Raw genomic sequence first — 72,089 nt, 5'->3', positions numbered from 1 at the left:
TTGTGTAAATGCTTATAAAATAACATTTATTTTATTAATAACAATATGTGTACAAAGTGTTTACAAACTACGAGACCACGGGGAAAATTATGACACCAATCCCAACAGATATGATTCCCCATCAATTATTAAATATCTTGAATCTTTGACGGGTGATGTATTTACTGCACAATTTGCTAATAGTCATTTTAATGAGAAATTTTCCAACAGTAGGTGGAGGAGTGAAGAAGTTGGAAAAATAAATTACATGGAATTCATCGTTATTGTCTCATTTAGATCCTCTTATAGATCATTGTGAACTTGAAGTTCAAAAGATAATTCATTTGCAAAATATAACAAATCAATTACTAGATGCATTTATAAATGCAAAGAAAGTAACTAAGTCACATATACCAGCTGCAAATGTTTCATCGAAAATTGATATCCTAACACAGCAAGTTATCACTAATGAGTCTAAAACACACCAGAAGCGTAGTAAAACAGTGGGTTCCAAACATATACCAGCTCCAAATGCTTCATAAAAGATTGATATCCAAACACAGCAAGTTGTCATTAGTGAGTCTAGAACACGCCAGAAGTGTCATAGATCAATGAGTTCCAAAGATAAAAATTCTCGAAAAAGAAAAATAATTAACAGTAAAAAAGACTTGGTTGAGAATGTAAATATCCATGAAGAAACCCTATACATGATTGATAGTTGAATTTGTGAAGAAGATGAAATACCCAAAGATAATAATGAGATTTCAATAAACTATATTATGACCTGAAAAAGATGGAACTAGACTCATGTAGTTATTGACAACATTTTTGCGTATAATGTTGGTCTTGATATTATATATGAAAATGAGTATTTTGAACCAAAATATGTTGAAGAATGTTGACATAGAAGAAATTGACTTTTGGAAAGAAGCAACGGTCACAATATATGAAAATTTGGACATGCATCTTATGGATGTAGTCACAACATATTTATATGGATATCTTGATAATGATATTTATATGAGAATCCCATAAGGATTTAAGGTACTTAAAACATATAAATCAAAATCCCAAGAATTGTATTCAATAAAGTTACAAAGATCATTATATGGATTAAAACGATCAAGACGAATATAATACAATCGTCTGAGTGGATATTTGTTGAAAGAATAACATCAAAATAATCTAATATGTCCGTGTGTTTTTATAAAGAAATCACAGTCAAAACTTTCTATTATAACTGTATATGTTGACAACTTAAATATAATTAGAACTCCTGAAGAGCTTTCGAATGCAATATAATATCTTAAGAAATAATTTGAGATGAAAGATCTTGGAAAAATAAAATTTTTCCTTGGCTTACAAATTGAGTATTTAACCGATAAGATATTTGTCCTCAGTTAACTTATACAGGAAAATTTTAAAAAAAGTTCTATATGGACAAAGCAATCCATTAAACATTCAAATGGAAGTTCGTTCACTAGATGAGATAAAAGATATATTTCGACCTCGAGATGATAATGAAGAACTTATTGATCTTGAAGTACCATATCTTAGTGCAATCAGTGCATTTATGTATCTTGCTAATAATACAAGACCAGATGTTGCATTTCCAGTAAATTTATTGGCAAGATATAGTTATTTTCCAACAAAAAGACACTGGAACAGATTTAAGCATATACTCCGTTTTCTCCAATAAACAATTGATATGAGTTTTTTTTATTCAAATAAATCAAATTTTGATCTCGTTGGTTATGCAAATCCTGGATATTTATATGGTCTAAAAAAGCTAGATTTCAAACAAGTTATCTATTCACATGTGGAGAGAATGTTATATCGTGGCAGTCAGTGAAAAAAAATAGACAATAAGTTGGTTTGCCATGTGGCACTACTAAAATGCACCACGACGTATATGGTCCGCAGGAGTTGACTGGAGAGTATGTAAGTTTTACTCCTTAAAAAATATCAAATCTATAATTAAAGTAATTCTGTTATGAAATTGATGAACATAACGGATATGGAAAAAATATAATATAATAATAAAATTATGAAAATCTGATAATATGAAATTTTAGTGGAATTTTTAAGTGGATTTCTCACAAAATGCGTGTGTTTTTAAGATCCATAAAATGTCACTATTTATAGGCAATGTAACAAGTAGAATGTAGTCTTACATGGACACCTAGCATGAATAACTATAAGACACATGAACAATATGAAGATTGATGCATTGTTTTTAGGACACTAAGCAATGGACATCTATTTATTTTTGCAATATTTATAATAATGTTGTGAAATTGAGGAGCACAACGAATATGAAGAAAATATAATATAATAATAAAATAAAATAACTAAAATTATGAAAATTTAATGGAATTTTGAAGTGGATTTCATATTATTAAATTTTCATAATTTTAGTTATTTTATTTTATTATTATATTATATTATATTTATTATTATTATATTATATTTTCTCCATATTCGTTGTGTTCCTCAATTTCACAACATATTATCAGCACGAATTCCTGTCACTTCCATCGTTGAAGGTAGATCCTAAAGGTAGGTCGTTTTTTCCCCTTTATTACAATTAATAAATTAAATAATTTCTTTTACATATTTAGTGCATATCAAATTTCTAACATAAATACAATATTTTGTGATAGTGTTACTATAACAAACCTTACAAAAATAAGAATTCGTAATCCTTGACATAGGATTAGACATTAATGACAATAATTAGTTATCATGGATGCTCGATGTTGAAATCCATTTAGATACTATGAACTTGGGAGAAACAATTAAGGATGGAAATACAACATCCAAAAGACAAAACAAAAAATATGATTTTTCTTCAGCACCATCTTCATGAGGGATTAAAAATAGAGTATTTTACAATAAAAGATCTCCACATCTTGTGAAAAAATTTGAAAGAAATGTATGATCATAAAAAAAACAATTATTCTTCCTAAAGTTCGTTATGAGTGGATACATTTAAGGGTGCAAGATTTTAAATCAGTGAGTGATTACAATTTTGCATTATTTAAAATCAGTTCAAAATTGATATCATGTAGAGAAAATATTACTGATAATATGTTAGAGAAGACATTTTCTACATTTCATATATCCAAGATGCTCCTACAGTAGCAATATCAAGAGAAATGTTTTAAACGATATTTTAAACTAATTTCATGTATTTTCGTGACTGAACAAAATAAACGAATTATTGATGAAGAATCACAAATGGTCATATATCGAAGATGCTCCTGCAGCAACAATATTGAGAGAAATGTTTTAAACGATATTCTAAATTAATTTCATGTCTTCTCATGACCGAATAGAATAACGAATTATTGATAAAAAACCACAAATTTCGACCATATGAAACAACACTTCCCTGTAATGAATGTTGTAAATTATAATAATCGTGGTTGAGTCGCATGACCATAGCAGACGAAAAAATAATAATTATTTCGTAGTGATCGTCATTCAAATTTCAAAATAACTATACAGAATGAAGATCACAAAGAAAAAGCCCCACTAAATAAGAGTTCAAAGAGCATTGAAAATAAATGCTTCCGATACAGAATGATTGAATATAAGTCACGTACATGTCATACGTCAAAACACTCCGTTGACCTCTATCAAGTCTCCTTGAAAGAAAAAGAGAAAAATGTAGAACCAAATTTTACATATCTATAAAGATATATATATTTGACTCATCTCATATGACAAAATTGAATGTGACAAATTTGAATGTGACAGACTTTTTTGAATCTTTTGAAAAAAAAAATTAACAGAATTGATGGAACATCACATGTTGAACAAAATTGATGGAACCTCACGTGTTGAACATCCAGATTTAATGTTATTGTTTTCTTTTATCTATCTTAATATATATATAGTAAATATTAACTTTTGTATATTTAAATATTGTTTCTTATTGTAATTATTCTTTTAATAAAAAAAGCTTAATCATTTTTATATATTCGGAGACTCAAGAATGATAAAAAAAAAATAATAATAAAAAATCATTTTGAATAGTAAGTACAACTACTAATGTAGTGAGAAATACATTTCAGAATTCCACTAAAATTCCATATTATCAAATTTTCTTAATTTTAGTTATTTTATTTTATTACTGTATTATATTATATTTATATATTATTATATTATATTTTCTACCGTGTAAACCCGATTTCAGAACAATTTTATAAATTAAAGTCCATTTAAAGAAATTATAAAAAAAAAAAAAAAGAGGCTAGTTGCATAAATAAAATTTAAGCAAAAAATAATAGAATATGTAGTACAAGGATAAAATAATTGCATATATAGATAAAAAATGGTAAAAGACTAAAAAACTCATGCTTAGGCACCATTTTTTTTCGCTTCTTCCCCGTTTTCTCAAATTAAAAGCTATCACTGATAGCAGCTATCAGTGATAACCACTGGTAGGTTCTATCAGCTGCTATCGTTGATAACCACTGATAGGTTCTATCAGCTGCTATCGTTGATAGCTTCTATCAATTGCTATCGATGATAGTTGCTATCAGCAATAACTTTCAATTTTAGAAAAATTAATACAATCTTGACATATTAACTTTGAATTTGCTATCAATTATTATTAGCTATCATTGATTCACTTTCATCAATTGGAATCAACATTGAAATATTACTACTTAAGGCTATCAATGGCTATCGATGATAGATTTATAAATAGTGATCAACTTTGAAAAAAGACCAACAACTTTGACTACCATAGTAGTTATCACTGATAATCTTTTATCATGGCTATCACTGATAGCAGCTATCAGTCATTATCACTGATAAACTTTCATCAATTAGAATCAACCTTGAAATATTAACACTTAAGACTATTAATGATAGATTTCTATAACTGGTTATCACCTTTGAAATAAACTCGATATATAGATATCACTTAAGTTTTATCACCGATATCACTAACATCACTCATATTGTGGTTATCAGTGATAGCTTCTTTCACTAATAACATCACTAATAAGATGCTATCAACGATCTCACTGATATCATACTATCAGTGATAGTTCTCTATCACTGATAATGTGCTATCAATGGTAGCTTCTATCACCGATAACATGTTATCGAATAACTTCTATTATCGATAACATGCTATTAGTATTAGCTCCTATCATTGGTAACATACTATTAGTAGTAGCTTCTATCAATCATAACCACTGAACACCTTTTTGCCCCTTTCTTGTCCTTCCCAAACATTTATAAGTCTCTTTTCTTTTCGATGATAGCTTCCATAACTGATAAACATTCTATGAGTGATAACTTCTAGGCATTCCACTTACATTTTAGTTCGAGATTCAACTTTATTAGTTAAATTCACTAAATTGGCTATCAATGATAAATTTCTACAAGTGGCTATTAACTACGAAAATATAATCAAAGATTAAGCTATCAATGATAGAAAATATTAGTGGCTATCACTGATAGACTTTCATTTGCTATTTATATTTATTATTTGTTATAATAATCAAACTTGACGATTGACTTGTTGGTGTTAAGTCACTTATGAATTGAATATTTTCAAGTCATGCGTATGGAACTCAGCCCCATAATTCTTGTGAAAAAAAAAGGAAGAAGAAAAAATCCAAATAAAGGAAAGAAAAATTTTAAAAACAAGAGAAAGAGAATAAGCAAAAACTAAAGAAAAGGAAAGAAAATTAAATAGAAAAAAAAAAGAAGCAAAAACTGGAAAAATGAAAGAAAAACTAAAAAAGAAAAAGAAAAAGAAAAAGTAAAAAATCAGAGAAAGACAAGAAAATAAAATTATAAAAAAAAAATAAGAAAAGAAGTAAAAATTGGAGAAATGGAAGAAAATAAAAATTAAAAAAAGGAATAAGTAAGAAAATAAGAAAGAAAAGAAAATTAAAAAAAGAAGGAAATGAAAGAAAATAAATAAAATAAAAAATAAAAAAAAAGGAAAGAAGCAAAAAGGAAAGAATAAAAAAAAAAGGGAAGAAAAAGCAAAAACTAAGAAAGAAAATAAAATGAAAAAATGAAAATAGAGAGGGAAGAAGCAAAAATCAAAGAAGAGAAATAAAATAAAAAGACTAAAAAAAGTTGTACAATAAAATAAGACAAGAGGACAAAATTGGAAATTAAAAAAAAAAAATCAAAGATTGACTAATCCATATTTACAAATATTTAAAAAATCTAATATATTTTTAGATTTTTTCTTTATTAAAAAAAAATACTGGAAATCAAAGAGCACATATCCCCTAAAACAGTATAGAAAAAAGTATAGAAAAAAACCAAACGCAACTTACTGAAAATTTAGGCCCGAGTAACGACGGCCGAAACCATAGTGTTAATCCCACACATACCATGGCCACGGCACAGGCGATAATAACCCCGCTCGCCCCACCGTTCTCCCCAAGAATTCTTTATAATCCAGTACGGCAATTTCCGAAACCGCAGAATCGAGAACCCTTCATCGCCGTACCCGACCATAAGCACGCCGTGGTTGACGAATCTCTTCCCGCAAATCAACGGACAGGATACGCCGCCGATGTAGGTCTGCATGAAGACCGCGTTGAGGCCGACGGCGAGCGGGCCGCGGCGGACCAGGTGGGCGGCGATCTGGTCCTCGTCGATGGGAATGGTTGTGAAATTGGAGACCCTAACCGCGATTTTGTCGGACTGGAAATCGCAGTCACCGCGGCGGCCGGTGTAAGGGTATGAAGAGTCTTCCTCGAGGCCGCCGGATTGGATTAGGTATTTGTAGGCGTTGGTCATTAGGCCGCCGTTGCAGCCGTTGTTGCAGGCGGTTTTGTCCGTTGGATCGCACTGAGAAATGAAGGGTTCAGATTTGGAATTGGGATTATATTGGGGAAGGGGAAATTAGTGTACTGACCGTGTGATCGCAATCGACGAGCTGTTGCTCACTGAGGCTAAGAAGCTTTCCGGTGGCTATGAAATTGGCGCCTTCTACTGCGCCACACGTGCTGAAAGCCCAGCATGACCCGCACGTTCCCTGCCAATTCCCAACCCATCATAAAACATATACCCTAATTTATGAAAGTTTCTTTATTTTGTTGTTTATATTTTAAAACTGAACCAATTTGTCAAGTTAGAACTTAGCTCAATCATCAATATTAATTGAGCTGTCTGCCTCAGTGGAATGTCCAATCCCCAACTAATATTGATGTTGTTTTCAAATTTGTGAAGGTTTTCTCATACATTTCGTACTATAATTTTCACATTAAAAAATACATAGATTTTTAATTAAAACAAAGTTAAAAAAGCACAAATGTTAAAAATAATAACAAAAGAGAAATTTTTACATAGAAAAACTGATAAATAAACCTATCAATAATAGATGTCCATAAGGAAGCGGAGATTTAGTACAACAATCATAATTTATATAAAATTAAAAATGGAAAATTACCTTCCATGACAAATAGATTTTAAGAAATCAAAATCAATTTTTTTTTATAATAATCTCATATCACATAGAAATAGAAATAATAGAACAATCAAATTTTCAGCAATATTTGTTTTTTTTTTCATCTTTTAAGAAAAAGCAAAACCAGAGGAGCCCATTTTTCAATTTATTATTATTATTTTTTTTTTTTTTTTTTAAAGTTGGAATTGGCCCATTAAAAAATTAATCTCTAAAATTTACCTGCATCTTAACCCCGGTAACAGCCCCCTTCTCCCGCCAATCAAATCTCTCCGGCAATCCCTCCACCTCCTCAGCCATCATCTCCGCCGCCTGATTCATCTCCCGCAACTCCGCTCCAGCTCCGCCGCTTCTCACTCCCATAAACATTCGCTCAAACTCCTCCTCCGACAAGTCCGAGAACTGCGTCACGCCGTGCACAGCGGTCGGATCCAACGCCTGGTGCTCCGCCGCCCTAATCAAATTTTTAGCAAAAATCCCAAGGCGGTGCAAATACTCCTTCCTCGTCGGATAGCTCTTCCCGTACTTCTCCATGAACATCACGAACTTCCTCTCGCTCCCCGCCGGGAGATTGTTGATAATCTCGCCGTCGGTGACTTGGCGTAGCAATCCTGGGTCACGGCGGAGGGCGGTGGCTGAGTGAATTGCGCATGTTAGCAAGGTGAGGCTAAATGCGCATGTTAGAAGGAGGGATTCCGCCCTTGCCATTTTGATTTTTTGCTTCTTTTTTGTGTTGATTTGGTTCGGGTTTTGCCGTTTGGCAACGTCTCTTTTTCTAGCTTCGTCTTCGTGGCGGTTCACAGAATCATGGAACTGCACATTTACCATTTTGTCCATGAATATATAGATATAAATTAAAAGAACCATGAAATTATATATTTCTTAACGAATTACTGATTTCTTAAAGTTAATGGGAGGCTACTGATTTCTTAAATTTGACCAAATGAAATTTAACTAATTTTCAAATTTGTGTCGTACTTAGTTAAGTAAGCCAATTTCATGCCTCTCATTTTCATTACATGGTAAATAAATCGAAAATAATCTATTTTTTTTAATAAAAAAGTGTCATATGGCAAAATTTTATTGTACTGCATCCACTCAAATCTTACTCTAAAAAAATGTAACATACTTTTATTTAGTAATTATATAGTTTTGGTAACTATTCATTTTTTATTTTTCGATTTTGGACAGTAATGTTATTTTTCTTTTCAAATTTTTAAAATATATTTCATCTTTCTTAAATATTAGAAGTGATATTTTTCATACAATTTCTTAATCATTATTTTCAATTTTCATAACTTATTTGTATAGATATGAATTTTTAGCCAATTTTTTATTAAAAAATTAAAAAAATATTTTTAAATTTTCATAATTTAGTTTGGATTTTAAAAATACAAAAGAAAAAAAATGAAATAGTTTTTAAATGAATCTTACCAAATAAATCCTAAATAGACGTTTGGGGCAAGAATTATTTTAAGATTATTACCACATCTTATTACAATAACTACTATTTCAAAATTTTTTATTAGCTATATCAACACTATTTCAAAACCTTTATTTACTATGATATTTACTATTTGCTATAATTTTTACTATTTTACATTTATTATTTTTTTTACTATCGTGTTTACTATTTCCTATTCAAACTAAAATAGTTTACACTTTAAATATATAATATTATAATTCAAATTAAAATAATCTATATCCCAAACACAAATTATAATACTTCCTAAGTTAGCGAGTAAAAACAAAAAGGAAAAAAAGGAAAAAAAATTATTACTTCCAAAATTTTGGAGAAATTTTATTTTTATGATCTAATTTATTGCCTAAATTTTAATTATCTACTCTAAAATATCAGCATATTTAACATTTACTGAAAAGGGAGGAAATTGTTTAATTAAAAAATAATTTTAAAAAATGTTACATTTAACAGAATCGGAGCTTCGTTGAAATTGGTAGACCGACACAAGGGTATAATTGTAAATGGGGTGTGAAAGATAGGTGGTAAATCGATATAGGTGTCTCCTTAGATAAACGACACGTGGAGGCGGTGTATAAGTCGTGGCATTCACCTCTTCGTCTACGTTTGACGGAGAAGTCAGAATATTGTACTCTAAACGTCGACGAATTGTTTAGACGTTCAACGATGATGCTCTCAGTCTCACATCTCATTTATTTTATTATTATTATTTGAGAAAATTGCAAAAAAAAAAACAAAAAACAAAAAAACAAAAATCAGCCCCATTGAAATTACACTCTCCAGATTTGAGGATGTGTTCGAGAGTGATTATTAGGGTAGTGATTTGAGAAAAAGAGATTTTGGAACAAATGATTTTATGAAATTGATTTTTAAACAACCAAATTTATGTTTGATTTCAAACTTTTTAAAGTGATTTTTAAATATATAAAAATAATTTTAAATTATTATATTTGGTTCTAAAAGTGATTTTAAAATTATCAAATACTAAAAAGTGTATTTTATATTTTATAATAAATATTTGATTTTATTAATTTATTTTTCGTTTGTTTTATTGTTAAATTATTGTATGCATTATAGAGATATGATGTAAGAAAAATATTGCAACTTGACAAATCTCTTATTCAGTATTCAATAACATTATACAGACTATCTAGCTTGTTTGACATCTTAGAAGACTATAAATTGGCAGGGTGGGGTGGGGTCAGGGATGCACTCCCCATCCCCGTCCCCACCCCATCCAAAGTTTTGAGGAGTTGGGATTGGGGTCGGAGAATCCCCGTTCGGAGATCAAGTTCTTGGGAGGAAAATTTTTCCGTCTTTTATTTAAAATCAGTAAATTTTTATATTTATATTGAAATGATACACTTTTAGGTAATAAATTGGTATTATTATCGTTTTGTTTATTCAAATTAACAATAAAAGAATATTTTAACATTTATTTATTTTAAAATTTAATAGAAGTTAAAGTTAATTGTATTATGAAATGAAATTAAAAGAAAAAGTTAAAAGAAACAAAAAAAACAGTAGCCTAAAGTAGGGGTGATTCCCTAATAATCACCCCACAAAATCACCAATCAAGTGATGCATCACAAATCAATTTTTAATGATTTTAGATTTTGTAAAAATAAATTTTGTGTGGTTGTCAAACATCAAGTTTATGTAGGAAAATGATTTTGAGGAAGGAAAAAGTGATTTTAGTCATGCCAAAATTACTTCCAAACACACCCTTAATGGTAAGATTGAGCTTTCAAATTTATCCAATTATTAAAATTTTAAACTCTTAAACTGAAAATAATAGTAGAAATTAGATTCTCAAATTTAAAATTTGAATTTTCACTTATACGAATTTTTACAATTATATCAATTTTAAGGTTTAATTTAATATTCGTATGAGTTCGAAAGTTCAAGTTTTCCGAATAAAAGTTAGAGAATATACCGAATTATTTGCACATAAAGAGATAAAAGTATGTTTGTAACCCAATGTTGGGTTATTTCACACAAAGCCCATCACATTAAGGCCCATTACTTGAGTTTATTAGGTTTTGTTTAGGGAATTTTACATAAAAAATTATCTTCGGGTCATATATTTCAACAAAATATCTTTAAATTTGATTTTTGTTTTCAAATATATCTTTTAGAAAAATTTTTGGATAGTTTTACCTTTTTTTCATTCATTTATATTCCTTTTGTAATCTATTTTTTCTTATTTTTGAGATTTTTTAATAGTGGAAAGAGAAATACATTTATTATTGACAGAGAATATGTATTTGATACATTTTTTTTTTTCATTTTCAATTGAAGAGAAAAAATGCATTTAATATATTTTTTTTCATTCTCATTTGGAGAGAGAAAATGACATTTAATATGATTTTATTTTTAATTTCATCTTTCACTTTGATTTTTGTTATTATATAATATATCCTATTGTTTATCTGAAAATGTTCTAACAAATATATGAAATATACTGATAAATATATTGAATATGTACTCAAATACAAGTGGTTTCACGATAACTTGTTGGTTTTTATGGCGGATTTATAATTATTTTTAAATATACTTTAGAACATTGTATTAGATGCTCGCAAATATTCTAACCAATATATGAAATATAAATATACTTTAGATTGTTGTACCATTTGAAAGTCTCGATATACCGATATCCATATAGCAATATAATATAAATAACAATATATATCATAAATTTCGTTATATCACAATATATGTCATGACTTTAAAATAGTCGAAAATAAACAAAAATATCTACCACAGTATATAAATCACAGATGGACTTAATGTTCAACACAAAACATATATATAAGCGTGTATATAATAAAACAAGAAATTTAAATACAAAAACCGTCCTTGTTTATGTAACGACCCGACTTTCTAAAACAACTAATAGAGTCGTTACTACATGCATGCATAAATGTTTACATTGAAAACAAGAAAAAAAGTAGACATTTTAAATTTAAAAACAAACAAACAAACAAACAAACAAACATTGAATTTATCTAAATTTCTACTTAGATTTTCAATCCATTTGAATCGGGGTACCCTTAACCTAGAGTCGGTCAAGAAAAAGTTCATGGAAAGGAACTTAAAGCATGAGAAGACATATGAACTCAAATGTTGAAGCGTTTCGTAGTTCCACTGACACTGTCATAGATTCCCCTTATCAGTCGCCCGAGTATCCTTGTCCTTACCTGAAAAATATGTAGACATAAAGGATAAGTACAAAATACTCATTAAGTGATCCCATTACTGGGATCAGGCTATGCATTCACATGCTGTGAATGTCTGGGTTAGTGGGACATGCATAATGAAGTTATTCCTGAATGACTAATTGAGGGGATAACCTTACTCGCATTAACTCGCATGTTTAGTGGCCTGATGGCACACCATCAATCATGGGGAAAGAAACATGATTGTGTACCTATCAGTTCATGCATGTCTAGCGACCTAAAGGTACACCGTCAAACATGGAAAAGTAACATGAACATGTTGATTCACGCATGTCTAGCAGCTTGAAGGCACACCGTCAAACATGAAATTGGACTCATCGGTCCTTTTAAGTAAACATGCATCAAGATGAGACGGCATATCGCCCCTACTAGTCTAATTATACGTCACATACATATATTTCATGAGTAATCTCACAACTCATATCACAACGTAACATACAGATTCAGACATGCTCAAAGTCCTAAAAAAAATAACTCTTTGAAAACTCTTAATGCACAAGCGCGCAACATATCATCCAGCGTCTGGTTTAAACGCTCTGTTTAACCATCCGTTTGGATGAAAGGCTGTATTAAAATTCAGTCGAGTACCCAACGCTAATTGAGACTCTTCCAAAAACTAGATGTAAAGCGAGGGTCTCCGTCTGACATAATGGACATGGGTACACCATGCAACCTCACTACCTCTTTCATGTATATCTGCGCCCACTTATGTACCGAAAAAAGTAGACTTCCCTGGAAGAAAATGTGCTAGCTTATTGAGTATGTCTACTACAACCCAAATCACTGTAAAAACCCTCATTGTTCGCGACAACCCTACAATGAGGTCCATACACACACTCTCCCACTTCCATTATGTTACGCTCAAAGGTTGCAACAAGTTAGCTAGCTTCTCTCTCGAGGCTTTCACCTATTGACAAACTAGGCACTTACCGACAAACTCTATTATCTCCTTTTTCATGTCATTCCACCAGTAACAACGTTTCAAGTCCCGGTACATCTTGGTACTACTAAGATGTGTCGAAAATGGGGAACTATGAGCTTCTAACAACAGATCGTTCTTGAGGTCATTGTCCGCTGGTATGTACAGGCGTCTCCGATAAAGAAGACCATTATCTGTAGACACAGATAACTCACCACCCTGCCCTAACACCACCTTTCACATTTTTTCAACTAGGTAAGGATCATGGAATCTTTTCGAATTCTAGAACTATATGATAGAACATGGAATCACGTTCCAACTCTCTGCCTTAGGTACACCTCAGCAGAATTGTGTATCAGAAATGAGAAACAGAACCTTGTTGGACATGGTTCGGTCTATGATGAGTAATGCTCATCTTTCAGACTCGTTTTGGGGTTTTACAGTGGAGTCTGCATGTTATATTCTGAACAATGTTCCCTCAAAAAATATTTCTGAAACACCTTTTGAGTTGTGGAGAGGTCATAAAGTTAGTTTACACCACTTCAGGATTTGGGGTTGTTTGACCCATGTGCTTGTGGCTACCCCGAAGAAGTTGGAACTGCGTCCAAAAGTTTACCTTTTTGTAGGCTACCCTAGGGAAACGAGGGGTGGATACTTCTATGATCTGAGTGAGAACAAAGTGTTTGTGTCTACAAATGCTATCTTCTTGGAATAATACCATATCAGGGATCATAAACCATAAAGTAAGCTTGTTTTACATGAGACTTCTAGTGAGACTACTGAGGGTTCAACAAGAGTTGTTGAACAGACCGACAGATCAAGAGCAAAGAGTTTGTAAGCTTAATAGGTCCATTTATGGGCTGAAACAAGCGTCTAGATCGTGGAACATTAGATTTGACAGTGTGGTCAAATCGTTTAACTTTGATCAAAACGTTGATGAGTCTTGTATTTACAAGAAGATCATCAACAGCTCAGTAGCTTTCCTGGTACTGTATGTGGATGATATCCTACTCATTGGAAATGATGTAAGCTTTCTGACTGACATTAAAAAGTGGCTAGCCTCTCAATTCCAAATGAAAGATTTGGGAGAGGTACAGTATATTCTAGGGATCCAGATCATTCGGGATCGCAAGAACAAGAGGTTAACCTTGTCTCTGAAATCGTACATCGATCAAATATTGGTCAGGTATATGATGTAGGATTCCAAGAGGGGTTTGTTACCCTTCATGCATGGAATTGTTTTGTCTAAGGATCAATGTCCTAAGACACCTCAAGAGGTTTAGGAGATGAGATGGATTCTCTATGCTTCAACTGTTGGAAGTTTGATGTATGCAATGTTATGTACAAGACCTGACATTTGCTATGCAATAGGGATTGTCAGTTGTTATCAGTCCAATCGAGGATTAGATCACTGGACGACGGTCAAAACAATCCTCAAGTATCTTCGGAGAATGAGGAATTGCATGCTCGTGTGTAGAGATAAGGATCTGATCCTTACAGGATACACAAACTTTGACTTTAAGACTAATAGAGATTCTCGAAAATCGACATCAGGGTCGGTGACTCTGAATGGAGAGGCTATAGTGTGGCAAGCATCAAGCAAGGATGTATTGCGGTCCTCACAATGGAAGTCAAATAGTAGTCGCTTGTAAAGCAGCTAAGGAGGTTGTTTGGCTGAGGAAATTCCTTACATATTTGGAAGTTATTCCAAATATGTCTTTGTCGATCACACTTTATTGTGATAACAGCGGTGTTGTGTAAAATTCGAAAAAACCTTAGAGTCATCGTAGAGGCAAGCATATAGAACGAAAATATCTCTTAATCAGGGAGATTGTGCATCGCGGTGATGTGATAGTCACGAAGATCGCGTCGGAGCACAACGTTGTTGATCCATTTATAAAGGATTTCACGGCTAAAATGTTGAGGGTCATCTGGAGAGTCTGAGTCTGCGGGACATGCGACATCTTATCTAGAGAAAGTGGGAGATGATACTGGGGTATAGAGCATGCCCTAGTTTATTGTATATTGTACTTGTATTTTTTCATGTATTGTACATTAGTCTCCCGAAGCATTAGGACAAATGGGAGATTGTTGGGATTAGTGTCCTATAAATTGTACACATTATTGTATACTAGTATCCTATAATTCTCTTAAAGTCTCGTAGTTTATAAATATTGTACACATTGTTATGAATAAAATAAGAGTTTTTTTTTTGTTTGCATTTACTCATATCCAATAAACAAAGTTCCATGGTTATTGTATGTAAACTTAAGCATGTATATGAGATATACAAGTGGATCATGCCTTAAATAATAACCTAAAAGGTCTGTAGTATATGGATTAAGGAGGGATACCTTATCTTGGTGACACTACTGATACGGCCCGCTTTGTAAAGGTTACAAGTGTTGTGAACCACTACAGATGGTTTATCCTGACTATTCATATGGAGACATGCTAGTGGAGGTGTCCTATACAAAGAGTTTGTATAAGATCGAACCACGAGATGATTCGTCTCTTTATATAACATCGTTGATACTTGAGACTTACATCTCACCTAAACGACCATAGGTGACATGACTTTAATCCTAAGTGTTTTGGGAACTCCTGCCTTTGAGAGCGCTCCTTTAATTAGTATGGGTGAGAATGGCCAGATTTCCAACTCAACAAGCCTACTTTTTTGGGGATTTGTCTGATTAGAGAGCTGGGAACTCAGTTACACAAAATAGAATTCACTCATTCCCCGAAGCAGGGGTAAGTAGATAGATTCCTTCTTTAAGGGCTAATTCCGGGTCTTGAACATAGTGGCCACAACCTCTCTTTGGAAGAGAGGATTCAGTCATAGTAGGACCATGACTTATGTTCATTAAAGGAATTAGTAGTACTTAAGGAGTTAGATGTAACTATAGGGGCAAAGCGGTAAATTGGCCCAGTTGTACTTATGAGCGATCTATGAAGAGTTATCGCACTATTGATTGGTTGACATGGACATAAAATATATCTGTAGTGAAGAGAGTGCAGCTGCCGGTCTTTGGTGGAGTGCCCGTCAGTTAACAGATGGTGGATCCTATGACTAAAGAGTTTAGTCAGTTATTCACGTACCGTTAGAACTTTAAGCTACAGGTCCATAAGGTCCCCTTGGTAGCTTAATGGATTCAAGATGATAATCAATTCTTGAGGTTGATTTGAAATGTTCAAATTGACAAGAGGAAATTCAATTATATATGATATAATTGGTGTGATGTATAAGATACATCAAATGGAGGATAAATGTAAATATGATTTATATTAAGTACCATAAGAAAAAAAAAGAACTATGTTTTATATATTTCATGAGATGAAATATTAAAACTATAGGTTATAAATATAATGTAAGTTGGTTATCATGTTTATTTATAATAATATTAATTATTTGATAATTATCTCTTTTTCTCTAATAACCAATTGAGTGAAAGGTTATTGGTGGTTTGTGGTAACCATGAGATAAAAGGAAAATTTTTTCCTAAAATTAATAGTTACTTGATTCGGAAAGAATCCCACGGAAAAGCTATCAAGTGAAAGTGTTTCACTAAGCGATAGCTAGTAGAGAGACTAAACGACCGTGGAGTAAAACTATATGATAGTTCATTCAGCTGGTCATAACTAAATGATCGCGTGACATTTTCTATACGATAGGCTGCCATCTTCTACATGATTGAGCATTCTACACAATTGAGCACATCGTCTATACGATAGGCAACTCTTATCTCCTACTTACTCAATCGTCTACATGATGTTGTCCTCTAGTCTCTTCCTCTAACCAAGATCATACATAGCCCACAACTCTTGGATTCTCATACCGAGACTACCAAGGTAACCATTGTGGTGGTGTCCTCACTCAACTCGATTGACTTTCAGGTTCTAGAGGACGTTTGTTGGTTCGTGGTCGTTGTGTTCGTGCTGTGCACCGGTCGTGTTATTCGAGGGTTGTGTATTGTTGTCTTGGACACTTGGAGATTGATCGAGGGAGTTATGAAGAATGTTTCTTCAAAGGTATGTATATTTTATCCCTTGACACTCTCTTAAAGCATGTTGTAATTTCTAATTGTGCATGATCAGTTAGTTTCCGTTTCTTGTATTGTAATTATTTATGTTCAATTTCGAATTGAATTTGGAACGATCTTTCTGTTGCTCATGGAAATCCTTGTATTTGATTTCCTTCAAAGAGAGGTTTAGGCTATACTGATGAATGTTCTACTCCTTCAAGTTCTAAAACTATATTTGTTAAAGAATCTTTTATTGTGCCTAATATGCCTAATGTTGTGTCTAATAATGCTAAATATAGTTTCGTGCCTATATGCCATAATTGTGATATTTAAGGTCATATTAGATCTAAGTGTCTTAAATTGAAGTATAGTCACACCATTTCTTTAAGAAGAAACTTTTCTCAAAGAGCAAAGTTTTACAATGCTCCAAGAAGAGTAAAGTGCATAAATTTGTTGTTAGAGATAAATTCTTGCATAATGTTGTTTGTTTTTCTTGTGGCAAGTATGGACATAAGGCTTGTTCTTGTTACTTGTCTAGTTCCAATGCTTTTAATACTAACGCAAAAATGAAATGGATTCCTAAGTTTGTAAATACTAACATAATTGGAACCAAAGAATCAAACTAAAATTTTTTGTTTGCAGGTTTGTTTGCAAGCCTCCAAGAAAAATAAGTGGTACTTGGATAGTGGTTGCTCGAGGCACATGACTAGAGACCGACCAAGTTATTTCTTTCTCCAAAAAGGATGGGGGCATGGTAACTTTTGGTGACAACAAGAAAGGTAAAATTGGCAAGGGTAATATAGGTCATGAATCTTCTATTTTGATTGAAAATGTGCTTTTAGTTGATGGTGTAAAGCATGATTTACTTAGTATTAGTCAATTGCGTGACAAAAGATTGAGAATTGTATTTGATAAAAAGAATTACATCATTGAAAATGTCTGTGATAGAAAAGTCATGTTTTTTGGAAATAGGGATGAAAATATGTACACCTTTGATTTGAATAATTGTCCTATTATTGATAAATATCTTTTCGTGTTGCACAATGATTCTTGATTATGGTATAGAAGACTAGGAAATGCTAGCATGCACTTAATATCAAATATTTCCAAAAATTCTTTGGTTATAGGTCTTTCTAAATTTAAATTTGAAAAAGACAAAGTTTGTGATGCTTGTCAAATGGGTAAGCAAACTAAGTCCTCTTTCAAATCTAAAAATGTAACCTCTACTACTAGACCCTTACAACTATTGCACATAGACTTATTTGGCCCTTTTAGAGTTGTTAGCTATGGAGGAAATTATTATGCATTTGTGATAGTTGATGATTTTTCTAGATTTACTTAGGTTTTGATGATAAAAGATAAGAATGATGCTTTGAAATTTTTTATTAGTTTTGCTAAAAGAGTTCAAAATGAAAAAGGTTTTTTGATTTCTAAAATTAGGAGTGATCGTGAAGGAGAATTTGATAATGATGCTTTTAAAGCTTTTTATGAAGAATATGGTTTTTCTCATAATTTTTCATCTCCAAGAACTCCTCAACAAAATGGTATGGTTGAAAGAAAAAATCGTACTTTACAAGAATTTGCTAGGTCAATGTTGAATGAGTATGGTCAACCTAAATATTTTACTGCTTGCTATGTTTTAAATAGAGTTTTAATTAGATAATTTTTTGATAAAACTCCTAATGAGCTCTGGCATGGAAAAATATTGGGTATTTTAAAGTTTTTGGTTGCAAATGTTTTATTTTGAATTACAAAGAGAAGCTTGGAAATTTTGATTCTAAGATGGATGCTGGTATTTTCCTAGGATATTCCTTTACTAAAAAAGCTTATAGAGTTTTTAATAAAAAGAACTTTAGTTATTGAGGAATCTATGCATGTTGTGTTTGATGAATCATGTAATAATGTTTCTAATAAGTCTATTTGTACTGATGATTTAGAAAAAGATTTTGAAGATTTACTTGTTAGTGAAAAAGGCAAATAAATTATTTCAAGTATGCAAGAAATGAGCATCAATGAAGAGAAGGAAGATGATTCTTCACCCATGCCTAAAGAATGGAGATATGCTCCATGGTTCATGGCTGTAATCCACTCATCCTTGTCAACATCCTCCATTATTTGCTTAAAAGACAATGGATCCTCGACCCCATCATTAGAAATGACGCTCTGGGCTTCAGTTAAACCCATGTAGCGATCTGATGGGTTCATAACCCTCCAACTACGTCGAGGCAGTCTCAACTCTTGAGCTGGTTGACTAGATGTACTGACCTCAACAACTCTTGTTGATCTGTTAGCCTGTCCAACAACTCTTGTTGAACCCTCAGTAATCTCAGTCTCACTAGAAATCTCACGTAAAACAAGCTTACTTTGTGGCTTATGATCTCTGATGTGGTCTTCTTCCAAGAAGATAACATTTGTAGAAACAAACACTTTGTTCTCACTCGGATCATAGAAATATTCACCCCTCGTTTCCCTAGGGTAGCTTATAAAAAGGCAAACTTTCGAACGCGATTCCAACTTCTTTGGTTTAGTCACAAGCACATGGGTCGAACACCCCTAAATCCTGAAGTGGCGTAAACTACCTTTACGACTTCTCCACAACTCAAAAGGTGTTTCAGAAACACTTTTCGAGGGAACATTGTTCAAAATGTAACATGCAGTCTCCATTACAAAACCTCAAAATGAGTCTGAAAGATGAGTATAACTCATCATAGACTGAACCATGTCCAACAAGGTTCTGTTTCTTATTTTCGATACACTATTTTTATGATGTGTACATGGGGCCAAGAGTTGGGACTTAATTCCATGTTCTATCATATAGTTCTGGAATTGGAGGTCCATATACTCTACAGCACGATCAGATCATAGTGTTTTTATCTTCTTACCTAACAAGTTTTTAACTTCAGCCTTATACTCCTTGAACTTGTCAAGGGCTTCAGACTTACTTTACATTAGGTAGAGATACCTGTACCTTGAATAATCATCTATGAAAGAGAAATATTCATACCCATCTCGAGGCCTAACACTCATCGGACCACAGAGGTCTGAATGTACAAGCTCCAAGGCTTCCTTGGCTCTGTAACCTTTTCCAGTAAAAGGTCGTTTGGTCATCTTGCCTTTAATGCATGATTCACATACTGACAATGAGTTTTCTTCTAAACTCTTTAGAAATCCACATTTCACTAACTGCTCAATCCTATTAAGGTTGATGTGACCTAACCTTAGATGCCAAAGATGGGTATTTTTCTTAGGAGAAACCTTTGGTCTTTTAGCTGTAGTTGTCATACTGAACATTTCAGTATTAAGCATAACTTTTATGACTAACGACCTTAGTACATATAAGTTACTTTCCATTGAACCAAAACCGATCTCCATCCCATTCTTGAAAACGAACACTTTACTCTCAGAAAAAGAGACGATATAACCTTGTTCAATGAGATAAGAAACTGGGATTAAGTTCCTCTTAATATGAGGAACTACGAAATTATTATCCAATTACAGGTAACATTTCTTATCCAAAAATAACTTTAGCCTGCCTACAACAACAACTGAAACTGAAACAACTTCATCAGTACCGACTCGTATAGTCAACTCTCCCTGTGGCAGCGTTTTCCAAGAACTAAATCCTTGTTAAGAGGAACTGACGTGATTAGTAGCACCCGAATCAAGGATCCAAGCAGAATCATCATTCTCTACCAAACACGTCTCCAAGACCAATAAATCATATTTACTGTCTTTAGACATCCTCCTCGTTTGGAGAGTAGTGGGATCAGTATCAGAACTGAAATAAGCTCCAAGTTCCATGTCAGAGAACACTTCTCATCGATGAACTTCAATAGAGTCAACAACAATTGCTTTTTCTTCCTGGAGTTTAACTTGGGAATTGACACTACTGATTTGGTCATCCATCCCTTTGTGCTTGAAAAGTAAGAACTGACATTCAAATAAATCTTGCAACGAGTCCATGATCTCGTGTGCAATGACCATGTTCTCAACCCTTTTGGCCAAAACATCAAGTATGCTAGCCAATATGTGAAGACGGGCCAATGATTTGGCCTTCATCCACAATACATATGCATTATGTGTTGGACTAGTACCAACATGCAGCGAAAGTGACGAGGATCGATAAGTACTCTAATTTATTAATTTTGGCAGAAACGAAAGCATGCTCGAACAGAATTTAATGAGTTTTTCAAGACATACCTTTGAAGAACCCTTGAAATCTTCATTTCCAGCTGCTAATTCCTCCAAATCTTTGTGCAAACCACCACAAGATCTTCTCTACTATTCTTTTGGTGCTCTAGATTGAGTTGTGGGACTCCAAATAAGCTGGAATCAAGGGAACTTGGAGAATGCTCACTGTAGCAACCCAATGAAGAACACCTTCTTCTATCCGAATTTTCAGCTAAAATTCTACTGGTTGCACTGCTCCAAAATCACTCCAATCTCTTCAATATATTGCAGACCATCATGCAAAGAGATCTGTTGCACGAGATGCAGCTCATGCTTGGAGGAAATGAAACTTGAAGATAATAGGTTGTTTGTGAGCTACTTTGAAGATGAAGTTGGATAAAAACATTTTTCCATTTTGTGTATTATTTCCAAAATCCAAAATTGATTTTAAAATCATATTTTATTTCTAAAATCAAAATATTAATTTTACAAATTAATTTTTCTAATAAAATGAATACATAATTATTTAAATAATTTAAATAATATAATTAATTTAATATCCAATATTAAATTAATGTTTACACAAATCCATCTTTATATATTTAAATATATATTCTCCAATTTCGTTTGATTCTAATTTGAACGTTTCAAATTAACTTATCACACTACTCTACAGCTAATCCATTTTCGAGTTAGTAGGGGGACCTCATGGACCTACAGATCATGGGCTCCAACAATCCGAGATTAATCGGCTAAACTCATTAAACCGATCTAACCCCTATTCGTTAACTGCTCATAGTTTAACTCCTTTCACTGTAGATATATTATGTGTTGGATCAACACCAACACGCAGCGGAAGAAATCAGAATCCATAAACATTCTAATTAATTAATTTTGGCATAAAAGAAACATGCTAAAAACAGAATATAATGGATTTCAATAACATATCTTGGCCGAACCAACGAAATCTCCATTTTCAGCTGCAAAATCCTCTGAATCCTTATATAGACTACCACAAAATCTTTCCTACTATTCTTGAGGTGCTTTAGATTGAGTTGTAGGACTCAAAATAAGCTGGAATCAAATGGGAGAAAGCTCACTGAACAGAACTCGTTGAAGAATACCGTCTTCATCCGAATTTTTCAGCAAAAATTCAGTCGGTTCATTACTTCTTTCTTCACTCCAATCTCTTCAATATATTGGAGACTATCATGCAAAGAGATGTGCTGCATGGGATGCAGCTCATGCTTGGAGTAAACCAAAGGAGAAGGTGAGTTCTTTGTAAGCAAGTTTGAAGATGACTTGAAAAACCCATTTTCAAGTTGTGTAATTTTTCAATTTCTAAAATCCAAAATTGATTTTAAAATCATATTTTATTTCTAAAATTGAAATTTATTAATTTTACAAATTAATTTTCTAATAAAATTAATAAATAATTTTTTAAACAATTTAAATAATTCTAATTAATTTAATATCCAATATTAAATTAATTTTTACACAATTCATCTTTATATATTTAAATCATATTTAAATATATTTTTTCCAATTTCGTTTGATTCTAATTTGAACGTTTCAAATTAACTTATCACGCTACTCTAGAGTTAATCCATTTTCGAGCTAGTAGGGGAACCTCGTGGACCTACAGATCATGGGCTCCAATGATCCCAGATTAATCGGCTAAACTCATTAGACCGATCTAACACCCATTCGTTAACTAATGGGTCATTCCACTAAAGCCCATAGTTGAACTCCCCTCACTGTAGATATATTATGTCCACTCGATATAACCATGATTAGTAAGTTAATCCTTCACAGGTTGTTCGCAATAACGGTTGGGTCAAATATCTGTTTTACCCCCCGAAATTATCTCTTGTTCCTTAAGTCCCCACTGATCCCTTAACAAACAATTGTTTTGTGATCCAATCATAAAACCGAGTCCCTCTCATACCAAATGAGAGGGCGGAATCCCTTGTTCAAGCCCCAAAATCAGCACTTAAGGGAACAACCTCTCTACTATCCCTAAAGCAGGTAGGAGTGAATTCCCTCTTGCACCCTATGTCCCCAGCTATCTATCTGATCTTACCCCTGAAATGGCAGTCATATTGAGTCGGCGCTGTTGAGCCAACCCTCACTTATGCAAATCTAAGGGCAAGTCTCTTATACACATCTAGATGTGTATAAGAGACAGCCTTTTGCACCCTATGTCCCCAGCTATCTATCTGATCTTACCCCTGAAATGGCAGTCATATTGAGTCGGCGCTGTTGAGCCAACCCTCACTTATGCAAATCTAAGGGCAATCCCAGATAAACAGAAGTTCATAGTTAGCTCGGGATTAAGGTCGAGTTACCTAAGTTATCGCTTTGAAATGGTCAATCTTAAACAGTAAACAACGTTATAAAGTAAGAGTGACTCATTTCGTGGTTCGATCTTGTACAAACCCTTTTGCACAAGGACACCCCCACTCCTCATGTCCCAACATGAACGAATTAGGATCACTTCGTTTGTAGCACTTTATAACTCCTTATAACATCTACAGAGCAAGCTGCATCCAATAGTGTTACCAGAATAAGGTACCCAACCTTATTCATATACTATAAATCATTTTAACTATTTGCTCGAACCTGATCCATCTTTATGTCTCCACATAAAGTTTAAGTATTCATCCAATAGTCAAGGGACTTTCAGGTTTATTGGATTTTTATTAAGCAAAACATCTATTCAATAACACTTTGTTGAATTTTCAGAATAAGTTCTATTGTTTACATACCACGAATTTTATGATATAAAACCCAACATTACGAACACTTCGTGGTGCATCAAGGGTCGGGACTTGAGGACATTCCTCAACCATGGCAAATTCGAGGTCTTTTACCACGAAATATGTTTTACAAGATTCTTTTCACTGTATGTAACCGGTCAAATTAGAGGCATTAAACAAAAAATCAAACATGTTGCTAAAAGCAAAAACACATTGACCTACGTTAGGTTTTAAGCAAATACCCATTGAAAAAACATACAACATCCAATATGGTTTAGCAAAACTAACATAAACCCCATGTGACATCTAGTTTTGTAATGACGCTCCAAAGGTTTAGGACAAAAGCCACTAAAGGGTGGTCAGTTTATCCCTCCTCTGAATTGAGACATTCTCAACCAGTCATTAATACCAGAACAACTCTTGCTCCTATAACTATTAGATCATTAATTTGGTCAAGAAATCATTAACTTACTTAACAATTTTTCGTAACTGTGACCCGCCATTTTAAGTCCTAAAGTTCTGCCCCAAGCAACCAGTCCGAAGGGGAAAATCCAATTGGGGCAAAAACCAAAATGACCCTATCCATTTCTGGAGTTCACTTAGATATTGACCAACTGCACAAAATACATCTAAAGGAGTACGCTTCCAGGGCGCCACAAGGGAGTACAGAATGATCTCACGGTGCGAACCAATGATAGAGACCGTAGGACGTGTTGATACACACACCATGCACCCACTTACTATAAACGCTATCTCCGTCCACCTTGATATCGACTCATGCAAACACCATTTGAAGGGGGATGCTCCCAGGGCACCACGAGGCCAAACATGAATCTCATGGCGTGAACATTCAGGGAGAAACGTGAGTGGAATCATTGATATATCAAATACATCTCTTCCTCCCACTGAGTATATTATAACTTAGGGTTTAGTTTATTTAGAAAAAAAAACACGACTAAGAATTTTAACTAAGTGACTTTTTAGGTTTGCTCAAGAGTAACATTTACCTTGGATAGTTGAAACAACTTTTGATCATCATCTATTGAACTCTTTAACAAAGTCTTTGACCAACTGTCGCATGCTTGCAGAAAATCTATCTAATTCACCTTTCCAGGTAGGTTCCCAGGTAGGGGTGTTTTGTTTCCGCTAGCTCAAGTACCTCAGCCTAGACAGAACCTACCTTAGACAAAAGGTCACTTATAAATAGATTTAATACAAATTTAATCTTTTATGCCAATCAATTTAATCCTATTAAACCAATTTAAAAAGATTAAACTAGGTTGTCAATCCCATTAGAACCTTGAACTTAGGTCTATCTCAATCCAATTTTAAAACTCTTTTAAAACATGAGTTCACCCTAAGTCCATATGCAACTCTTCTTATCGATTTTAGTTCTAATTTCTATTATAACCTTATAACAGAAACAACCAAATCCATTCACAACGCAAAGTAAACACATACAAGGCATTCATAACGTTTATAAATAGCCTAAGTGTCATGCTTCATGTATTGTTCATTCATTGCTACTTTTATATAACACTTATACAAATAAGCAACAAACCAAGCAAACATGCTTCCATTCACCTTTATACTATAACACTTATAATATAAAGATGCGTGAATATGCTTACTGCATACATAAATATAACTCTTATATTTTATGATGCATGCATATGCTTTCTTGTAATTTCATCATGTCATATTATAACACTTATAATACATGATGCATGAATAATTGCACAACCTAAGGTGGATTTCAAATCTATATGTCATACACCATGTCGTATAAACCACAAATATCTCATGTATATTAAACAAAAATTGATGAACCGAGATAATTTGCCTCAAATCCTCAAAACTAACAGTTAACTATTACAAAAGCAAAAAGTCACCAGTTCAAACAGAACCGGGTCTTGAACCTTATGTCTTTATTTGATTATTATTGTTGTTTCTAGTTGATTAGTATTCTATTAGATTCACACAATAGTGGAATAATTGATCCAAAATATATATTATCTAAACACATTAGAAGATTAAAGGTACAACATACTAGTAGGCCGTAGGCACTTCTACATCCATTCGCGAAATGTAATAATTAATTCAAATTTCCAAGATGTTGGCCTAATTTCTAACATAGGAAATTAAATTATGAGAAACAAAATTACAACTTATATGATTAAGGGTGTGTTTGGATTACATTTTCAAGTGTTTGATTTAAAAAATAAATCATTTTGGAAGAAAATAGAGTATTTGACAACCATTCAAAATAGGTTTTCAAGTGTCAATTTTTACCAAAAGTGTTTAAATAAAAATGAGTTTTTTGAAAAATATTTTTTTCTTAAGTTAATCTAAACCGGCCCTAAAAAAGTCAAATACAGAATCAATATCTCTTAATTAAAATTTTGAATGTTATCAACAAAATTATGCACCTCATTGTCAAAACGGTCTGTACTCTCTAGTAATTTCAATAGAATGAGAATGATATTATAGTTAGATTAATCCCTACTTTTAACAATTATCACTTAAGTAGTTTCATAATAATGTAGTGTATGAGTGGACTAGTATTATTAATCCATAAGCTAATTAAGCTCTAAAATCTTGTAACAATCAATTTATTTTTCTAACAACAATTAAATATTGCAAACGTTATGGGAGACAAGGGAACAAAATCGAATAAAGGACCTCCATAATGGTGGGTACACATTAATGAATTTAATATAAAGTCATTCAAGTCGACAATATTGACTATGATTAGTCTATTTAATTATATTATATAAATCAGCTCGTTGGTTTCTTAATTTATGATTATTTCAAGGTTGCTTGTGCTTCTCCCATGAAACAAAAAGTTTTTAAATCGCATTAAAATTTAATAAATAAAACAAAAGTGCTTAATAATGCAACAAAAAAGTCGCTAAAACACTGACGTGGAAACCAAATATTATTAATTGTGGCATTAGCCACCTCAAAATGCAATTAATTAAACCCAACTAGAATTGAGGATAAACTATAAATTAAAAAAAAAAAAGGAAAAATCTCAATATTAAAAAGAAATTATTTTACTAACTTATTTACAAATACCATAAAATAGTAAAAATTAAAAAAAAAAAAATGAGGGAGAAAAACTATACATATACGTTGCTTTCAAATATATTTTAGCTAAGATATTAGAATAAAAAAAGTCGAATATACTAAAAAAAATCCAAACGAGTAATTGGGTTAAAAAATGTACTATAAATGTAAATACGTTTGAGACAAAAGTGAATCTTATGTTCATAATTAATTTAATTATAAAATTTATATTTATATATACTTCGTGTTGACGAATTGGGTCATTCGTTAAATTTGTTGGTCTGATGATCTAAAACAAACTCAAATTCGATTTATTAAAAAGAAAATTAAGCTTAGTCTATCATTCCTAAATTAATTAGTCTTCAAACCAATTCAAATCTGTGTTTCAGTTTCTTTTAATTAATAACCCTATGTAATACCCTACATAGATTAGTTTAAACATATATAATATGGATTGAACAATACTAAAATGGTTAGATATATGATATTGGCTAAATATATTTGTTTAAGATTTTTGGAATTGGCTCTTTAGATTTTTAGAAGTTGTCTTTGTTTTTATTTTTGGTCAATCTGGTCTTAGACGTTGTTCTTCTAAATGTCAAATCTGCAGAATATTTCTTTCTTTATTTAACTTATTCTGCAGAATATTTTATTTGTGATGTTTTCTTTTCTTGTGAGCTGATGATTTTATGTGGGACATTTTCTACCATTTTGTTTTGTTATTTAAGTTCAAGAAGTTCTCATGTTAGGGTTGCCACACATATTAGTCGAAAGATCATTGTAAGAATTCTATCGAATACATATTGCATTGTATTGAATTCAAGAATAAGGTTTTGTGTTATGTTCACGATGGCATGTTCTTCACTTGTTTTTACAGTAAGTATAACAACAACAATGAAAGTTGCTCGATCTTATGGAGAGCCTAAGATTTCGTTGATCGCAAAGGATTTTTCAAGCCTTAGAGGGAGCCTACGGTGTTATTCATCGAGAAGGGAGTTCTCAATACTTAGGGGAGTCTAAGTTCTCATGTGAACAGAGTTCACAAGGATTTGTATCATCAAGTGAGAGGGAGTCTCACACACTTAGGGGGAGTCTAAGTTCGGTAGAGAGGGAGTTTCACATCTAGAAAAATCCTAGGTGATCAGCTAAGTCGAGCTATACAGGTGTCACTGTAATTGTTGTTATTTACAGATAAATATAACGTTGTAATTGTTTGACTTTTGGTAAAATATCTTTTATGGATACATTATCCTTAGATATCATGTGAGACAATCGTATTATGTGCGAGTAACTAGTTTCTAAAATTTCACGAATGTTAAATGGGGTGTGGATTAAAAATTTTCAACATCCTAGCAAGTAAAGTTTGTTATTAATAATACAATTAGTTGAATTACATAATATTATTGTGTCTAATAGTACAAGTGATTTGAAACTAAATAATACCATGAATTTATTTATTATTATCATTAAAGTTGCCAATATTTATCACTGGGTGGTTGGTTTACCTAATTTAAGAAATTGAGGGAATATTGTCCACACAATAAAAAGTAAAGCAAAGTGGTTGGTATCTCCATAGTTTGGTATCTATATTTTAAGTACTTGCATTTACATGATAGATGAAATGTATTGTGAATGATACCTTCACCCTCAACACAATTATAATTGGATAAATAAAATATTGATTTAGATTTAAACTATATATCGATTTACACTCTCCTTCAGATTTCGTTAGGAGAATATTAGGGAGACTTATTAATAATTGTTTCATTCAATTCTTAAATTATTACGAGTTACTCTATTTATATTTTTTTATTAAGACTGTCTTTCATAAAATGGATGCATTGACAATTTCCAAATGGAATCCTAATCGAGAGTATAAATTAATTAGTTTATGAAAGTTTGGAAGTTTAATTAATAAAATTATGTCTCACGCAATTTTTATTCAAATAGAACATTATGAAGAGTATAAAATGATACATTTCCAAAAATTAACGATTTAATTGATACAATTATTAATTTGAAATTTAATTTACGTTAAAAAAATCAAGATTTAATTAATAGAACACTTTAGTTTGCAAGAATTCAATATATGAAATTTTATTTCAATAATTTAGGTCATTTGATAACCATTCTGTTTTTTAAAATTAACCATATATCATCCATATTTCTTACCAACATCTTTTTTAAGTACAATAGTTGAATTCTCAGTCAAATTAAAAAAAAAAAAAAACAAAAATATTTTTTTTAAAGCTATTTTTTTTAGTTATCAAAATTTGACTTGATTTTTTAAACCATTGGTGAAAATAAATAACTAAAGAATAAATTTGGGAACTGAAGTCGTGTCCATAGACTTTATTTTAAAAAATAAAATGATTATCAAATGAGACCTTAGATTTTATAACGAATTTCTATCTAAATAACCTCATCACGATCCATGCCAAATTTCACTATAAAACTATTTAATATCTTTAGGTTATAAACCTATTTTATTCTTAATCAATGAGTTGCAACAAATTTTGAAATATATAAATCAAATTAAAGTTTGGAGGTAACTTAATCAATGAGTTACTATAAATTTTGAAATATATAAATCAAATTAAAGTTTGGAGGTAAAATTGTTAAGTTAATGGAAGCTTGAGTAATGAGGTAGTTTTTTTCTTACCTAAAATACATCTTAGGTAATTTTATTTACAAAACGTAAAGTTAAAAAAATAATAAAAAATTTAAAAAAATCCAAACATTCCAAGAAATCCAAAAAAATAATAATAAAGGTAATATAAAAAAAATTCCAATATAGAAAAAAGTGTCAAACTATTTATAGAAATAACAAAAAAAAAATATCGATAAACACTAATAGACTTTTATCAGTATTTATCAATAATAGACTTTTATCAATTTGTATTAGAGATAGACACTAATAAATTTTTATCGGCCTCTATCAAAGAAGATTAAAATTTTCTATTTTGTGTAAATAGTTTCTCTTATTTTTCTATTTTTGAAAATTCTTCTAATATAGATGTAGTTAGTTAGATATGTTGTTTCATAAAAAAAAAAAAGAAAAGAAAAATAAATAAATAAATGATGTCAATATGAACTATACTCAATTGGCATGAATTTGTACCATCAACCCGGAGATATGAGGTTCGATTTTCTTATCCCATCTATTGAATAAAAAAATATATAATAATAATAATTTATGAGACATCTGGGTCCAAGCTTGTCTTGGGTGGAGTGAACTATTATAATCCACTCATGTTTGGATCTTCTATCATAATAGTTGAAGTTCTCAACTATTATAGCTTACATTTAGCTAAGATAATATTATTTGAAAACTCACGCTGTTTATCGTGACGATGATATTTATAACCCATCCAAACATATACAATTATAACTCATCCATTACAATAAACACTAATTATATAATAATCAATTCATTACTTAAAACATCTTTTAAATGGTTAACATATCTTTATATCTACCTTTACCACACATTATATATATGTGCATATAAAGTGGTCTTTTTAAGCATGTATTTAATTTTTGACTCATTATTTGAAAAAAAAAAAAAATTAGTGTTACAAATGAGATATGGAAGACAAGACAGCTAGTCTGGTTTTATTAATTTTTAAAAAATCCTCATTTTGGTATTTCCATTTATACATTTATAAATATGCTAATTTTGGGGGTTTTTTCCTTTTTTTTTTTTTTTCCCAATTTGTAGTGGTCCCCGTCTTTTAATTTTTCCTCTTTTTTTTCGATTGGATAAAATGAATATATGCCACGTGGCTGAACCTTAGTTGGCGGATGTAGGCCGTGTTCGGTAGTTCTAGACATGCCAAACGTATCGTCAAAATATCGCGATATGATTGCTGTACAGGGATATATCCATTCCAATATATCCGGAGCCCGATACGACACGATAAACTGAATTTTTCGTTTTGAGACTCCGACCCGTTAATTCTTTGGGTTTGCCGTACTAAAATATCTCTAATCCCTCCTCCCCTAAATATCTTCTTCCTTCAATTAGTAATTTAATTCCATTCTAAACTTTCGTTAAGTTTTAAAAATTAAGGTTAAATTATAAATTTAATCCCCTAGTCTTCGTTTGGTAACCATTTTATTTTTTGTTTTTGTTTTTTAAAATTAAAGTTATGCACATTATGTTCACATCCAAATTTCTTTATTTGTTATTTACTTTTCACCAATAATTTAAAAAATCAAATCAATTTTGAGTAAAAAAAAAATAGCTTTCAAAAATTTATTTTTATTTTTTGAATTTGGCTAAAAATTCAACAATGGAAGATGCATATCATTGTAAGAAATATTGATGAAATAGGCTTACTTTTTTTATAAAAAAAACAAAAAAATGGATTGTTACCTAATGAAATTCTTAATTTTAATATTTGTGTCTCTTTAATTATTAGTTTTTAAAAAAAATATATAATCGATTAACAATTAACGTTGTATTTAATAAGTTCTCAGTATTAGTGATATAATATAATTTGTTGGTTCAAATCCACTCACCCTACAATGCTATTTTCTCCCCAACTCATGTTGATTTTCACCGGTTAGATACTATACATATTTCAAATCCATAAATAAAAAAATTAATTGATTAAGTTCATATAAGTTTGCATTTTATGTCTAATAAAATTATAAATTTTACATTTTACATTTTATAGATAGTTAACTTTTTAAAAAATGGAAAGCAAATAAATTATTTTTTATACACAGTTTAGTGACTAAATAAACACAAATTTCAAGATTCAAAAACTAAATTGGTAATTTGACATAAAATTAATAATTTGAAAAAAAAACATAAAACTAATATTACTCAATTAACAATTCAAAATTATAAAAATTATCTGACCAATAAAACAAAAATGTCACAATTATACCTTATTTCTGTTATCCTAGGTGTTAAAGATACGTATCTTTTTAAAGGGACTAAGTTTAACCTGTAAATACTCCGAAATTTAAAATAAAACAAGTTAACATTTGCCTAATATATATATGAAAATTTTATATAATCCATACACTCTCAAATGATCTAATTATTTTGGAAACATATATATAGATTTGACTCGCACTGTGGTGCTGATTTTGGAGCGATGAATCATAGCTATAATGTCTATAATATACTATCATCATTCAATACAAGAAAATTGACCTATTTCAACCATCTTTTTATCAGAAGTTAAAAAAAAATCTTAGGAAAAGATGTACATTTATCGAAAGTATTGTAAAAAAAAAAAAACCTTTAAAAATATGTACTACCACCGTTGGACCATTACTCAATATATACTTTATTTTAGTTTTTTTTCCCTTATGTTTTATTTGTTGTACTAAAATAATAAAGACTAACTTATTAATCAAATACTCACAAACTTTGACATAGTTTGAATTCTATCTTTGACATCTAAAAAGTTTTACTTTTGTCGATTCACATTTGAAATAAATCAATAAACCAACTAATACATATATGTAATTAAAACGCAATTGACTAAGATTAGTGTGTTGTTGCGTTGAAATTGTTTAAGATCGGGTTGGTATCTTTTTTATTTTTATTTTTTTAATTAAGTCTATTTTCTCACATTTTCTTACAATGGTTTACATATTTTTTAAGTACAATAATTTATATTCTGTTTATTTTTTATTTTTTAAACTTATGTTTAGATTTTAATTAAAATATATATAGGTAAAAAATAGATAAAAATGCAATAAACCCATAGATGACAGAGGTGTTTGTTAATTTTCAAAAATTAAAAAATAAAAAGCTAAATTGATATCAAATGAGACTTTAATATAAGAATTATAATTGAAAGTACACTATAAATAGACAAGTACCAATAAATGAATTGAAAATTAATTACTCGATGGCTATTGATACATGTCATATTTGTCTTCATTTTTTAAAATTTACTTTAACCATTGCACCATTTACAATTCAAAAAGTTGTTTGTTATGATTAGGAGTGGTAATAGTTCGGTTTGACCAAAATCGAATCGAATTTTAGTTCAACCAAATCGCATATGCGGTTTAATTTCAAATTCGATTTTATTATTTTTTTAAAAAAATCTATGTTATATTTTTTAATTAAAAGCAGCTCGATTCAGTTCGTTTTACTCTTTTATATATATAAGTTAAAAATGGTTCGGTTCGGTTTCAGAATTCTTCCAATTGAACTTAATCACGTTTTTTGGTTTCACTGAGTTTTCGATTCGGTTCGATTTTTAGAAACGATTCGGTTTTTGTGGTTTCAATGACTACCCCTAGTTATGATCGGTATAATTATAAAATTGAATATTGAATTAATTTTAAAGGTAAATAACAAATAGTAGAAAGTTAATACACTTTTGTAGGGATTGAATTTTAGGGCATTTTGATGTCAATTTCAACTAAACTCAACATATGTGACGTTAATTATCAATCTAAAAATTAATAACAACATCCACTTGTAGTTATTAAATTAAAAAATTACCTAAAATCAAACTTGAATATATATTTTTTTAGGGGACAACCCCAAGTTTAAATGAAAAGTGGATATCCAAAATGTCCCAACTTGCAATATTTTATTTTCTCTTATACCCCTACTTTCTCCCTTGGATTCTCCCTTCATAAAATTGCAATTAGATTTTTCCTCCATGCTTTTTCGTTTTTATATTTCATTTTTAAGATTAACTTTTTGGTTTTATTACGCTTTTACCAAAATTCAAAATTGTTCCCAGCAATTTTTGAGAGGTTGAGAATCCATTGTAAGAGTTTCATTTTCTTTAATGATCCATTATTTAAAATTACTTGTCATCCTCTATGACCATTTATCTAATAATAATAATAATAAAAAAAAGACTATTGATCACCTTTAAACACGATTATTTTAAATCTAGTCATTAATTAAAATTTCACATTCCTTTTAACGTTTCTAGCCACTTGACTTTAAAAAAAAAGGTTTTTAAACACGATATTAAGAGTGTTTCCTAAAATAGTAAAAATCGAATTGAATACTCGCCGAAATCGAATTATATGGTTTGGTTTGATTTAGTGTAATTCTAAAACCGAATGTTTAGTTCGGTTTTAAAATTGAAAACTAAACTGAAATCAAATCGAACAACATCAATTTTTTTAAAATGTATAATATAAATTTAGGTAGCTCTTAATCTTCTATCTTCTTAATTTTCTTACCCTAGCCCGTGCCCCCCTCCCCTCGTCTTTCTCACTTCTCATTCTCGACGTGAGTCTGTGAAGTCGGTGCCCACCCCCCTCAACCCTCATTGTCACTTGAAGAGAAGAGTGGAGACTTCCTCTCATCTCCCTCACTCTCGTCGTCTGACTGTCAAGCTAGCGCCCATCCCATCATCCGTCGTTATCATTGGGTCTCTCTCACTCTCACCATACACTTGTCAAGTCGACATCATCCCTTCAACCCTCGCTGTCGCTAGGTCTCTCTCACTTTTGTCCTTCTGTGTCTATCAATCTGACATTCACCCCCTTTCGCTCTTATTGCCTTTCGTCTCTCTCACTCCCGTCCAGTCATGACTGGTGAGATCTTTGTTTAACTTCTCTCTTACTCTCAAAGCCCCCATTTGGCTAGACGTCATTGCCATATTTCATATCTAACGTCTCAGTGTTGTCAAACCTCAAAACCGAACCGGACCTCATGACATATACACAATTCAATTCAATCTCATATATATTCAAATTTTAAATTTATGATTCGATTCGATTTGACCCCAAATGAACCAAACCGAACCATGAACATCTCATGCATAATATTGGCAAAAAAAAAAAAAAAAAATCGAATGCAACTACATTTTAACGTTCTTTTTTCTTTTGGTACATTCCCATTGGTTGTCTTGTCAAGTTGATGCGGACCTTTTTGGCTATGTAACTATTACATGATGTGTTTCTTTAAGAAAAAAAAAAGTTTGAACAATGATTATGTATAGTCTATACTGCACCTAACTCATATGCTCCTCAATTCTTTACCACACAAAAAAGGAATAAAAAGTTATTTTTTAAAAAATTAAAAAAATGTCACGTGACAGTATTTTATTGGTCTATACTTGGGATATATCAACATAGGTACATCAAGGGAAGCACCCAAAATTTTCTCATAAAGTTAAAATATAATAAAGCTGTGAATTAAATAAATTAAATACCAAGCACAATTTCTTTTGAGAAAATTGCATAAACACCCCTGAACTATAGGGTTTATAATTCCCATTAACTTCAATGGTTACTTGTATTGAATAAATGGCTTTTACCAATATCAAAGTGGAAGATCATGTGGGGCAGAAACCATTTCTTGACTGGAGGAACAATGAAAATGACTCAGAATGGGGCTCAAAGCTAATACTTTTACCATAACCAAACAACATAATAACGTTAACAATAGAAGCGAACAATGATTCTGCAATCCCACATTTCACTCATTTCCACTCTTCAAGTGACTCCCAAATCATAGAATGACATGTCAGACAAAATGCCACATCACCAACCAAGAAAGAGTCAAAAAGACACGTCAGCTGAAGATTGCCATGTCACTATAGAGAGTCATGAAGAATTATTCCATTTAATGCTCCAAAATTTCTATTAGGATTGGTGATAACAAACAAATATTCATTCTTCATGTATTGATCAATGTGTCCTCATTTTATTAGTTGTTTGGTATATAATTTTTTAATTCTTTAAATCCCTAAAATAGGGAACAGTGTATAAATCGAGCATGTTGTCCCCTTTTTAATGAAATACAGAATATGAAAAGGCAAAACCAATATTATTATGTCTATCGCTTAGTAAATTTGACTTCATCGTGTACAACGATTAGCTAAACGATTGAAAACATCATTCATCGCCTAGAGTCCATCGTGTACAACGAAAGGGTAGACGACAGCTCTATGTAGCACTAGCATCCTATCGTTTAGTACGATAAAGGTAAACGATACTACTATCGCTTAGCTTCCGTGGCTCCATCGCTTAGTAAGACAAAGTAGACGATAAGACTATCGCTTACTATCCGAGGCTCCATCGCTTAGCAAGACAAGGTAGACAATAAGGTAAGCAATATCACTATCGCTTAGTATCCAAGGCTCTGTCGCTTAGTACGATATGGTAAATGACAAGGTTGTCTTACATTATTTAACCGCGTGACTCGATCGTACACAAAGAAGAGATACGATTCAGTTTCCATCTCTTTATATCATCTAACTTAGTAGAAGAGGAGAAAAGACAGAAAGACCTTGCTTTTTCTCTTTCCAAAGAAACCTCCATCAGAGGGGAGCTCATAAACCAGTGCAAAGCATCAAAAAGCTACTACTCGTTGGGTTGTATCCATGGAGAGAAGAAATGTATGTGACCATGTAGCAATGATGAACACCTTTTCGAGCTCTGTTTTTTGCTTGCAGGGGCTTTATCTTTATTTACAAGAAGATCAATGTTTTTAGAGAGAGAGTTCTAAGATTGAAATGAGGGTAAACATTTTCTTTAAAACCCTAATTGATTGGGGCCTTCATACATTGGAAAACATGGAAATTCATATATTTTGCTTAAGTATCATGTTGACAGAGAAGGAGAGGAGGAAAAAGTGGAGAAGAGTGTGAATTCTTCATTATTAAATATAATTAAATAAAACGACTAATTGCAACCGTTTAAAAAGTATTGGGAGATAATTGTTTAAATTGATAGTTAATAGATGCGATTGTAATCAACTCTACAATAGGGTTGACAACGGGATCTGAGCAGGGCAAGGATTCCCTATCTCGGGGATGCATTATATATATATTTGTAATCAATGTATATTTTTAATTAATATATATATTAAAAAAAATAAAAAGGGATGGGGCGGATATACCCTCCCATCCCGGACTAGAGGGGGATCCAATTAGAATTTCTGATTTGATTTCATCTCCGATTAAATCAGAGATTCAAGGCAGGGACTTAACTTCTTGGGAATTTTTACCAATCTAATGTACAATTTGGTTTATATATATATATATTTGGTAAGAATACAACCTTATAAGTACCGGTGGAAAGTGGAAACAGAAAACTTATTATAAAAACAACAAGAATAGTGTACAGGTGGAAATTTCAAGTTTCAAAATATCAAAGAAGGCTATTTAATGCCTTTTTTTTTTCTTTTTTTTTTTTCGAGGTGAGAAGGCTGTTTAATGCATATTCATTTAATTATGTTACATTTGATGTTATTTATTATACATGAAAAAAAAAAGAAGCCAAATTTAGTTATATTTTTTAAGGACCGTAGAAACCGTTGCAATAAGTTTGAGATTTAAATTAAATGGTAATTTTCTTTCGAAAAATTTGGCTTTTTAGTCTTCGGTCTAAGTATATATTCAGTCCACAAATTTTCAAAATGTAACTTTTTAATATCTATAATTTTAAAATAGATTTGAATGATCTCTCGAATTATATATTATGATTATTTTAAATAATTATATGTTATTTTAAATTAAAAAATATATTTTTTAAAAAAATTATCTCTTCCTCTAGATTTATTTATTTTTAATTTTAAACAACATATAATTACTTAAAATAATTAAAAAATCATGTCAAAGAACAAATGAACTTTTAAATTTATTTATTTATAAAATTTCATAGATTAAAAAGACACATTATAAAAATTTAGAAACTAAATTCATATATCCTTAAAAAATTTAAGGACCAGAAAGATATAATTTTAAATTCATGAATCAAACACACATACCCTTTTTATAAAGTAAAAAAAAAAAAAAAAAGTCAATTTTACATACTTTTTTTTATAGAATTTCAACTGCAATAAACACTTAAAATATGATAAATGAAAAAATAACAATAATAACCAATAGAATACAATCAATTAAGTTATGGTCCCCAAAATCATAGGAGGACTAGTTTAAACATTATATTAATTTGGAAAAAAAAAAAAAGTTTTCAAAAGCCTACCTTCACGTGGTTTAAATTTCATAAAAAAGAAAAGAAAAATTGTGATCCCTGCTAGAAAAAAATTGTCAAATATATTAAGGATACAATTAGATTGACCTGAGAAAAAAATGTTTTTTAAAAAACTCATTTTTATTTAAATAATTTTAATAAAAAAATAATTAAAATACACTCTAAAAAGCTATTTTAAGTGGTTGTCAAACACTTCAATTTCTTGGAAAAATGACTTGTTTTTTTAAACTAAATACTTAAAATACATTCCAAACATATCCTAAATCATCCATCGTTTTGTAGATAGTTGTCAGTGGACAAAATGTGAATTAAAAATATCATAATATTACTTGTGAGTCGGTCTTATACTATTTGGTTTATGAAAATTAAATATTTCTATTTATTAATTTTGATGCCTTATTTTGCCAATAAATTTAGAAAATAAAACAAAAGTTTTTTATTTTTCAAAATTGACTATAAGTTCCAAATATTTTCTTACAAAATATTAAACTTTTGTAAAAAGTAATGAAAAAATACATACAAACTCAAAAAGGAAAAAAAAAAAAAACAAATAAAATCGAAATGATTGTCAAATACGTCTGATATAACAACGCCCACTAATCACTTTTAATTGATTTTCTAAACTAACAATAAAGACTTTTTTATGCCCAAAATGAACGTTTAGTGATAAATGATAATTGACATGATCTATTTTTCTTGAAGTCGAAAATTTAATTATCTACTCTTCCGTTTGTTACACTAAAACATAATATAAATTTTGTTTCGTAAAATAACATATATTAAATTTAACACCTATTAAAATTGGATGACTAAAATTGAGGCAAAATGATATATTTATTTTCATTTTAGTATTAAGGTATATTTTTTTTATTAAAATTTATAAATTATATATATATATATATCTTAAAGACAAAGACATGGATTAAGGTGTATCACAATAAATGAAAGGTAATTTGGGAAGTGAGACTTATTTATTTATTTTTAATTTTTTACGTTTGTTGGTGTTTAGAGGTGTTGCATATTCTAGTGATAGGTGGGGTCTAGAGTAAAACGTGTTCAATTCAATTGCATTTGAAAATTACATATTATTAATATTATCATTATCATTATTGTTATTCTTACATAAAAATGTTTGTAAATTTTGATACATTTATTGGTATCCTTATCACTATTTGATCATTAGAGATAACGATAATCGCAAATGTGTTAAAATTTACGATTTTAAAATGCGATAAAAAACCGTCTATTTACATTTGGGATTTAATCCCATTAGGGTTAATCAAGTTAATGAAATGTGAAATGTTCCGGTTTAGGGATTTTATCAATCGACACGAGTACCACGACGGAGTATGCAAAGAAAAGGGGAAAGGGACAATCCCGAAAATCTCTCCGTCCGTATAGCCGAATCCCAAATACGAAAAGCCACGAGAAGAAACGTAGCAGCAAAAAGGGAAATTTTTTTCCATTTGAGACGAAAAGGAGAAATTGGGATTGGATAAAACCACCAATCCACGGAGACAATCCAGTGGGAAAAAGCGCACAAGCACAGAAAAAGGGGACGGATGATATCTTCTTCCTGTATTGCCCCAGATTTTACTTTCTTTGGACGCCATCTTCAATCCATTTGCTCCTGTAGACATTCCAATAGAGCATTTCATCCAAGAACTAGAACACCCACTTGGATTTTTTCACTGTATTCCAATGGAGAAGGAAAGGGTTGAATCCAGAGTGCAGTGAAGTGGAAGAGAAGAAGTTGAGAAAATGGGCATTTTGTATGAAGATTCTGTGGTTATTACTTCTGGAGAAAAGCAAGGGGATCCTCATGTTATCACTGTGAATTGCCCTGATAAGACTGGCCTTGGATGTGATTTGTGTAGAATCATTTTGCTTTTTGGTTTGAGTATTTCAAGAGGAGGTAATACCTACTCCTTTCTCTTCCTTCCTTTTGTTTTATCATCATTCTGCTCGAGACTTCTAGATCCTGATTTCTATGATTGTGCTGTTTTTCTTGGAGTTTTCACAAAAAAATTTGGTGGGTTTCTGAGATTTGTAGTGATTTTGGTATAACCCAATTTGGATTTTCGCCTTTAATAGCAAATAGGTTAATTGTTCTTAGATCATAGTTTTCATTAGGGGTTGTTCTAGCTTATTTTTATGATTATCAGTCTTGTTCAAGTAGAGATGTGGGTTTTTTTCTCTTTGATCTGTTGATCCTATTGTTACTTCTGGGTCCTGACCATGTTCTGTAATATTTTCTTTGGGAGCAGATTTCTCGACGGATGGAAAATGGTGTTATATAGTCTTTTGGGTTGTGGGGAAGCCTACTACCAGATGGCCTTTGTTGAAGAAGAGGTTGTTGGAAGTCTGCCCTTCCCATTTTTCCACTTCAGGAATACGCTTTTACCAGCAAGAAAAGGAGATACAGAAACCTCCAGATGTTTTTCTATTGAAATTTTGGTGTTCTTCTCATCCCAAGGGCCTTTTGCATGGTATTATTATTATTATTATTATTATTATTTCCTGAAAACTTTAGAATTGAAGTTGGTTGATGATGCATATATGCTAATCGAAAGACTATTAGATCTTATATTATAGGTTTCGTTCCATGCAATATGTATTCTCAATGTTAGTTTTTGGCTAAAAATTCTTGATTAATCTGCTAAATTCCTTATCGAAAAGATGAATGTTTGTACCAGTTGGGCCTTATGTGATTTGGATAATTCAAGAAACTTCTCAAAATTAGTTAAACCATTGAGGTTTTAGGGGTGTAATCTGTTTATTCTAAATAGTTATTGCTTTTAGTAAGAATGAAGTCGTTTAATTGGTTTACAATTTACCTTTGGCTTTAATGAACTTCAATTCATATGTCATTATTGTCATTGTTCTGACATTTGCACCCTGTTATCAAGGAGAAAGCTTATTTCTCTTCATATATATGATTGGGATGTTCTTTGACCCATGATTCATCATTTTTTATACTGATCTTCAAAGATCTTGATCTACCGTTGCCCATGTTGTTGTCGATGCATCATGCAACGTTAAGCTTATTAGTATATATGCCAATTGACCTGTTTCATTATGTTCTCCCCCTGTAGATGTGACTGAGGTCCTTTGTGAGCTAGAACTAACAATAAGAAGGGTGAAGGTTTCCACTGCGCCGGATGGAAAAATGATGGACCTCTTCTTTATTACCGATACAAGGTATGCCATTCAAGATATTGTGTTACATTGTGCTGAAGCCATAAAATATCCTTTGTATAAGTATGAATATTGGATTGAGAATCTGGAACTTGAATGACTTGCTTGAATCTTGTGGGAATTTAGGAGAGGGAAAATAGAAAGAATGCAAAATCGACTAGGTGTCCAATGCTTTCTTGATAGATACATAACATAATAACCTATAAAATGTTAATCAAATGCTAACGTACCTTAACAAGAATTAAACCCAAATCATGGTTTGAATGTGAAACGATATGTTCTAAATGATATGATCTAACCAAATTTAACGTTCAGAACATAATCATTGACAGAAGCCACCATATTTTAGGCCGTGTGACTTTAATAAGGAATGTGCTCAGGTGTGCCGTTTGTCTTGATTCCTAAACTATATAGTGCGTTTGTGCTTTTCCAAGTAGTCCTTATATCTTGTACATTTGTTTAGACAGTCTTTTTTCCTAGTAGTGCCATTTTTTCAAACAATTCTGATTGGTGTTTTTTGGGGTCAAAATTATTGCAACCAGAGAACTTCTTCACACGAGAAAGAGACAGGAGGAGACAATGCACCACTTAAAAAAGATTTTGTCTGATGTCCTAATGAGTTGTGAGATCGAGTTGGCTGGCCCAGAATTTACTGCATGTTCACAACGCTCACCATATCTACCTTCCTCCATTTCTGAAGAATTGTTCAGTTTGGAGTTGCCGAATGGACCTCCTAACAAACATCCTCCCTCGAATTCGGTTGTCGTTGGAGTGGACAATGCTATCAGCCGTTCTCACACTGTTGTTCAACTTCTTTGTCGAGATCACAAAGGTCTTATGTATGATATCATGAGAACTTTGAAGGATTACAATATTCAGGTAAATTTCATTCCCCTCTACGTTCGAGCACTGCATCACAGTCGTCACTCGTTTGATGTACAGCTTCTCACTATATTTTTTGCAATGTGTTTCATTGACCTGTATGAGATTTATTAACTACTGCCTCTCATTTTTGAGTTTTAAGAAAGTTTGATTATTTGACGGTTAGGTTTCCTATGGACGGTTCCATATCAACTCAAAAGGAAAATGTGATATTGAGTTATTCACAATGCAATCAGATGGCAGTAAGATAGTTGACCCGTACAAGCAAAATGCTCTATGTTCCCGTCTAAGAATGGAACTCACACGCCCTCTTCGAGCTGCTGTGGTGAGCAGGGGTCCTGACACTGAGCTTCTAGTAGCCAACCCGGTGGAGTTATCTGGCCGTGGCCGCCCCCTCGTTTTTCATGATATTACTTTGGCACTCAAACATCTCAATATGAGCATATTCTCGGTACTAGTTCATTATCTAATTATTGCCAAATCATGGCTTGATGTTGTGTTCTAACTACTAAATGAAAAACCATTTTGTGTTCTAAGGTGGAGATAGGGAGGCACATGATCCAGGGCCGGGAATGGGAAGTTTATCGAATTTTGCTCGACGAAGGTGACATCGTATGGGTGCAGCAGAACAAGATCGAAGAGGGTGTCCGAAATATACTGATGGGATGGTAATACTAAAAAGGAATTTGATAGGTCATTTTACAGTAGTAGCTCTTTAAAACTGTACAGTCTGGCGTAGAGTAAAAAGTAAAACTAAGGCAGAGGGTGTAAATGAGAGTTGCATCATGGAAAGATTTAAAAAGCTTTGATGGTGTTGTTTTTATTACATTTAAGATTTGACAGTTTAAGCTCTAATCCATAAACTTATTCACAAACTTCATTTTCTCTTCTTTTTATGTCTTAGTTTTCTCTGCTCTTCTCTACCTGTTTTTGATGTGTTAATGCATAGAGAGTACGACAAAGAGCCTAGCTACTCGATGGGTTCGGTTTGGTTTTGGTCGATTTTTTACAAATTGAAACGGTTTGGTTTTTATTTTGGAAAAATAAAGGATTTGAACTAACTGTATACACCCATTGTTAGACTTGGAAGTTGCAACTTGAAGACCCCATTTGAGTCTTGACTAAGGTGTAGTTATGGCCCAATATGCTTTTAACAAACGGCGATCTTGCGAAATTACTGTTTTTAATCCACCAGAAAATGATAATAATAAAAACAAAACAACAATTAATTATTGTAGGCAAGTGTTCATAATTTAGGACTAAAATTTCTTTATCAAAGTAGAAATTCATATATATGATTGAATGCATAATACCTCTTTATTTTGTTGTATTTCAGATTTTAAGCAAAAAAAAAAAAAAAAAAACAGTTAATTGACAATGAATTATAATGAACTTTAGGGAAATTGTCGGAAATAACTCTTACATGTTGTCATCTTTTACAACTAACACCCTCACTCTTTTAGAGAACTTGGTGAAATAGTTTTTCTCGATACTTTTCGATCGAGATTGATATCGAGATTCAAATAAAAATTTGACTTCATGTAAATTATCATTGTACTAAACTCACTTAAAAATTTAATTAAATCGACCATTTTTACTTTTAGGTTAGTAATAACTAATAATTTATTTTAATATAATAAAAATCATATCATTAGTAAATGAAGAGGCAAGACAAATACCAACATGAGTACAATTTCCCTGTGATTGATAACTACAAACATAATTTTTCAAAATTTATTTATTTAAAAAGTATTTTCTTTTATTTATTTATGTATATAGGAAGAATCACGTCGATTTCTATTGTTTTTCTAACACATGTATTTACTATAGACATAATTTTTTTTTAAAATGAGAACTATAGACATGCTTGAAAGTTGAAACATACTTCAACTTTTTTAAATTAGAAAAAAAAAAAACATAAACAAAAACAACCGACTTCAAAACTAGTACTTTAGATGACGGTTTTGATTTAAAAATGAAAAATAAATAAATATCGCGTGTAGTTGCAAATATATTTTCTAGGGTTCTTCAGGAATCTTAAGAAACAAGACGAAGACTCAATTCTATCAGAGCATTTCACTCTAACCGCACGAACTAGGTATTACCCTTTCTCCACTTTCGTCATTTTCTCCAAATTCTCAGTATCAATTGTTCTTTAGGGTAGGAAACATACTAGATGATTTTCGTTCTCGCCGATTTTCGTCTTGAATTTTGCTTCGATTTCTCAAATTTTACCTTGGTTTTTGCTGTGCAGGAGGATTCTTCTGTCTGTAATTAGGAGATTGATATGGCTGGAAGAGAAGAGTACCGAATATTTGTGGGAGGGTTGTCGTGGGACATCACGGAGCGTCAGCTTGAGAATGCCTTCAATCGATTCGGCAAAATTATCGATTCTCAGGTTACCCTTGTTTATATATATTCGTCGATTTATGGTTTGATCTGTATTGCTGAAAACCGAAGCAATTGGACTTCGTGTAAGCTGAACACATTGGAATAAGTTATTTCTTATACGAGAAGGAAACAGAGGAAATTGTATAATCGGTGTTATTTCGTGTGAATCTTCATATGAAGAATACAATTTCTAAATTTACACCCCTTTTTCCTCTAATTAGCTTTTCCCTCTGATGATAGCATGTCAAAACACCACAGATGAACTGCAAGATTAACTTTTACCATCCGAAGCCATAATTTTTTGTTTTCTCAACATTGTTTTATTACAACTTTAATTTTTCTCCAAACTCTTCTCTTTCTGATGATGTTTCTTTTTCCCCTTGTGAATGAGGATGCTGTTAATGAACTTTTTGGGAAGCGGTTTCAGTATCCATGTAAAGTTGAATGTTCCAAGATGCTGAAGGTCATAGGCTTGTATGTGCTTAAGTATTATTTGATTTAGATCTGCTGGTTAAGAAAAAGTGCTACGTTACCATCTGGATATTGGGGATATGGTTGCCTGCAAACTCAATCTTGTGCTCTAGCTGATTGGGGTTTGGTAGGATTTTAATTTGCAAATTCAGCGACTAATTGTTTCTGTGGGATAAAAGAACTTGACATTCATGGTTTTAAACCAGAGGAACTATTAACAAGCAATGTGTTGATGCCTGCTCGAGCAAACCTTTCTTGTTTTATTGTTCCTTGATGTTTTGATAAGGACACTGAAGTCACTAAAATGTTTAAGGATTTGATTGATAAACGTTCTAGTATTTTCTTGGAGAATTTTATCTTGCTTTGGATGATTATTAAACCCAACATCTCATCTTTGGCTTACCCTACTTACCAATGGTATGACAAAAAGTCTAAAAGTTAATGATGAAGTTTATGTGGTTATTCGAGATGACGTATGGGGCAAAAAGTTTGGCTAGATTGCTATATTGACTCAACTAATGAGTTTGCTAAGTCATCTAATCCCAAAAAGTTCTCAGAAGACATATGTCATGAATGGAACATTTTGTTGTATGAACTACTGGCTGCTTCTTTGTAATGCTTTCTCCGTGTTCCTGTCCACGACTAATTATTATCGAAGTGAGAGATTGCTGGTTTCTCATTTGCTAGTTTGACTGGTGTTGAGAGTTGTCAGTTTTATTTAAGATGAAGAATACGTAAAATGGTGCATCTTTTTTGGCTAAGATTTATGATGGCATGCAAAGGTACAGTTTTGGGAGATCAATAACCATTTCATTCTTTTCAGTGGACACTACATCTTTGAATTTCATTTTTCTGGGATGAAGTTGCCGGAGTCCCCTACTCTTCCAGGCATGCTCAGAAAGTTATTTGCACCGGTTTTTGTTTAGCAGCTTATGTGGCTAGAAATTGGACTAGTGATGCCAGGCTTAGCAGCTCAGACATTTTTTGAAGAATTGGCCAAACTGCATTTGTAGTCTTTAGTTTGACATGTTTTCCTCATCGTATGATGTCAGCTGGATCGTAGATGTCAGTTTGAGGATCTTTTCTGATCAGTTGTTGTCTTCTCTGGTGAGCTTGTTAAGTACTATGCCGTGGACAGGACTGTGGACATTGATGTGGATATTGTTGTTATCCAAAGCTTCCAGAGCTCTTAAGGCCTCTGATGTTACTATGTTAGACTCTGTTTTCTGTTATGACCGAGCATTATTAATGTCTATTTGTTGGGTATAGTACTGCAGTCTGCAGGGGAGTGATTGGATCTGAAGCTAAATTTGAGTTCCTATAGGTGCAGTGTTGCAGTTCCTATATAGAGGAATGGATTTAGGTTGTGGCAACATGAGAAATTTTGGAGCTGTAGTTTTTCATTCGTTTGTTTTCATCCTTTTCCTGTTGTTTGGAGTTGTTTCTCAAGATTGATCAAGAATGCTGCTGTTTTGTTTTCCTTTTTTGTGGTGTCGATGTGCTAGTTTTCTCATTTTGTACTCATTGACAGTCTTTGTCTTAACAGAGTTTGAATTCGTCGATTATTGATTCTATTTAAACTTAAGAGGGGGTTGAATATGAATATGTACCTAGTTAAGAATGGTTGCCATGCCAGTTTTGTCCTCATCAAGTTTTCTAGTACAGCCTCTTGTGTCCACAAACTGATGGGATCTCTATTTCAGAATAAGTTGGCATCTCCATTGCTTGAAATTATACTGTCTGGCGAAGCTTGCCTACGTCTCCTAGAGCATTCATCCTGGAAGATATGTTGTTTAAGGATTCATCTTTCTTTCTTGAGATTTATTCCACCATCTACTTCACATCACATCCCAATATGATTATGTGACAGCTCTGTTGAGGCTAATCCCTTAGTTGGAGTAATACACATATCCAATGAAGTGTTTGTACTGGGTTTTTTTTTTTGAGTTAAGATTGACTTTGAGGGCCATTTTTGGATGTCTGACTGTACAGAAGAAGCCATGTAGCCATTTTTTAATGGAATTATTTCTTTTGAATAAAAGGGGACCATAGTCTAAGATACTCTCACTTCAGAAGATAGACCTAAAGACGTGCAGGTTCTTTTGTTTTGTTAAGGAATTGTGTAACATGTTGCAATGAGTTCTTCATAAACGGACAAAAAAGTAAGTTGTCAGACTGTTTAGTTATATATTTTAAAACATTTTTATGTTGTTATTATCAACTACTTTAGAACGAATTCTCTTTGATGTTTTACTTTTTATCGGGCATACAGCATGTGATAGGCTGAACTTCATCACCAGCTTGTACCCGTAACTTATTCTGTTATTCTGATTCTCTAATGGAATGTAGGTTTGTTGCCATGTTTTCTGAATGATAATTTGGTGGAGTCTTAACCTCTATTTTTTGTAGCTGTTGTTGGAGTTTGAAACCTATAGATCATGGGAACTGTTTGGTATTGAATTTATATCTCTTGACATTGTCACAATTGTATTTATGGGTTCAAGCTTCAAGCCCAAAATTGGGTTTAATTTGCCACGCTCTTAGATTAACTTCGTGTCCATTAACTCCAAACTTTTATGGGTTGTCAACTGGGATCTTAAATACCAAAACAAAACACCTTATATTGGTGGTCGGGATGTGGAGTTCATCTTGAAGCCTGTCATCTTTGAACATTGAGGGGGTGGGAATTCTGGGCTATTTATTTATCTTTAATTGTGGTGGTCTTCATCCCTGTTTCTTTGATGCTGTTTTTTGTTACATTTGACAAATTTACTTTATAATGTAGGGTTAGACTATGCTGATGGCTGGTAGTGGTAGGTTTCAAGTTTTCACTTGGTATACATTATTAGCATGGTACTTTAGTAGCTCTGGTTTAATCACTTGGTTTAAGTTTTATTGGCTGTTCAACTGATTTGCTCTTTGGCATTCCTGTAGATAATGTTGGAAAAGAATACAGGCCGCCCACGTGGCTTTGGTTTTATTACATTTTCAGATCGCCGGGGAATGGATGATGCTATCAGAGAGATGCATGGACAGGAATTTGGAGAACGAATCATTTCAGTGAACAAGGCTGAACCTAAAATGGGAGAAGATATGGACCATGGTTACAGGGGGGGAGGATACTCAACCGGTGGCAGGGGTAGTTATGGGGGTGGGGGTGGGGGAGGAGATAGATCTGCGAGGCAAGATGAATGCTTCAAATGTGGGCGTCTTGGACACTGGGCTAGAGATTGTCCTTCAGTTGGTGGTGGCCGAGGAAGGGGAGGAGACTCATTTCTTGCACGTGCTCGGCTTGGGGATAGTGATCGTGGGGATCGCTTTGCTGGAGATAATAATCGTTATGTGGATGATCGCTATGAAGGTGGTGGGCGCTTTGGAGATAGAGATCGTTTTGATAGCAGCAGCAGGGACAACAAATATGGAAGTCGCGATCGCTATGTTAGTGAAAGGTACTGACCGATATTTTCTGTGGTTGTATATAAATTTATGTGTTTGAAATAATTATCACTGGGAAATGATAAATTGGCAGAATAGGGATCCAATATCGTTCTTTTGCTGATTGTCAATGACTGCTCAATTATTTCCTTGCAGTATCATATAATTAATCAATCCTCTCAGTTCTGATTTTATACATAAATCTGCAGGTACCCACCTGGTGGAGATCGCTTTGGAAGCAGTAGGTATAATAATGATTCTGATCGTTTTCCTGTAAATGGCTATGGCAAAGATAGGGGGTACTATAGAGATGGTGGACCTCGTGGAGTTGATAAGTATGGAAGTGGCGGTCCAGCACGCAACGAGGGAAGAAGCTATAGAAACAGACCAGCTCCTTACGATCGCCCTAGCCGTGGTGGGCGGCCATCATCATTTGATCGTTATTGAATGTTTTTATTGTGTAAGCACATTATCAGGTTTATCTAAAGTACCACATGCTCGGTGTTGTGCTGTTAGTTATCTAGGATGTAGTTGGAGTACCGTGGCCTGACTGACAGACAGATTGTTGTGGTTTCGTGTAGCTTTAATGTATCTGAGTTTTTGTTCAGCGACAGATAAATGTTCTAAAGAACGATGAATGGAAAGAGAACAGATTTAAGTTGACCATTTTGTGGTTCCAAAAATGTTGAGGTGAATCTTGCAGGGAGTGACATAAGAAGGTCGAGTGGAGGACTCTTAAGGCTCGTTTGATTCATAAGTTGGGTTCATAAACAAATTAGTAGAGATACAAGTCTAGAGGGCAGTGGCACCGTATTTGTGTATTTAGTAGCACCTTTTACTGTGCAGAAAAGAGGTATGATAGAGGAAGTAAAAATGAGAGATGAAGCTTGGAAATTGGCCTCCCAATAAGCACCAACCAACAACAAACTCTGCTGTCAGTTAAGAGTGAATGAAAGAGAGACTCAAATTGAAGACATATGGTTTGGTTTGGCCCTCAATTGGAATCACTGACTTGCTTTTCTCAATATATTACTGTTTTCTATATTTCTTCCACTCTCTTGTTCCTGATTCTCTTTAACTTTAGGGATGATGAGAAAGAAAAATGTGCGCATATTTTGAGTGCGCTCTATATTTCCACTAAACGTGATTTTCTCCTTTTACATTTTTTTTATTAAAAAAATGTAAATATAAGAAATGTGAGTTAACATGAATAATGAGGTAAAAAATGTGAATTAACACGAATAACGAGATAATAAACTTTTTTAATAATTGATGAACCAAACAGTAGGTGGGTTTTTTTTATCCACCAAACCCAACTCAACTGGAGGGGTCAAACGCTCCCGTAATGTATTTAGGTGCATTTACATCAAGTTTTTTTTAGAACAATATGAGTAGAGGGATTCAAACCACTGGTTTCATGATCACTGGCGAGCAAATCCCAAGGCAGCTATCTAGCCTTTTCCCATCGTTAGTTTAAATTGAGGAATAAGAATAAATTAGGAAAAATACCCCGTAAGCTATTTCAATGTTATTATTCTGTCTTTTTCTTCTGTCCGGTATCAAAGCCACTGGAAGTCGAATGCCTCACCCGCACCTATTTCGTCGCACCAACTTCCTCAAACACAAAGGAACGGGCACTGCTCTCAACCTGTCGTAACAACAAAACAAAACTCCATACCGGAGGATCATTACCTTATTCCTAGAACGGAATAAATCATATTTTTTTAGTTGGATCATTATGATTGTCAAATTACATTATAGTAAACAAAAGGGCAAAGTAACCCCTCTAATTTCTTTAGTCTTCGCATCCAACAGTTTGACTAGTCTTTATCCTTGACAACTGAGAGGGGAAAAAAAAAAAAAAAAAACAAAACACAAAACACAAAACTATATTTACCATCAAATTCATCTCAACTCCTTGATGATTAAATATGAACTAAAAAAAAAGGCAAATAAAGGAAGTCAACAAGGGAAGAAAAGATGAAATAGAGCAAGTCAAGAAAGCCGATTTTAATCTAAAACTACTCCGTTAAATGTAATTTTCTTCCATGTTGATTTTTGCAAGTAATTAAAAAAAAATTCTGCAAGCGTTCTTTGTCCCGCTCATAATTCCTTAGATTCTTTTCGATCTCCCAACTTCTTTTAGAGATTGATTTCAACCTTTTGATCTTTTGATCGACACCCATTAAACAAACAAACAAACAAAAAAGCTTCCATTGAACAAATATCACAAAGAACTGCAACCATAAAAACCAAATAGGCACAAGCCATTCTCAGTATACAATGAGCAAAAGCTTCAAAAGTAGACAACAAGAAAACCTGCACATGGAGATATTAATGATTGCTTCAACTAGTAATCCTCATCCACTGCAAGACATTAATAATCAACAATAAATTTGAGCACAATCAGTATGGCGAAAAGCGATCTGCAGCAATAATAAACATTCAATTTAGATAAACTAGTGAAAAAAAAACATCATAAATTTTTTAAGGAAAAAAAAGTATCATAATTGAGACGGCAACAAAACTTCCTGTAGAAATTAGAGCGCAACAAAAAGAATCAGAAATCTAAATTACTACCTTGTTTGGCCAAGTTATTTTACAAGCAGTGTACTGCTGAACCGGCTGAACAAGTAGTGTATTGGTCAAGGATACAAAAAGATGACCTGCTGAACAAGTACCCTGTTTTACAAGCAGTGTACTGTTTTACACTAATTTAACCGGCTGTAAAAGGCTGTAAATGAAGTAAAACAAAGAAATACCAACTAAAACGAGAATCAACTACCCTCCCCCCCCCCCCCCCCCCCCCCCAAATAAAATTACAAAAAAATCCATCAGGAGGGTGTATTAAAAAATGTTAGCAATGTTGAATGTATGGCTGATTTTGAGATCAGGAGGAAGATCTAACTTGTAGGCGTTTTCTCCATATTTTTCTAGGATTCAGAATGGTCCCATCTTCTTGTTAGAAGTTTAGCCCGGTAGGTAATCGAGATTTCTTCAAGTGAACCATTACTAAATCTCCAATAGCAAATGATTTTGGTTTTCTATGGGAATTTGCATTTTCTAGATGAGCACGAACCTCTTCATGAATGTCCTTTATTCTTTGAGCCATGAAAGCTTCTCCACTTAAATCAACATTAGAAGGTAGATTAGATAGATCTAATATGATTCTAGGTAAACAAGTATAGACTATCTCAAATGGAGACTTTCCTGTTGATCTATTTGCCATGCAGTTGAAGGCGAATTCAGCTTGGACCAAAGAAAGATCCCACTGTTTCGGTTTGTCACCACTTAAGCAATGAATCAAGTTGCCTAGAGCTCTATTTGTCATCTCAGTCTAGCCATCTGTTTGGATGACTTGTAGTGCTGTAGAGTAAACCCGTTCCAAATTTTTTCCATAGGGATTTAAAAAAAAAAACTCATAAATTTCACATCTCTATCGGACACTATAGTTTTTGGTATACCATATCTATCAGCAATATATTGTAATAGGATAGGGATATTTTGGTAAAATCAAGTTAATCTTAGTTAATTCTTGATTAATTACATTTTAATTACCAATTTAGTTTTAATCTCTTTTAGTTATCCTGTTAGGACTCTTGTAATTCTCTATAAATAAAGAGAGCCTCCTTGTATTAGGTCATATTCTCATCAATAAAAAGACTCTTGATTTGATTCTTAGAGATTTTTCTCCTTTTAGCATTTAGGTTACATCAAATTGGTATCCGAATATGCGATCTGGGCCAAGCTGACTATCGCCAGTGGAAGTCCGGGAAACTCTTGGTGATGCCGATCGCAAGAGGGAGCTTCTGAGTTGTGCTCGTTGCCAAATAACACACACCTAACTAGGTGAACCTTTTAAATTCAAGAAAATTGAGAAGAAACTTGAAGAATTATCCAAGAATGGAATTTTATAGAAGATCTAATGCATTTTGGCACATAAATTACTATTCGTGCTATGGAGAATGACCAAAAAGGTTTAGAAATGTTCGAGAAAATTCAAGAATCGGTCCCATAACAATTTTGATGAAGAAACTTATTCAATAACACTCAATTTGTACATCAATCCTGAAGTATTGGAGGAAATGAAGAAGGGAACAAGAAAATCCAACGTTTTTGGGAGAGATGACTCAAAATGTGGAGCAACTTTCTGAACATTTGCAAGAACTTAAAAAATAATTAATGCAAGAAAATCAAGAATCCATCCAATGGAGCTGTGAAATCAGACAAGGAAAAGAAATTCATTGCAAAGATGAAGACCAACCGCACAAAAAAAAATTGAAGAAATTGTCGACGAAAAGGCTAAAAAAATCAATGAGATTAACTCAGAGATTGCACAACATGAACCGGACGAGGAGGAACAATTGATTAATGAAAATGATAGTGGGGACGTTGAAAGCAAAGGCACGATAGAAGCAGAATAAAACAATACCCATGGGCGTCCTACTTCAAAAAGGTTCGAAACCCTAATTGCAGTCGACCACGAAACAACGTGGAAGATGAAATGTTCGAAATTCAAAAAAATTGGGTTTCTGAGTGGAATAGACGGCAACATACAAGAGGTCGAATTGAAAGTTGACAAAGGTGACTCATGTGAGGAAGAAGATGAGATTGACCTATTTGTTGTACGAAACAATTCAAAAGATTTGACCCATTACCCAGTCGACCAGACCCGCATGTGTCACCAAAGCATACCAAAAGAATTACATAAAGAATTTGCACCTTCGATTTTCTGCCCATGCCTAAGGAAAAAACAATTTTCAAATTTTCGATAAGGGTTTCACATTGTGAAAGGATTTATTTTTACCAAATGAGGCTCATATAACCGGAAGATTATTGTTGGAGATCTTACAAAGGATTTACAGCGAAAAAATAAATATACCACCTATTAATTGGAATTGCAGGGAAAAGATAAATATTCCACATATTAATTGAGCTCAAGAAATTTGGATGTTATTGATATCGGTTGTTCAAAGGTGTTTCTTTTTTAGTGGCTTACTTTTTTTATTTTTACTTTCATTTCCGTTTTAAAACTTGAGGACGAGTTTCTTTTGGGAGGGATAGAATATGATGTAATAGGATAGAGATATTTTGGTAAAATAAAGTTAGTTTTGGTTGATCCTTGATTAATTACATTCTAATTACCAATTTAGTTTTAATCTCTTTTAGTTATCCTTTTGAGACTCTTGTAATTCTTTATAAATAGAGATAGCCTCCTTATATTAGGTCATATTCTCATTAATAAAAAGACTCTTGATTTGATTCTTGGAGATTTCTCTCCTTTTAGCATTTAGGCTACATCAGTATCTATATATATGGTATGACCTAAGATTTGAACCTTTTATTTTTTATTTTATTTTTTTTTCTTGAAGCAGGAACCTTTTAAATTCACCTCAAGCTTGTCAGAGACTTTATTTGTTCTCTCTTACTGTATGGACCATTTGGCCAAGGATCAATATACAAATGTTCTAAGTAAGTTTATGTTTTAGTAAGCTCTATAAATGCAACCAACGAGCTCAAGAAAGGAAATGTTCAGGAAAACAATCCCTAAATTATGCAAGAGAGTAGTGAAAGAGAATGACACTATATATACGTACTACATACTTGAAAGCATAGAGATATGCCTTGAATCATGCACCTTTAACACTTGTTCATCTAATTGCTCCCAGCAAATTTGCCACAAGCCTTGCATCTTCCAGTTCTATAAAATTAAGTAGATATCAAGTCAAGGTTGGAAATACGGACAGTTCCTTCTTTTTTTTTTTTTTTTTTTTTCCTTGGAAGAAATTATAGATATAGTTACTGACAAAATTGAAAAAGAATAATTAAAACAAAGTCTAAATGATATTACAATTCAACTTGTTTTACTTACAGTCTCTCTAAGATTCATGTCACAAATAGGCTCATTGTAGGTTTGCACTCTCCTCAAATTGGTGTTAGGAAGTTTTGCGCCCTACAACAAGTTGAGGTCAAGACACATTGTATGGGATAAGATGGGGACTCGTATTTTAACTCGGTCACTATGCAAGTCCTTGAAAATAATAAAATAAAATAAAATGAAAGGATCAAATTTTGAAAGAAAGGACAAAGTTCAATAATCCACAAAGATATTTGGTTTGTTTAATATGTTTTTGGGTATGAACCACTACAGGTATCTACCTAATGGATATTCTGCATATTCTGCAGTCAAGGATGGGAGTGATGTAAAAGAACAAAGAAGAAATGTTCTTGTTGGCTGCATCATCTTTTTACAGCCCACACCAACCACACAACAAAGTAAAAAGAAGAAAGAAAAGTTTACTACATGGTAGACTATGGTAGAACAACTAGATAGACTGAAAAACGATGGATACAGTATAGGATGCATCCATTTTTTCTCCCTAATTTGTAAGGTTGATTTAGGCAGATTTCTAAAATAAAATCAAACTTTGAAAGAGCAATAGAGGAAGAACATACCTGCTTTTGTCATGCTTGGTCTTGGAGTGTGTTTTTTTTTTTTCCTTCTCATATCAAGTAGCATTCTTTTGTGGATGAAATCTCTACCTACACCTACCAATAGTCTCGGCAAGAACAGGAGCCATCCTTAAAATGGTGAAACCGAGTTGCATCTCTCACAATGATTTCCCTTCCTACAAGCTTGGAGATGAACTTTATAGCAGAATGGCAGTCATTACAAACTCTAAGGTTTTTCATAATCCTCAGTACAGTGTTCTCTGGAGTACTTAAAAGCCCAAATGCTACAGCAAGTTTTTCACTGTGATGTTTAAGAATCTGCTCCTTCACCTCTTCTTCAAGGTCATGAAGTACTGATTCAGTGTCTGGGATGAAACCCATCTTTTTGATCTCCTCCCACATTTTAGCCATCAACTTGTAGATTTCATCTTTCTGTGGATGTATAACGTCTTCAACTCCAAATGCGTGAACTTTATTCTTAATATGAATCCAGCTAAGTCCTTTCTCTTTCCTCACTCCTCTATTCTTCATTAGCTTTCTAGTTTTGGCAGCATTTTCCCATTTCCCGCATGCCGAATACACATTAGCAAGGGCCGAGTAGGCCCCGCTGTTTCCTGGATCAATAAGAAGCAGTCTTTCCGCTGCAACTTTTGCCAGATCCGCATTTTTATGAACTTTACAAGATGCTAGTAGCGATCCCCAAGCTATATTATCTGGTTCTATAGGCATGCTTTCTATGAACTGGTATGCTTCTTGAAGCAATCCAGCCCGTCCATAAAGGTCGACCATACAAGCATAATGGCTTAGGGTGGGTTCAATTTCATGGACTTCAGTCATCATATTATAGTAATTTCGACCTTGTTCTACTAATCCCACGTGTGTACAAGCAGAGAGCACTCCTACATAAGTGATATGGTCAGGTTTTATACCAACCGAGAGCATCCTCTCAAACAGGTTGATGGCTTCTTCTCCAAGGCCATGCTGCGCTAGAGCCATGATCATTGATGTCCAGGACACAGTTTCCTTCTTGGCACTTGTAAGATCAAAAGTTCTTTTGGCTATATCGATGCTTCCTGATTTAGCATACATGGCTATCAAGGCATTAGTAACAGAAGCTGTTGAAGATTCTCCAGCTTTTATGGCACTCGCATGGATTTGTTTTCCATGCTCCAAAGTAGCCAAACTTGAACTTACACTAAGCATGGCCGCCAGGGTATAACTATTTGGCTTAGGGCCTTCGTTAACCATCAACCGAAACAGCTCTAGTGCATCGTTCCATAAACCGTTTTGCACATAACCAACAATCATGGCTGTCCATGCTATCACATCATGATCTTTTAATTTGTTAAATATCTCTCTGGCTGGTTTAACATCTCCAAGCTTGGTATATCCATCCAGTAGGGAAGTGAACGCTATAATGTTTAAATTTGAAGTTCTGTTATGCTCAATAATCATTCTAGCCATTTCTACCCCACCTGACTTTGCATACATTGATATTAAAGCATTGCCAACTGCTCCAGAAGTTTCAGTTTCTGTTCTTAGAATATAAGCATGTATCTGTTTCCCAATATTCAACTTCTCAAGATTGGCACAAGATGATAAAACGCTTGCCAAGGTGAACTTATCTGGCTTTAAAGAAGATTCATTCAACATCTTGGAGAATATATCCAGTGCTTTAAGATCATACCCTATCTGACTATACCCTGAAATCATCGAATTCCAAGAAACTATATCTCGGTCAGGCATTTTCTCAAATTGTGAAGCAGCAAGCTCAATCTGCCCAGATTGCATGTACAATGAAATCAAAGCATTCCAAGTTGAAATGTTTTTCAGCGTCATCCTATCAAAAACAACTTTCGCTATGACCGGATCTCCGCATTTTGCGTACATATTCAGTACGGAAGTCGCAACAGAAGCATGGCTACCGAGTCCGAGTTTAACAACAAATGAATGAATCTTCTTACCAACGTCCAAAGCTTGATTTGCCGCGCAGGAAGAAAGAACATTACTGACCGTGAATTGAGAAGGCGGGACTCTCTCAGATATCATCTTCGCAAACATCCAAATCGCATTATCAAATAAACCCAATTGATTGTAACCCACGATGATTGCAGTCCAAGAAACAGGATCGAAATCAGGCATTTCATACAGAAGGCGACGCGACGCATCAAAATTGCCCTGTTTGGCATACGCAGAGATCAAAGTGTTCCATGAGAAAGTTGACTTAAGGGGCATTTCATCGAACACTTGGTGGGCAAAGCTGAGTGACCCAGTTTTGGCATAGAAAGTCATAAGATTATTCATCAAATACACACCAAGATGAAGGCCTTTCTTAATTATTTGAGAGTGGACGGACCTTCCAGCCAATGGGTCTCTGATTCTAACGCTTGTTTGCAGGATATGTGCAAAGAAGTTAGAAGAAGCAGGTGAATTAGCAACTTCCATAATCGGAGATTAATCTAGAGACGAAACAATCCCAATGTTTAACCTCGACAGATTTCAAACCATCAATTTCAAGTTTCGCGTTTTCAAGTATGCCAAATTGGCGGGAGACGGAGGCGTCAGGTGCTTTGCTTTTGAAGCTAATATTGAGGCTGCTTGTATGAGTCGTATCTTATGGGGAAATGCCCAAAAATAGTACAAATTGGGGCTAAATAATTTTGAGACGAGTTTTCAAAATATATATTTTGTTATCTATAACATACATTTTTGTTTATATTATCAATTTCGAGATTAGAGGTTCGATTCTCTCATTTCACGCTTTAATTACAATATCTTTGTAAAAAAAAAATTACCACTTTTATCATCATCTCATCTTTTCTCTAACTTCTTTTTAACTTAGCTTCTTTTAAGGTCTCTTGTCATGCTTCAAAATTGTTAGGAACTTCAACCGTTTATCAAGCTCTCTTGCCATACTCCAAACTAAAACACGTGTATACCTACCTTAAATCACTTAAAACATGTATAAAAATGACTTGGAGTTGAGCGTTTCAAGTTTGAAAGTTAGAAGATAATTGCGATATAACAAAGGTACCTAAAAAGCTGCCAAAACATGTATATGCACACCTTAAATCTCTGTGATTGGCTACATGATTAATACTTAATATTCGAAAATAAAGAAAGGACTTTCTACACAAATAGTCTAAATCAACATGTCTAATTTCCTTTCTCACATCAATGTCTAATTATACAATTGTTTAGAATTTTCTATTTTTTATATGAATAGGTTAATAGGCTATTGTTTTACATAGAAGTTTACTTTTTCGGCTCTCCTTACAATTAAGTTTTTTTTTTTTTAATATATAATAATATTAACACCAAAAGAAGCAAGAGTAGTTTCTTGCGGTTGTGAATTTTCCAAAACGATTTTATTTTCAAAACCTATAAAAAAAGAAAATTTTTCTAAATATCCAAAAATTGTTACCCTCATAAATGAAAACAAAAATTGATAAGAAGTTTCAAGGGAGAAAACAAGGTATATGTCATATATACAACACTATATATTTGAATTTTCTAAAAATAAACCAGGTTACATTTGATAAATGCATGAACAAGACAATTTGTACAATATATCGTCTTATATACTAAACAAAATATGTGATGTATACTTAGATTGTTTTAATATATTTGTAAACACACCAAAAAATAAATCATGGTATATGCGATGTGTATTTACATTTTTCAATACATATTTAAAGATCTTAATAAGGAGGTGGTCGATTTTAAGTCCGGAATATAAAAGAAAAATCGAAATCTCCTAAAATGAAGGAAAATATTAATTTGAAATATTATGCATTAAATGAATATTAACTATACTTAATAAATTAAAAATAAAGTGAAAAATCGAAAATGATGTTGACAAAATAAAATTAAATATTTCAAAAGTTGATTGATGTGAGATAATATGATTAATGATATTTTAAAAAATTCTTATATAATAAATAATAAATTTGGAAATCTATGTATACTTTTTATTTTAAAAGATTACGAAATTAAAAGATGAAGGAGAATTTATTAAAAAAAAGGTTTAACATGTTGTAAAAATAGCCAGACGGTTTTTTTTAAAAAAATAAAAATATTATTTAGCACATATCCAAACTACCCTTTAATATAAACAAAATTAAAAAGAGCTAATCCACCAAAAATACATTATATTTAAGTATTTAGAGGTTACTATTGATTAAACATTGTCGAACACTTTAACTTGCCAAAACTCCAAATCAATCCTTAAATCAATACAAGCCAATCTAGAAAACCAAAACTTTAATAAAAACTCACAAAATAACCCCAATACTCATATAAGTACTACTAGTCGATTCCTCTGGCGACCACACAATGGTAATTTCGATGGTGATTAGTAAACAACAATAGAAAATAGATCCGAGGAGAGAGAGAAAACGAAAAGGAAAGAGTGAATAAGAGAGAGGAAGATCCATGGACCATGACACTAGCGCTATCCTCCGTGACGACGGCAGTCTCGATACAGATGGCGGCATGAGGCAGTCGATGGGGTGCGGTAAAATGTCGTTCAATAGACAGGCAATCGAAAGTGTGGTTGATTTTTTAAGCACAGAGCTCTGCTGGTTTCCTTCACACGTAAAAGGAGAAGGCTTAATCTTGAAACGACGTTGTAGCTTAAAACTTAGTGGATGTATGGCACCAACAAGAGTTGAGTTGAATTGGTATATTGGCTTACTAACTTTCAATGTTGGTGGAGTTGATTTGGTAAAACGAACTCACCTTAACTCACCCTAGCTCTCCATTATTCCAATATCTTCAATGGTTCCACTCATCGGCCATTGTCGACGATTATTGCCATCACACTTTGGGAACCAACTCCGGGCTCCGAAAATCACCTCCGATGACAACTCTAGTGACTAACTCTGGGCTCCGACAACCACCTCTGATGACAACCCCGATGACCAACTCAAGACTCCGATAACCACCTTTGATGACAGCTTCGACGACTACCTTCCCATGACCAACTCCGATAACCAATTTCGGGCTCCGAAAACCATCTCCGATGACCACTTTCGCGTGACCAACTTTGACGATCAATTTTAGGCCTCGACAACCACCTCTGATAATAAAATTAGATGATCAACTCGAACAACCATCTTCATAGGCTCTAACAACTACCTCCGACTACAAGCTCCGACAAAAATTACTTTTTATGACTACCTTTAAGTGAGAAACTCTGACAACCAACTTTGGACTTTGACAACCATCTCTTTCGACAAATTCCAGAAACCAACTCCAATACCACCTTCCTACCACTAACTTCAGGCTCTGAAAACCACCTCCGACAACAAACTTCGACNCAACCACCTTCGCACAACTAACTCCGAGCTCTGAAAACCACCTCCGACAACAAACTTCGACGACCAACTCTAGTACCACTTTCATGTGACCAACTTTAGGCTCCATAATGACTATTTGTCTGCCCAACCCACAACTTATTCTTAAAATGATTAACAAAGATAAAATCCATAATTAAACTTGAATTGATGAATAACTATTTCTGAAAAGTCAGGATGTTACATAAAACCTCGTACTTTCGTTTTACAATTTCAGGGTAGTTAGATCTCATAGATTCATATTACCATTGCATTGTATGTATAAAGTATATTAGTTAATTACCAAAACATACCGATAATGGTGGAGGAAAATCAAGAATATGTAATATTATGTTATAATCAGGAATCACGAAAAATGATGGTTAAAATCTCATAACTTCACATTAAATTACACTATATGTGAAAACACTTAACAATAAAATAATAATAATATATATAATATAAACGAATAAGATATATACGAAAAACGTGAAAAAAAAATATGAAAACAAATAAAAGAGAAAGTTAGATAAAACCAAATGTAATAATAAAAAATCAATTTGAAAAGAATAGGAAAAATATTTTGGGTCTATGATTTTCTTTATTTGGTTTTTATTGAATCAACCATAAAAAATTGTACTGAAAGGAAAAATGTTAATTAGTTAATCTACAAAACCCATTAAGGGCAAACTTAGAATATGAAAAGGTCTACCCACGTGATTCCCACCTAATTTGCTAAAATTCTTAATAATTTTTAATTTGCCACATATCCAAACAAAATTTGAAATTTTGCTATTTCGTCTAATTACTCAAGAGAGAGGGGAAAACAACATGTTGGTTGGGCTGAATTTCATCACTTTTTTGGGATGAGTGGCCCATTTTAGGTCCATCTGTAATATCTAACCCGCGTTATTGCCATCCGATCACTAGCAATTTGAAGGGATTTGAATTCCTCGAAGCAGAAGCAATTTAATGCGTTGTGTCTTGATTTTATTTTACTGAACTTAAAATATAGAGTAACGGAAACATGGATAAACAAACTGAATGCTAACCATGCTTCTACTATGAAATTAAAGAGGAAAAGAGGAAAATGATAACAAATTGACATGTGTCTCAAATTGAAGTTGAAAACCCACATTGGAGAATTCCAATGATGCCATGTATTTCTTCATGACTAATGGATCGAATAAAATTAATTTGGTATAATTTGATATTATATTTCGCCAAAGGCCAATTGAGCCAAAAAAAATGGGTTTAATTGGGTCCAAATGCCAAGATACACTTAAATCCAACTAATTAAACCCAAAGGCTAGGTCCATGGACCAACCAAGCCCAAGCCCAAGCCCAAGAAGCCCACTAGAGAGTTCTATAAATAGAGGTGCTCTTCTCATTTGTGGGGGTCATAAATTTTAGGCTCCAGAGAGCCTAAAGATAATTCTCTACAATCAGAAGACTCCTTGACTCCTGAAGCTGACCACATTTAAAGACTAAAGTCCTTTGGAGATACAAGCATTCTTCCAAGACTCCAAGTTTAAGAACATCGCTCCGCTTCCATACATCAAGCGTACGCATTCAACTGAGAGAGAATAAGAGGATCAAGTACTAGAGATCGAACCACATTCATATCAAATCAACATCAATAGAAACACAAGTCCAACTCCATGAAACAAGTTTCTTCGAAAACCTCGTGCGAACACTGATCCTCCAAGAAGATCATCAAGTCCAAAGGTCGATCATCCAAGAAGATCAATAAGCCCAAAGGCCGATAAACTAAGAAGATCATCAAGCCCAAAGGTCGATCATCCAAGAATATCAATAAGCCCAAAGGTCAATCATCCAAGAAGATCAACAACCCCAAAGGCCGATCATCCAAGAAGATCAACAAGCCCAAAACTGATCATCCAAGAAGATTAACAAGCCCAAATGCAGATCATCCAAGAAGATTAACTAGCTTAAATATTAAAATTTATTTTGAAAACATCAAAAGATTATGTATTAAAAATTGTACTCGCCATACTGAAATTAATACAAATACAAAAGTTCAAATTCCACAAAACAAGTTTCTCTGAAAACCTCATACAAACAAATTGGAATGCCTAGTTGAACCTCTCTACCACTCATCTCTCTCGTCATTCAAATCAACAAATGACATCAAAGAAAGCCACATTCAAAGCTACCGTCGCAAGCGACGCTTACACAGGACCTGTCACTCGCAGCCATTCAAAAGAGATCATGTAGGAACAAGAACAAGGTTTTGTCCTCACAAAGAAAAGCTGGGAACAACTAATGGAATCTCTTAAAAGCGAGATCTTCATCAGAGAAAATCGCTTGTTTGACAACTATGCTCCTACTTCTGATCAATCAAAGAAAGAATTACACTTTGATGTAGTGTCTGTCATGATGATTGACGCAATGACTGAGTCAGTCATGGTAGAGATGAAGAAAGATAAATTTTCCAATGAAAGTTGTAGAGGAGTGAGATCATGAAAATGTTGCCTTAAGAGAACAGATGCAGACTCGTGAAGCTGCTGAGTCAAGTCAAAGTCCTACTATTAAAGCCAATGGCAAAGGGAAGAACGTGTTGCAGGAAAACCAACCACAACAATCAACTTATGTTGTCTCTTTATAGGTCCAACAACTGCAGAATATGATCACCAACTCCATCAGAGCTCGATATGGAGGCCCGTCTCAGACTTCTTTATGTACTCCAAGTCATACACAAAGAGAATTGACAATCTGAGAATGTTTGTTGGGTACCAACATTTAAAATTCCAGCAATTTGATGGAAAAGGACAATCCAAAACAACATGTTGCTCACTTCATCGAAATCTACAAAAATGTAGGAACCAAATAAGACTAGTTAGTCAAGCAGTTCGTCCATACCTTGAATGCTTTCAATTGGTATATGAGCGATGGACAGTTGGGAACAGTTGGAAAGAGAGTTCCTCAACCGCTTTTATAGCACAAGGCATATCGTCAACATGATGGAGCTGACAAGTACCAAAAAATGGAAGGGAGAGTCGGTCATCGACTACAATAACTGATGGAAAGCTCTAAGTTTGGATTGCAAAGATAGGCTCACTGAATTATCCCCAGTGGAGATGTGCACCCAAGGCATGCATTGGGATCTTCTTTACATCCTATAAGGGATAAAATCTTGTACATTTGAAGAGTTGGCGACATACGCTCATGATGAAACTGAGCATCGCCAATAGGGGAACTAAAGGTTTCCTAGTCCCTGAAGGGAGAAAGGATAAGAATGAAACCATGAGCATTGAAAAGATTATGAATAATGTCATCAGAAAATCTATGGTCATTCATACAATCCCAATGAAATTTTCCTTTCTCTAAAGGAAAACAAACAAAATTTGAAAGAAAACATAATGAGGGCGAGAAACGTCACCCAACTCTTAAAGATAGGAAAAAGTTTATCCATTCCTCGACTTTGATGTTGCAGATATGTTGGAGCAATTATTAGAGAAATAACCCATTTTACTACCAGAATGCACACGACCAGAGCAATTAAGAAAAGTAGATGGTTCTAACTATTGCAAGTATCACCGGGTCATTAGCCACCCAGTGGAAAAGTGCTTCATGCTAAAGGAGCTTATTTTGAAGTTGGCTTGTGAAATGAAGATTTAGCTTGTTGGGGTTGATGCCCTAAAGTCTCGTGTTCTGTAGTTTATAAACAGTTTGTACGAACGGTTGTGATGTATAATATATGATATTTTACTTCACATTTTTTATTTTGCTCAGTTGAATGTTTTATTCGCTTTACCACAAACCAATAAACTAAAATCCCTGGTTATCTGTATGTAACTTAAGCATGTATGTGATGACATATAAGTGGATCATGTCTTAAGGGATAACCAAAATGGTTTGTAGTATATGGATATAGGAGGGAAACCTTATCCTGGTAATGCTACTGATGCGGCCCGCTTTGTGGAATGGTCACAAGTGTTGTGACTTGTCACAGATGGTCTGATCCTGATCATTTGTGTAGGGGATATGCGAGCGGGGGCATCCTATACAAAGAGTTTGTATAAGACCTAACCACGAAGTGTTAACGTCTCGTTATATAACACCGTTCATGACTCGATGCAGGGGCAAGTAGATAGATAGCTCTCTTAAGGGCTGATTCCAGGACTTGAACGATGTGTTGCCACACACTTTCTCTTGGTCCGAAACGTGTTCACACAGAATTGGACTATATTGTATTGTTTACTAGAGGGATCAGTGGTACTTAAGAAGTGAGATGTAACTACAGGGGCAAAACGGTAAATTGGTCCAGCTATACTTATGAGCATCTGTGAAGGGTCATCGTACTCATGATTGGTTATATCCGATGGACACAGAAATATATCTGTGGTAAAAAGAGTTCAGCTAACAGTCTTTAGTGGAATGCCTGACAGTTAACGGATGGTGAATCTTGTGGCCAAAGTGTTTAGTTAGCTATTCACGTACCGTTGGAGCTTCGAGCCATAGGTCCATAAGGTTCCCTTGGTAACTTGGATAAAGTAGAGAATCGGTTTTTGAATCAGTTTGAATTGTTCAAATTGACAATAGGGAGTTCGATTATATATGATATAGTTGAACTGATTAATTATATATGATATAATTGATTAAATGTATGAGATACATTATTTTGGAGAAAATTGGATATAAATATGATTTATATCAAGTAGAGGAGAAAACAGTATAGTAGATATATGATATCAAACTATAGGTTAAGCATATAATATGATTATATTCATTATTTAATTATTTAGGCGATTATGAGATAATTGGCCGAGTATTTCTCCGGAATCGTGCGAAAGTGGAAAGTTCGAATTAATTCTTGTAACTGAAGAATAAAATGAAAATTGTTTTCATCTTTGTAAAGAAGATCTGGAAAAACACTCACGGTGTGAATCTATACGATCGCTTAGTGTTGAGAGCCTATGCGATAGCGCCCATCGTTCTAAACGATCGCACACCCGCACACTAAATGATCGCCCACGATTTCTAAATGATCGCTTAGCGCGCCGAGCGAAACCAAACGATCGCTTACCTTTTGCTAGACGATTGCTTAGCTAAACTTACACGATCGTATACCTTTTTCTAAACGACAAGCACCCGACTATACGATAGTATTTTACTATCTCCCACTTGCTTGTTCGTTCAACACGATCGTCTTTTTCTCATTCCCTCTACCAATTCCATCAAAGTCCACCATTTGGATTCTCACTCCGAGAATACCGAGGGCTTCAAGTGGTGGTGTCGTCCCCAGTTGCTGTTGGTTCATGCGCTGCCGATTGTGTAGACGACTGTGGTGCTGTTAGGCAACTGTTTGTTGGGCGATAAGGAGCGTAGAGGAGTTTTCTTCCACTGAACTGAGTTTGTTTGAAGAAAGTATTCAACTGGTACGTTTACTCGGTCTTTTGTATTTTATTTGTTAAAGAATGACAGTAATTAGTGTTATAATGCACATCTGTATATTAGAATGTATGTATGGTAATTCTGTCACAATGAAATCGGAAAGATCCGCTTTCGCTCATGGATTCTCTTATTTAAGAGTTCCTTCAGAGCTGGATTTTGATGAAGTAGCTCAAACAAATCATGTTGCAGTAGTGTTGACTTCAAGTGTTCCAACACCGTCTACATTTATGATCAGAGAGAAAGCTTGGTCCAATTGGAGATTTTTGAGTCTATAGTTGTTCGGTTCCAACAAAAGATTTCAACACCAAACTCTCAAAACAAAGATGAATCTGTTGAAGATAACGACAAAGGGTGGATCCTTAAGACTCATCAAAAGAGAGAAAATTCAAATTCCACCCAAAAGAAGTTGTGTTTCTGTCAAAATCACAGAAGAGGAAGCAAAATTCAGAAAAAGAAAAGAACAATGAAGGCATGGAAACCTAAGATCGTGTAGAAAAAAGATAAAAACTTCCCCCAACTCTGACGACCAGTAACTTTGGCAGACTCCTTTCTAAGAAACTTCCTCGATAATCATTATGGGGAAGTATTAGAAGTTGTTGCATGTCATGCTATCGGCATAGCTGGAGTCGACAACAATTATGTAATTATTGAAAAAGTTGACAATTCAAAAGAAATCGAGCAAATAGCTTTTCTGTCTTCGATTGTATCAAGCCTTCAACTACTCGATCTTCAGCCTTCCAAATATTGAGTATGGCCACGACAGAAGAAGAAAATCAATGTTCGGTGTTTATTTCCACTCGAACTTTAGCCTTCAAAAGGCTAAGTATCTCTACATCAAAGAAAGATCGACTTTCAATATCTGCTTTTGATCATTTCAGAAATATAAGCGATCAACATAAAAGAAAGATGAAAACCTTGAAGGCAAGACTAGTTTATGAAGAAAACAATGATAAGAAGATTCACAGTCGTGTCCCTTCACGTATGAAGAGGAAGTTGTTTGTTGATATAGATACAGAAGGTTCCTTGATGGTGAAGCCAAAACTCATCATATTGACTAATTCTACAAATGAAGAGGATGATTAAAGTCATGATGAAGCAGAAGCTTCTAAAGTTTAAATGTAAAGAGCTTCTCATTACAAGAGCCTAAACTACATGTTGCTCCTAGCCCACATGAGCTTAAAATGAAGAGGATGATCAAAGTCATGATGAAGTAGGAGCTTCTAAAGTTTAAATGTAAAGAACTTCTCATTACAAGAGCCTAAACTGCATGTTGCTCTTAGCCTACATGAGCTTAAAAGGTGAACGACTCCAAAAAAAAAAAAAATACTTTCTGCGAACTATGATATAAATGGTACGTAGGCAGCTTGAAGGAAATTTTAAATTCAGTCCAAAGAAAAAAAACTCTGCGAACTACATCGTGACTTGATCCCTTTCTTCACGGTTACGTCAGAAACTTAAAAGAAATTTAAGTTTAGTCCATAAAAAGGATACGACAATTACCCTATGTGTGGTGCTACACAACAAATTGAAGATGTTCATCTCTACTGGGGGCAACACAACCAATTGAATATGTTCATCCCTACTAAATTGTTGCTTCTTCAAATTCGCCAATGCTTCTTCAAATTCAAGTTTCAAGGATTTGTCAATGCTTCATCAAATTTAAGCTCAGACTTCATTGTTGCTTCTTCATCTTCAAGTTTAAGGCATCCTTTATCTTCAACACTGGGGCTTTGCTCATCTGAAGTGGCATTTCATCTTCAAAGTTTGGTATGGCCTGCTTCATTTCACTTGTTTAAGATTGAAGGCTTCGGCGATGCATCTTCAAAATCAAGCCTGAAAAATTCACTGATGCTTCTTCAAATTCAAGTTCGAAGGATTTATTAATGCTTCATCAAATTTAAGCTCAGATCTTTCTTAATGCTCCTCCATCTTCAAGTTCAGAGGCTTCATCGATGCTCCTTCATTTTCAAGTTCAAAGGTTTTGTCGATGCCCCTCCATCTTTAAGTTCAGAGGCTTCATCGATGCTCCTCTATCTTCAAGTTCAGAGGCTTCATCGATGCTCCTCCATCTTCAAGTTCAGAGACTCCATCGATGCTTCTCAATCTTCAAGTTCAGAGGCTTCGTCGATGCTTCTTCATCTTCAATTTTAGAGGCTTTGGCGATGCTCCTCCATCTTCAAGTTTAGAGGCTTCGTCGATGTTCTTCCATCTTCAAGTTCAGAGGCTTCGTCGATGCTCCTCCATCTTCAAGTTCAGAGGCTTCGTCGATGCTCTCCCATCTTCAAGTTTAGAGGCTTCTTCGATGCTCTTCCATCTTTAAGATTGGAGGATTGACCACTTCCTCTTTGAAGTCAGCTTCGCTCCCTCTCTAAACTGTTGGTTCAGCTTCGTTTCCTCTTCAAAATATTGGTGCAGTTTTCTTCCTTCTCCAAAATGTAGGTGCAACTTTCCTCCCTCACCAAAATATTGGTGCAGCCTTGCTTCCTCCCCAAAAATATTGGTGCAGCTTCGCTCCTTGTCCAAAATATCGGTGCAACTTTGCTTCCTCTCCAAAAATGTTGGTGTGGCTCTACCTCGTATGCGAGATCGACTCCAGTCTACTTGGTGCCAGGCCTCATCTCCGAAAATCAAGTCGGGTCTGCTTGGTTTAACCTCATACGCGAGATTAACTCTGGTTCGCCCACCTCCACCTTATATATGATATCAACTTCGACCCGTCTGGCTCTGCCTCATACGTGAGATTAACTTCAGTTCGCCCAACTCCACCTTATATGCGAGATTAACTTCCCCGTCTGTCTCTGCCTCATACGTGAAATCAACTCCAGTTCGTCTAGCTCTGCCTCATATGTTAGACCAGCTCCGGTTCATGAAGTGAATAATCTCTCTATATAACACCGAACCCTAGTTTCCTTATTTAAGTGAAAACCGAACCACGAAATAAATAGTCTCTCTATATAACACTGTTGTTAGTAGAGACTTACATTTCCCTATCAGGATGACCATAGGTGACTTGACTTGGATCCTGAGGGAGTTGTGAACTCTTGCCTATGAAAGTGGTCCTTTAATTTGTATAAGTGAGAGTGACCATTTTTGCCAACTCAATATGCCAATCATTTTGGGGATTCATCTAATTGGAGAGTCGAGAATGCATCTTCACAAGAAGGAATTCATTCATTCCCTATTTTTAAGGTAAGTATAAAAATTACTCCCTTAAATGTTGATTCTAGGGCTTGAACAATGTGGTGGTACACTCTCTCCTACCCTAGAAAGGATTTGATTATAGTTGGACTATAACTTATTGTTCATTAGAGGAATCAGTGGTACTTAAAGAGCTAGATGTAACTACATGGGCAAAACGATAATTTTAGCCTGACTGTACTTACGAGAAATTTGTGAAAGGTCAATGCACTATTTATTTGTTATATTTGATGGACACAAAAATATATCTATAGTGCGAATATTATAGCTGTCGATCTTTAATGAGGTGATCGACAGTTAATAAAAGTTGGTTAATTCAATTAAAGAGTTTAATTAATTAATCAAGTACTATTAGAGCTTCAATCTATAGGTCCATAAGGTCCCCTCGTTAGCTCAATTGAGATTAATGAAAATCAAATTAATTTGGATTAATTTGAATTGTTTAAATTAATAAAGGGAACCAATTATATAAGATATAATTAATATATAACTGATTATATGAGATATAAAGAATATAATGTATGTGATACATTATGATATAAAGTTTTATTTGAGAGAATAATTAGTATTTGAATATGATTTAAATATTAATATGAATTTAATTCATATCTAAGTAAGTTAAAAAAAATTCTTTACCTGTGTCTGAGTCATGTCTTGAAGGCAAGATGACTAAGGGACTTTTTATTGGAAAGGGTCACAGAGCCATAAAACCTTTAAAGCTAGTATATTCAGACCTCTGTGGTCCAATGATGCAAAAGCTAGGGGAGGTTATGAATATTTCGTCACCTTTACTGATGATTATTCAAGATATGGATACGTTTATTTAATGCAACATAAGTTTGAATCTTTTGAAAAGTTCAAAGAATTCAAGGCTGAAGTTGAAAATACATTAAATAAAACAATTAAAACATTTCGATCTGATCGAGGTGGAGAACTTATGGATTAACTCCATAACTATTTGATAGAATATGGAATAGTATCCCAACTCTTAGCACCTGCCACGCCTAAGAAAAATGGTATATCAGAAAGGAGAAATCGAACCCTGTTAGACATGGTTCGGTCTATGATGAGTTACGCTTTCTTACCTGACTCGTTTTGGGGTTCTGCAATAGACACTGCAACGTACATCTTGAACTGCGTTCCATCCAGGATTGTTGCTAGAACACCTTAGGAGTTATGAGATGGTCGTAAAACTAGTTTGCGTCATTTTAGAATCTGGGGTTGCCAAGCACATGTGCTTGAGGTTAATCTTAAGAAATTGGAACCACGTTCAAGATTATGCCTATTTATAGGCTACCCCAAAAGAACGAGAGGTGGTTACTTCTTTGATCCTAAAGAAAACAAAGTGTTTGTATCGACAAATGCTACTTTTCTTGAAGAATGACACATAAGGGAGTACAAGCTCAGAAGTAAGATTATGTTGAATGAAATTTCCAAAGAAATTACTGAATCTTCAACAAGAGTTGTTGAAGTAGGATCATCTAGTAGATCAAATCCACCTCAAGTATTGAGGGAACTTCGACATAGTTGGAGGGTTGCGAACCCAACTGTTCGCTATATAGGTTTAACAGAAATCTTAGCTATGGTAGCTGATGATGAGTTGAAGATCCATTATCTTACAAGAAAGCAATGGAGGATATTGACAAAGATGAATGGATCAAAGCGAAAGATCTCGAAATGGAGTCTATGTACTTCAATTTCGTATGGGATCTTGTAGATCAACCTGATAGGGTTAAACCTATAGGTCGTAAATGGATCTACAAGAGGAAACGGGGTGCTGATGGGAAGGTGCAAACCTTCGATGCTAGATTAGTGGTAAAGGGTTATACCTAGATAGATGGAGTTGACTATAAGGGGACTTTCTCACCTGTTGCCATGCTTAAATCTATCAGAATACTCCTATTCATTGTCTCATATTATGACTATGATATTTTGCAAATGGATGTCAAGACTGCCTTTTTGAATGGCAATCTTGAAGAAACCATTTACATGGAGAAGTCCGAGGGATTCATAACCCAAGGTCAAGAGCAAAAGGTTTGTAAGCTTAATCGATCCATTTATGGCCTGAAGCAAGCTTTTCGATCTTGGAACATAAGGTTTGATACTGCGATCAAATCTTATGACTTTGATCAAAACGTTGATGAGCCTTGTGTATACAAGAAGATCATCAACAATTCAATAGTTTTTCTAGTGTTATATGTAGATGGTATCATACTCATTGTGAATGATGTAGGTTTATTGACTGAAGTTAAGAACTAGCTAGCGACCTAATTCTAAATAAAAGATTTGGGAGAGGCTCAATTTGTTCCGGGTATTCAGATCTTTAGAGATCGAAAGAAAAAAATGCTAGCTCTATCTCAAACATCGTATATTGAAAAGATGCTTGTTAAATATTCGATGCAAAACTCCAAGAGGGACTTATTGTCTTTCAGGCATGGAGTGATGTTGTCTAAGGAACAATGTCCTAAGACACATCAAGAGGTTGAGGAGATGAGATAGATCCCCTATGCATCGGTTGTGGGTAGCTCTATGTATGCAATGTTATATACTAGACCTGACATCTGCTATGTGGTGGGGATAGTTAGTAGATATCGGTCTAATTCAGGATTAGATCACTGGACCACCGTTAAAACATCCTCAAGTATCTACGAAGAACGGGGACTACATGCTCGTGTATGTTTCTAAGGATTTGATCCTTACGGGATACACAAATTCTGATTTTTAGACTAATAAGGATTCTAAAAAATCCACATCAAGATCAGTGTTCACTCTTAACGGAGGGGCACTAGTATGGAGAAGCACCAAACAAGGGTGCATTGCTGACTCCACCATGGAAGTTGAATATGTAGCGGCATGTGAAGTTGCTAAGGAAGCTGTTTGGCTCAGGAAATTCTTAACTGATTTGGAAGTTGTTCCATATATGTTAAAGCCCATCACACTTTATTATGATAATCGTGGTGCTGTGCTAATTCCTAAGAGTCTAGGAGTCACAAGTGCGGGAAGCATATAGAGTGGAAGTATCATCTCATCCGAGAGATTGTGCATCGAGGAGACGTGATTGGCATGCAGATAGCTTCGGAGCAAAATGTTACTGATCTGTTTACAAAGGCCCTCACGACTAAGGTGTTCGAGGATCACCTGTAAAGTATGGGTCTATGGGACAGACCACGTTTAGACTAGGGCAAGTGGGAGATTTGTACTGGGCACGTATTATGCCCTAGTTTATTATTTTTGTACTTTGAATCTTGACTATATTATACACTCCAC

General features: G+C 33.5%; 4 protein-coding genes across 32 annotated transcripts; 2 read left to right on the top strand and 2 right to left on the bottom strand.

The window, feature by feature from the left end:
- Nucleotides 1-6,189: 6,189 nt before the first annotated feature.
- On the bottom strand, nt 6,190-8,269 carry LOC120081702 (probable cysteine protease RD19D). Its single transcript, XM_039036793.1, has 3 exons — nt 7,655-8,269; nt 6,884-7,003; nt 6,190-6,816 (listed from the first exon to the last, which is right to left on the bottom strand). Exons 1-3 carry the CDS (start codon nt 8,267-8,269, stop codon nt 6,304-6,306), a joined length of 1,248 nt encoding a protein of 415 aa, XP_038892721.1. The 3' UTR covers nt 6,190-6,303.
- Nucleotides 8,270-39,526: 31,257 nt separating this feature from the next.
- LOC120081753 (ACT domain-containing protein ACR10-like) lies at nt 39,527-43,000 on the top strand. Its single transcript, XM_039036900.1, has 6 exons — nt 39,527-39,955; nt 40,308-40,529; nt 41,136-41,241; nt 41,781-42,117; nt 42,287-42,571; nt 42,658-43,000. The coding sequence occupies exons 1-6, from the start codon at nt 39,802-39,804 to the stop codon at nt 42,790-42,792; spliced, it is 1,239 nt and encodes a 412-aa protein (XP_038892828.1). The 5' UTR covers nt 39,527-39,801; the 3' UTR covers nt 42,793-43,000.
- A 1,059-nt stretch (nt 43,001-44,059) lies between these two features.
- LOC120081754 (glycine-rich RNA-binding protein RZ1C-like) lies at nt 44,060-49,459 on the top strand. 4 transcript variants are annotated; one of them, XM_039036902.1, is made up of 4 exons: nt 44,060-44,218; nt 44,375-44,518; nt 47,917-48,431; nt 48,627-49,459. In XM_039036902.1, exons 2-4 carry the CDS (start codon nt 44,408-44,410, stop codon nt 48,862-48,864), a joined length of 864 nt encoding a protein of 287 aa, XP_038892830.1. In that variant the 5' UTR covers nt 44,060-44,218; nt 44,375-44,407; the 3' UTR covers nt 48,865-49,459. The 4 variants fall into 4 exon arrangements, with proteins under 4 accessions (XP_038892830.1, XP_038892833.1, XP_038892831.1 ...); XM_039036905.1 differs by lacking the exon at nt 44,060-44,218 and adding an exon at nt 47,768-47,817 and having other exon boundaries at nt 44,381-47,144; XM_039036903.1 differs by lacking the exon at nt 44,060-44,218 and adding an exon at nt 47,768-47,835 and having other exon boundaries at nt 44,381-47,144.
- A 190-nt stretch (nt 49,460-49,649) lies between these two features.
- Nucleotides 49,650-57,533, bottom strand: LOC120081752 (pentatricopeptide repeat-containing protein At2g22070). 26 transcript variants are annotated; one of them, XM_039036884.1, is made up of 6 exons: nt 54,874-57,533; nt 54,290-54,370; nt 54,022-54,118; nt 50,998-51,099; nt 50,737-50,843; nt 49,650-50,257 (listed from the first exon to the last, which is right to left on the bottom strand). In XM_039036884.1, the coding sequence occupies exon 1, from the start codon at nt 57,313-57,315 to the stop codon at nt 54,967-54,969; it is 2,349 nt and encodes a 782-aa protein (XP_038892812.1). In that variant the 5' UTR covers nt 57,316-57,533; the 3' UTR covers nt 49,650-50,257; nt 50,737-50,843; nt 50,998-51,099; nt 54,022-54,118; nt 54,290-54,370; nt 54,874-54,966. The 26 variants fall into 26 exon arrangements, with proteins under 26 accessions (XP_038892812.1, XP_038892818.1, XP_038892806.1 ...); XM_039036890.1 differs by having other exon boundaries at nt 50,737-50,784; XM_039036878.1 differs by having other exon boundaries at nt 49,650-50,843; nt 54,015-54,118.
- Nucleotides 57,534-72,089: the final 14,556 nt, after the last annotated feature.

The sequence above is a fragment of the Benincasa hispida genome, chromosome 7, assembly GCF_009727055.1.
Source record: "Benincasa hispida cultivar B227 chromosome 7, ASM972705v1, whole genome shotgun sequence".
In the NCBI taxonomy this organism is placed as follows: domain Eukaryota; kingdom Viridiplantae; phylum Streptophyta; class Magnoliopsida; order Cucurbitales; family Cucurbitaceae; genus Benincasa; species Benincasa hispida.
Note: the sequence above shows the minus strand (reverse complement) of the source record. Positions and strands in the feature narration are given on the sequence as shown.

Excerpts from the sequence above, each read along its gene's own strand:
- LOC120081702 (XM_039036793.1), bottom strand. The coding sequence starts at position 8,269 with ATGGACAAAATGGTAAATGTGCAGTTCCATGATTCTGTGAACCGCCAC. Across the intron at positions 7,004-7,654 it reads TTACCGGGGTTAAGATGCAG|GGAACGTGCGGGTCATGCTG; the intron begins GTAAATTTTAGA and ends GGGAATTGGCAG. Across the intron at positions 6,817-6,883 it reads TCGTCGATTGCGATCACACG|TGCGATCCAACGGACAAAAC; the intron begins GTCAGTACACTA and ends TTCATTTCTCAG.
- LOC120081753 (XM_039036900.1), top strand. The coding sequence starts at position 39,802 with ATGGGCATTTTGTATGAAGATTCTGTGGTTATTACTTCTGGAGAAAAG. Across the intron at positions 42,118-42,286 it reads TGAAGGATTACAATATTCAG|GTTTCCTATGGACGGTTCCA; the intron begins GTAAATTTCATT and ends TTTGACGGTTAG. Across the intron at positions 42,572-42,657 it reads TCAATATGAGCATATTCTCG|GTGGAGATAGGGAGGCACAT; the intron begins GTACTAGTTCAT and ends TTGTGTTCTAAG.
- LOC120081754 (XM_039036902.1), top strand. The coding sequence starts at position 44,408 with ATGGCTGGAAGAGAAGAGTACCGAATATTTGTGGGAGGGTTGTCGTGG. Across the intron at positions 44,519-47,916 it reads GCAAAATTATCGATTCTCAG|ATAATGTTGGAAAAGAATAC; the intron begins GTTACCCTTGTT and ends GCATTCCTGTAG. Across the intron at positions 48,432-48,626 it reads GATCGCTATGTTAGTGAAAG|GTACCCACCTGGTGGAGATC; the intron begins GTACTGACCGAT and ends ATAAATCTGCAG.
- LOC120081752 (XM_039036875.1), bottom strand. The coding sequence starts at position 57,315 with ATGGAAGTTGCTAATTCACCTGCTTCTTCTAACTTCTTTGCACATATC.